General features: G+C 45.0%; 1 long non-coding RNA gene across 1 annotated transcript; it reads left to right on the top strand.

Annotated features, from left to right (window-relative positions):
- The first annotated feature begins 32875 nt into the window (after positions 1-32875).
- Positions 32876-55988, top strand: LOC130251234 (uncharacterized). Its single transcript, XR_008840116.1, has 3 exons — positions 32876-33104; positions 50112-50237; positions 55866-55988. It is a non-coding gene; the product is annotated as an uncharacterized LOC130251234 (long non-coding RNA).
- The last annotated feature ends 16101 nt before the right edge of the window (positions 55989-72089 follow it).

Here is a 72089-nt window from a genome sequence, read left to right as displayed (position 1 = left end):
CCACGTACTGATAACCACCGCAGCGAGGCTGCTCTGACGCCAAACATCTCGCTGGTGCTACAGCCAGGGAAGGCCAATAACCCTCATGCAAATATATGCTAAGAGCCCTGTGCATGCAAAGCGCAGGGAGACGTGCAGATCACCACGCAGTGTGGGAGCCGTGCCCGTGCGCGCCCCGGCGGGAGAGAGCCGGCGCCTCCAAAGGGTGAGTACCCTCAAGGTCACCGCTGCACAGGCTGACGTAAGGCCACAGCCTTGGCAGGGTGTGAGAGGGGGAGAGCAGCCTTCCCATTTTGTGGAATAAATAATACCCAAGGCTTCCCTGATAAGAGGGGCTGTATCAATAGAGAACTTTATTCAGAAGGTTAATGAATTGATCTGATCATTCCTGAGATCATCTATTAGTCCGGTGCTTGCCCATGAAAGGGAACTGCCCCGGAGCATACGCTGCACATCAGCGAATCAAACGTGCAAAGAAAGACACACGACTGGAGAGAAAAGAAGCCTGAAGCAAAGCCTGACACTGAACAGCTGGACAGCAGCATATAATAATGGAAAGCACGTTGTGAATGCCGCATTATCCAAATAAAACAGTGCAGAGGAGATTTAGAAAGATGAGAGGGACATGTGGTGAGGATGTAAGAGCTACCATCTTATTCTTTCCTGAAATAGGCCATAAATATTCGATGAGACCCTTTGTGACAGAAAAGTGCTCTGAGCCTGATTTTTATCTGAAACAAACTGTCTCAGACACAAGAGAGCAGGAGCTCTGTACCAGCCTGGAGGAAAAATGCCTGCAGTTGGAGCACACCCTGCATCTTCTGCAGTAGTGGAGTTTCCCCAGAAATCATCTCTAAACCCTGTGCCTGTGAGTGCCAAGGGGAAGCATCTCCCAATGCAGTGCTGATGGCCACCAGCACTCTGTTTCAGCTGAGCTCCCAGGTGCCTGCCTTGCAAAATTCCCCATCACACTTGTCGCTAATTGGTACCTTTGTTAGGAGGCTTATCAAAGAACGGGAGAGCTGGACAGGGTCACAGTGGCTGAATTATCTCCTTGTTCCTGGAAGTGACCCTGCTGAGACGAGGCTGAGGCAACTTGACAGGTCGCTGTAGTGGAAGCAAATGCTCGTGTTGTAGCACTCTGGGAGATGAAGAGGACTTAAGGCTCTGGGGCTGCCTGCTCAGCACAATGGGCTGCCAGCACCAAAGTTACTGTAATGAAAGCAATAATCATGCAACCCTGTCTGTGTTAAAAATCCACTTTCATCAGGATTCACTCCATTTTAGGAGTTGTCTCTATGGCCGAAGTGTTCCTTAAAAGACTGAACTAGCTCATTAGGATTGAATTGTGCCCATGGCATTCAAAGGGAAACACTGGCAATACATATGCAATACATACAGGCATGTGTCACTGCCAGACAGGCTCTACATGTATCTTGAATTATGGTCTAAACCCACTCCAGCTAGGGAATATGTTTCTCTGCTCCACTGTAAGTGTTGCATGGGAAAGAGAATGGACCTGCTGCTGTGATGAATTGTAAGGCAGTGGATTGCCTGTGGTTTGGCAAGGATGGTTATATCATAGTTATTTACTGTTATTATTCATGTACATGAGGTTAAGACAATGGTTTGCCTGAACTGCACAGGAGTCCAAGAAACTAGCTAGCATGTCTTCACATTGACCTTTTCTTTGGCCTAGGCATAGCTTCTGCTGGCCACGTGGATGCAGGAAAATGCTCTTTTCACTCCAGAACTTCAGTTGCCAATGCTCATTTTTTAGCAGCTCTGACAGTCCATCCTTTGCTTTGGAAGCACTGGTGATGGGTAGGTGAGGTAGATTGGAAATACAGCCACATTTCTGTTCATGAGCACTGCATTTAAACCTGAGTGGCTGGTTTATTTGCTTGTGTTTAGACCCCTCACGTGGAGCTAGAGTAGGCACAAATGCTACAGGCATTTGCTCAGAGGTTCAGCTCTCCTTTCAGCTGCTGAGATCCATGCTCCTGTTGGACACCAGATTGGACTGAGTGTGGGTTCATTCAGTCCTCCTCCTCTGACTCTCAGTCTGAAAGCCCCATTGCTTGGTGTGAAAGCCTCATTGTCCAAGTCATTTATAAAGCAGAATGGGCATGGAGAATCCATCCGACGGTATTCTGCTCAACAGCGGCAGATCTGACAAAACCCCTTGGCAGTGTCAGCTGGGGCTAGATAAAAGCACCTGGTAAGCTCATCAGCCATAGGGTTGTAAGGTCAAGGAGGAGATAATCCCTCTGAGCCATGTCAATGGAACAAGCTTATTTCCAAGATCTCCCATTCAGTGGCGGGGTCAGAGCTTGACCAACACTGTCAAGGAAGAGTATTCCCACTCATCCTTACTTTCCAGCACCCACCAAAACAAGAGAGTGTCCCACACTTTTATCATCTTCACCAGAGATTTCACATGAGAGCATGCCACATGAAAGCAGGGCTATCACAGATTCTCTTGGAGTCACACAGAACAGCGTGTCCCACCGCATCCTCCTGCTTCAGGGCCAGTCTTCCTCTGAGGGCGGGTCTAAGATTTGCCAGCTTGTGAAACATGATTGGGACATGTCTGTGCTGTCCCTGTTACACAGCCTTGAGTTCAGGGACGTGTTGAATTCGGTGCTTGGTTTGCCCTGCTTTGATGTCCCACGTCGGGGACGTTGATTAGCACACAGAAAGCAACAGTACCTGCCCTTTGGTTGGCTGTTATTTATCTCTTCAGCCACTTTAGTCTGTTGATTGTATAGTCCTTCTCCTCTGTAAAGTACAACTCTGCCCTGAAAAGTAAAAATGGCTCTTAGTTGCAAAGACTGCATCTGCTTGTCAAAAGGTATAACAAAAACCTTGTGATAGCATGGTCCAGCAGCTTCATAGAGGGATGCAACATCTGTTCCATGCCTGCTTAAAACGACTGAGGAGTGAGCTTGATGAATTTCACTTAAAAGTGGCTCTTTAGGGTCTTACTTCGTTGTGACAGGAGAAGTGGAAGTGGCATTGGGATCTTCTATTGTAGCTGAGCAGATCAAGGGGAAGGAGATGCTGCCCTTTGTGTAAATCCTCATTTTTCAGTCTAGTTCTAAATCACCTCCATCTTCCCAGCTGGATTGACTACAAATTCAGTCAGAGTCCTCAGATTCTGGAGCAAAATCTTGCTCCAAGAGGCCATATATTGTTTGCTCCAACATAGCTGAAATTCCTCTTCATGCCTATTGTGTGGACATCATCAACAGCCCTTCCTACTAACCCAGGCTGTGCTGTTTTTGCTTTTCTTGTCCTGTTTCTCATTGGGAATCAGGTAGGGATGGGAGAGGATGCATTTATTTCATCTCAGGAGCTGCATGATGAAGTGATTTTGAGTTTGGCAGCCTCAATGGAAAATAATTTAGATTCAGAGAAAAAAACAAATGTAAATTTTTGGGGGTTTAACTCACAGGCAGAGGAAGGGGATCAGTCTTATTGTTTTCAGTTGACACAAAATGTTCCATGTAATCCAAAATGAAATGCTTTGCTATGGACACATGCGAACAAAAGGCAAAGAGGGGGTGGGTTATGCAACCTTATGAGGAAGGAGCAGTTATTGCCACTGCAGCCTTTTATCTGTTATAGAGGAGGCCATAAGAGATTCCCCATCTCTAGTGCAAGGCTAGTTCAGGCTGAAGTCCCTGACTGGAGTAAAGCATCAGCCCTGAGCATGGGGCTCTGACACCTCTTTGCTCAAGAGTCCCAGTCTCTAAAGGATTCTGGGGTGGCTGATCTTTAACTCCTCCCTTTTCCTGTTGAAGACATTCTTGTTTAAATACTGTTTGTGCCAGAAGAGAGCCTTCTTCATCCTGCATGTCTGGAGTACTGTCCCACATGATGAGATGCACAGATTCACCTCCTTTTGGGAGGGACTATGTGCTTTATGTCAGGAAAAGCCAAGAGGAGAATGGAAGCTGAGAGCTACTTGCACCCTAGGAGGGTCTGGACAGGACACTCTGTGTCCTGCCACCCACAGCCACACTCCAGGCAGCTGAGAGGCAGAGTTGCATCCTCCCTTACTGTGTGGGAGTTTAACTTGACTATTCTACAACTCTTCAGACTAGATACAGGCATACAGTTTGAAGAGCACTACCTTCTCCTTCCTGTTTGTGAAGTTAATTCCTTTTTTTCCTTTTCCTTCCCAGCTAGCATCATTCATGAAACGCAGCACTAATAATGTGTGAACAGTTTCAGGACAACTAAAACCACATTTGCAGAGTATGTATTATTCTCTGCAAAAGTGGTAATTGTTCAGGTCTATTCGTGATCACACGCTTGCAGAATTAGTTCCATATATCTGTGAAGGAAAAATTTCAAACCCTCTTTTGAAATAGAGCAATTGTTGGTTGTAAAAAACTGATCAGAAAAATAGGATGAGACACAACTGGAAGTGCTTAGAAGCTAATGAAGAAAATGTTGTTTTCACTGGTGCCAGCCTCATTGATATTAACAACTTCACTCAGCAAGCTCCTTCCTGATCCTATTGTATTTGCCAGTGGTCTTGCTTATGCAAAGAGGATGTGCTGCCTATTAAAGAGCTGTCTTTGCCTGTATATTGGCAAGGGAATCCAGTCAGTCTGTGGTGTGGGATTCATGATGTGCTGCATGGGGCTGAGAGTGGGACATATACTTGTTAAAGGGCAGGCTCTGTCCTCAAAGAGCTCCCAAGTGAAGTTAGAATCAGCTGCAGCAGGTGATGGAAAGACAAACAAGCAGTTCATGATGGGATACAGGGCAGCAGCTAAGTCAGTGCAGGGACTCTGGATGACTGCCAGAATGAAAGGCTTGGGTATGTGTGGGCCACAAATCCCCTTGCTCCTGAGAGAGAACTGAGCAGAGGTAATGGAATATGTCTACCCACAGAGTTACAAAAATGAAGGATGTGAGAAGGGAAGAAGACCTTTGATATAAGGAGGAAATATTGTCAGGGGAAGTATACTCAGCTGGGAGCATGAGAAGAGAAAGCAGGAGTACATAGTAATGCAGGTGACTCCAACCAGCACTGCTACTTCACTTTTCCAATAAAACAAGACCAGGAGTCTCCCTTTATTTTAAGAAGACAGAATTGAAAGTATAAAAGGAAATACTTTTTCTGGCAATGTATATAGTACTTTCAGAGGGTGCTATGTTGCAGGATGATATTCTGACAAACAGTTTAGACTAAACATGTGATAGACATAGGACTAAATTTACCTTTGCTGTTAGGTAAAGGGAACTGACTTTGTCTCAATAAAGCATGGATAATGGCATCTGCACTTACAGATACTTACAGTACACCAGCCATACTTGTGCCTTCAAAGCCCAGGCTGGTCAGGAGGAAATCACAAGCACTGTCAGTGCCCAGCTTTAGGGCATGAAATAATCAGCCATGAAAGGGCAGAGTAAGATATCCCTGCTGGCATGGAATTTAGGTGAAATAGGAAGGGTTTTGCACTTGTCCTTCAAGCATCCACTACTGTTAGCTGTAGTTCTGGCATGGGGCCATGTGGACAATTTTTCATAAAACAGCAGTCCTCTCCACCACTTGCTCCCCAATGAGCTGATCCCAGGAACTTTCTGCACAGCTTCACCCAAGTGGGATTCTGACATTTGTCAGAAGGCTGATGTGGTTGGCCATTTTATTTCTGTTGAAATCTGATGGACAGGGTGGGCTTTGTTAGATTTCTGCTGTAACAGGAGGAGATTTCTTAGGGCATGGACCAAGGACGTATTGTTTCTTCTAATGAACAAGTTGCCAGCAGCCAAACAAAACATTACAAAACTAAACAGGACAGAGTGCGTGCTGCACTTCAAGAGCTGGTCTTGTTTTGACAAGAATCTAAAGCAAATGTTAACGCAGAGGACAATTCAGAGAGAACAAAAAGTTGTCTCTCCAGACTGGTCAGAAATCAAGTCAGCCTGATGGACACCTACATCCAAGACCTGCCTTTCATCTTAGGTTCTTGAGGAGGAGACATTGCTCTCTGAGCCTTTTGGCAGGAGAATTCCTCTGCTTAGTCCGTGGCTGTTGATCATACAAGTCAGAGATGCACCTCATTAAATGGAAGATAGCACACCCTCTTCAGATCTGGTTGTCTGCTCTTGGCTTGTCTCTCTTCCTTAGCATTTCATTCCCACTGGCCCCACTCACTCTCATGCTTCTAGGCACGTGAAGGAAATAATCACCCAAATGCTGGCTGTTATTTCATCAGGGAGAAGGGAGCTACTTGGCTCTTTCTGTAGCCACAGAAGGTCTCAAGGAGTACTAGATGCCTGTAGACCAACCACACTGGAATCAGCAAGATGCTCAAGTGACAACTAAAAGGGACATTTTCAAATTCTGCTCTGCATTATCCCTGCCACTGGTGGGGAGGTGGGTGAGCTTGCCCCCTACCTGGGTCCTAGCTGGAGCTGTACATCTACCTGTGCCCATCCTGCCCTCAGCTCTTCCCAGTAACTGATGTACCAGATCTGCCAATGGTGAGGGCCTCAGGAGACTATTTCATGCTATTATTCTGGGCACACTTGCACTTGAATGCCTGTGTTATAGAGACAAGATGTTAGTAGAAGTCAGTGGCCATTGCTTCCCAGGCTGACTGACAAGAACACAGCAGCAGGTGATGCTCACAGATCAGGAGGCAGCCAGAGTCCAGCACATCTCTTGGCTTCATTTGCATTGGAACTACAGGGGGGGGATTGTGGAAAAGGACTGAAGGAAAGGTAGCTCACAATGTCCTCAGTGGTAATGACGAGCTAGTCACCAGTCAGTTATCAGGATCCATCCCCACAAATTTGCCATCAGCCAGACTCCAGAATAGTGTTTTTAACCCTGACCCTGATGTCTGGACAGTGCTCAAGAAGGCAAAAATAGCAAAAGGAAGTGTGTGTATAGCTATAATCAAGACTAAAAAGAGGAAATACCCAACACGGGTTTCATCACGGACGGGATTTACTGCCTGCCCCCATTCTTCAGGACATAGACGTGCAGTCTTCCCTGAAGATGCTTTTCATCTAGAGAGGAAAGAAACCCAGATGGGCTGATATTTTTTTAGTGCTAAGAGCTGAACATGTAATATTTATTTAGCAGAATATAAACTTCAACAAAGCCAAGTCTGAAAGATAGAAGGGTCGTTCGTATATTATAAAGATGAGAGGAAGTGGTGAGCAGTCTGGAAATAACACAGAATTAGAGAGGCTGCTTTTGGAAGATTTCTGAAGAAATAAAGTGGTTTTAATGGTTTGATAGATTTCACTGACCTTCTAGTAGAGACAAATCTGTCTTTTATTTGATTTTATACACAGATGAACCTTTTCAGCTATTATTTCAGCTCTTGGAAAGGCATTGCAAACCTAGCTGTGATGACAGACATTTGAACTCAAAATGATCTTTTCCTTTTCCTGAGATACAAGTCCTAAGCTTCATGAAATGATGGACTTGACAACACAATGCATCACAAGATACTGGTCTGTGTCCAGAAACTGGCCTGCTGGCTTCCCCTCTCTTATTGTGCAGCCTTTCTCTGTCCTGCTACCCACTTTCTTCACACTGCACTGGCTGCTTTCATTATTTCATTGATAAGAGTTTCACCTGACTGTACTTTTGCAGCTCTCCCTACTTACAGCTTTGTGCTGAGTTTAATTGCAATGCCTCAGACAGTGCACGATAGGAAAAGGGCCAGAAGAGCTGTCCCCAGTTGACAATTCCAATCCCTTGCTATTACAGGCAAGTGTGTCCTGTCACATCTTTCATAAATACAATAAGCTCCATCATCAAAAAGCTTTTAAGGTAACCTTTTTAGCAGGTTGTCTTGCTGGAAGCTTGCTCTGCACCTCTGCTCCTCCCCCTTGGGTGTTCTGATTATTTGTACGTCTCTCATTGCACATTGCTTTGTTTTCACAAAGAGGATAAAGAGATGGCTTCTTAAAACCCCTCCTTTTACAACTTTGACACGTAGTTAATTCTTTGTTGTTGGTGATTAATCCCCTGGCAGAGCATTCAGAGCCTGGTAATTTACAGAGTAATTTGGAGCGATTAAAGCTGATGTTGATTTAGTCCCAATATCAAATCAATGCCAAGGTACATGATTTCTGATCTACTCTCTAATATATCAATAAAGGCTACAGGATGAAATGCATCCTGGCATTTGAACAGCACTTAGCAACTACCTCAGCATTGTGGTATGTCACTACAGAGAGCTGAAATTCACCCACAGAGAGCACATTCTGATGTGTGTAACACTCTGCCTTGGGCTTCTAAAGACCATTTCCAGGCATTGCAGAGCCACGTTTTCTCTAGAGTTAGAGAAACATATGCTGCATGTGCTAATGCCCCATAAATCAGTGCTCGCTTATTCTCCATGGCTTTCATGTCAGGGAAACTTTCTAGAAAGCAGATAAGGGAGAAGAATTTATCTACAATCAAGGAAGGTGTGAGACACAGACTGTAAAACAGCTCCAGAAGCTCAGAACTTGCCCGACCTGTTCATACTTTTAGGTTTTGTAAGTGCCCAGACCTCAGGCCACCATAAACTGAAATTCTTATAACTTTCTAGGGAATGACACTGATGGAATATCCACGTTGACTTAGCATTTCAAATGTGCTCAGTTTAGTGGACAGTTTCTAATTGGCCAAAGGAAAATTCACCAATAAAAAAAGTGTCACCAACCACAAATCCATGTCACGAATATTATGTGTCTGGGAGGTATACATCATATGCTGTCATCTTCCAGCTTGGTGTTAAGTCAGTACCTAAACCAGAGGCACTGGAGACATGATGTTTTTGTCAAGCTGCCCAAACAGAGTAATGCTCTTGGTCTCACTGTGAAGAAGCCACATGGGATCTCACCAAGAAAACACTTCCCTTTGTAATGAATATTTTCAATTAGTATTCATTACAGAAGCTTTTGGAGTGGTGAATAACTGGAAGAAATGAGAGACAGAGTATCTTCTTTTGCACATAGTGACAGGATGAGAAGGGATTCCCTGTCCTTCTTGTGGGGAAGAACACACTTCCTCCTGTGATGTGGTCTGTCACTGCAAAGGAATTCAGAACTTAACTAGATGCATGCATTTAGAAAAGGAAAAATTCAAGCAGAGGAAGGATCATAAAAAAAGTGAGTAATGTTAGTCCAGAATTTTATTTGAATGACATCAACAATAGAAGATACCAAAACTGGCACATTTTTGTGGACAGAACTAACATTTCCAGGAGAAGTCCATATTAGACTTTGGGGGATTATGTCAAGTAAAATTTATTTTTTTTTTTTTGGTTTTCAGTTGTTGAAAGACAAATGCAATTATGTTTTTAAGGGACTGTTTACTGAAAATTGCAACCCAACACTTCAAAAATTTCTTTGCAATCAAAGTAGTTTTTCTTCAGATTTCCCAAAAAAACCACAAAAAACCCACAAAAACCAAACAACAACAACAACAAAAAACCCTTAAAAACCTTTTAAGTAAAAGATTTAGTATAGACTTTTCCAGAAACATTGAGGTTGCAATTCATGTGGTTGTTCTCAAAGTCTGAGAGCTCTTGAGACAACTGTAGTTGAGTGGTCACTACAAGTCACAATATCTGAGATCATTTGCAGTCCATTCAGAATCCCTTGCAGAGGATCTTAGGGTTACAGCACAAAAGATACTTATTCTTGCATTAGAGGAAGTTTATATAACTAAGTCAACAGAAAAATACAAGCACAGAATGACTAGAAAGCCTCAATGGATCGAGACTGAAGTGAACAAACAGATCTATCCTACCACTCTGTAACAGTGTGTATGCAGACAGCAGTGATTTACTGCATTCTCTAGGGCATAAGAACCCCAAATTCATGTGTGCAAGTGCTGCTGCCAGTGTGAGACAGCTAATTTTTTTATATCCCTCTTTCCTACAGCCTCCAGAATGGCTCTTTGCGCTGTCCAGGGACCAGAAGTTTCTGCTCAGCAGAGGACTTGCATATGAGTCTCACTGGAGATTAACAATAAGTATGGCCCCAGTATTTCCATGAACACTGATGGATGTGAGCAGATCCCTGAAATGAAAGAGATGCTTTGCAGAAATGGGATTGCAGAACTCAGCCTGACTGAGGAACCACACTGACACAAACCCCTGGATATTAGTGCCTGGATCTTGCTACTTGGGAACTCAAGCATAACCAGCACTGCCAGTCTGGAGCCATGTAGGTATGATGGAAGATCCATTCAAACACTGGGGAAGCCCCACAAATTCCATCTGGCAATTCAAAGAAGGGAGATGCTCTTCTACACTCCATGAATATTTTTTATTTCTGTGCCAGAGGCTGAGGAATTGCATGTGTGTTTCCTCGAAGCCCAGCATAATGTCCATGTCATTCCTTTATCTTGGGGTCAGTGCTAAGCCTCAAACAAGCCAGATTGACTTCTCTTCTTGCTACTGCATGGGATCTTGCTAAATAAGACTCTAGAGTTTTGTGTATGTGTAAAGAGGCCTTTAAAATCTGTCCTGATGATATCCAAAGTGAATGTCTGCCAGTGGCATTTTTGAGGAAGTAAAACCAACATCAGCTATTAAGAGTTGTAGAACCCCTCCTCTTTTTTGCTCCTCTTCCCCTATTCTCTCCTTCCTCATGACAGAGAAATAGGACTGCAGATTAATGATCCATTGATGATTTTATTGAAGGTCTCTCCACCCATTCATTAGCACTATGTGTATAATTTCTGAGGTTTTTGTGCTAAATCCTTGGCATTTCAACCAATCCAAGACTGTTCTGTGTTTTTCTTTTTCTCTTTTTCTTTTTTTTTTTTTTAATTGTAAACTCTTGGAATAAGTGATTGTCTCTTTCTCTCTGTATGTTTATAGAGTGCCATAAACAATAGGGCTGTTCTTGATTAGGCACCACCATAATTACAAGAGCATGGACAACCTGCTCTCACCTGCACTTTGATTTCTAAATTATCTGCTGGTGATCCCTCTATAATGTGAAATGACACACTCCTCCATCAGAAGCCAGGACATCTTTATCCAAAAAAATCCATCTGCATGATAACACCTGCACACTGTGTTCTGCTCAGAGGGAGAAGTGTGTTTATGAATGCCAGTGAGGAGCTTGCTCACAGGTGTGAATATGAATAGGCTGTTCCACGCAGGTAACTCAGCTCTGATGTTGTCAGGGCTGGTAACCCTGGGTACTGATGATAGCAATCAAGTCTGTATTGCACACGCAATCCTGGGTAACAAGGTCATCCACATCAACTCCACCATCACCAAGCAATGATTGTGGGGTCATTGGCCACAGTGAGAGAGATCCAGTCAAAGGAAGATACAAGGCTGCAGATCTCTCATAGGGATTGGATCACCATGAGATGCTCCAGGAGCATTTGCTGCAGAAGGATGTCATAAATCTGAAGGCTATTACCTAGCTATATGTGACAAACTCTCCTTTAGAACAAAACTGTCAGTTACAAAGGGCACTTGCAGTAGATGGTGAAGGATTCCAGGTGATTCTCTTTTGGGGAAGCAGGTGACACATCAGTCAATGGTCCCTTATCGTCACTGATATCTCTCATTCTGCTAAGCATCACTCCTGATTTGTGTCTCCTCAGATGACACAGTGGCTAGATTTAGATGGTGAGTACATATCTTATTTATCATAATGCCTATAAATAGTTGTCATATCCATGTACAGTATCCTGCTGGACTATTTACAGCATTACCCAAAGCCCCTTGAAGCCAATGAAAAGGATGCCATTTACATTACAGGGGTTTGGATCAGGCCACCATAAACTCCTCACTTCTAGGGTATGTGATCATACTCTCCTGGGCCTACAGCTATGTGCATGGTGAACCACGGTTAGCACAGGCTTCCATTAGGATATACTACATTTTTCTAGCTATTTTCTGGGTGATCTCAGTGGGTCAGGGGAGAAATAAAAACACAAATGTAAGCAAACAGGGACAAGACTTGAAAGGAGTCCATCTTCTGCTTTGATACATTTTGCTGCTTATGATAAGGAAAAGATTTGAGGGAAACAAAAATAGGAGAGGGCAAGGTGAGAGCAGGTTAGGGGAATATGTGTTGGGAGGCACCAAACTCTGTGGCTTGAAGTCTGTTGTCTGCATTGGGTAAGTCAGTTGTCTGCATTGCTCAGTATTTGTCATTGTGTCTCCTACCTCGAAGTGGGAACAGAAAGTCCTGAGAGGGTTTCTGCCCTTAGTCCTTCTGCATGGCACATGTGCCAGCAGAATCTGGCTGTGTAAACTTCCTTCAGCAAAATTCTCACAGCAGCTAGCATTATGCTTTCTGCAGGAACAGGGAAAAGGGATGGAAAAAGTGTCCCAGCTTGGAGGAGTGGGTGATGGGCTGTTCTGCCACTCCTCTTCCAGCCCTGCCTTACTCATATACTCTAATTTAACCAGCCAGCAAAGTCAGCATTGTACCTGAGCAGTGACTATGGGCTCTACTAACCCAGTAAGATCCTTGTGTTTGATGCTATAAAAATAAAGTGGAAGGATGGTCCCAGCTCCAGGAACGTTTCAGTCTAAATATAAATAAAAGGCAGCAGTTCAGGGAGACTGTGCAAAAAATGAGACTTTTCTGGCCAGCACACTAGGCAGCAGCTCTCATCTTTATCCAGCACACTGTAGGCAAAGGAGGGGTTTGTCTCAGACATCCCCACTTTCCTTGATGCCTTTTCCTACTCCCTTTCTCCCGTCTCCAAGCACAGAGACCTGGTGGCACAGGCATGAGGCTGGACCTGATGGAGCTGAATCCACACACACCTGCAGAGGTGTCATGGGATGGCTGAGGCTGAGGAGAAAGGAACAGCAGTGACAGGGAAGGAAACCCAGAAATTTTAACTTCAAGCTGTAGAAAGAGAATACTGACAAAACCCAGGATGAACAGGGGACAGCTGGAACCAGCTGCAGGTGGAGAGAGTGCATGCAACAGGGTGAACAGTCTACCTCTCCTGGAAGGGGCAAAAGCTGGCAGCAGTAAAAATCCTGAAAGGTAGTGCAAGAGGTCAAGAAAACAGGCCAGGAAGCAGAAGCAGAGGGAAGGGATGCAGGTGTTGCTGGCTCCTGTGGAGAAGGTTGCATGAACTCCTACCCTCAGGCCTGGCAAACCTGCCAGAATCTGAATTGGTTTGTGCCCTGAGGCAGGAGGGTTAACTTCTTTTTCTGTTGCAATCTTAGCTAGACTAACTGCAGATATTATTATTCATACAAGTATGTAACAAAAGATATAGTGTGGAGCAGCTGGAGCAGAGCTCTGGAAGGTGAATTATATGAATGTTTTTGTTGAGGACTTGGCAGAGTTTAGGTCTTTTCATGCTCATCTGTCATGACACAAGATGGATGACAGAAGAGTGAACAAATAGAAATATATGAACTGGTTTGAGGCTGTGCCTCAGCACTCAAGAGAGGGCAAGTAGCTGGACAAACTCCTTGTTGCCAGTGTCCTCATTTATCCCTGTCCATGGAGAGGAGACATCACTCCCTTTACCAGAATTGTGACTCATCCATAATTTTTTTTGTGCCAAAAAGTGGTTGCAGATACCTAGTGTCTATGAGTACTTTTCAGAAAGTGGGAGACAGCCCAAACAAGCTCCTTGGATAAAACAAAGTCAGTCCTGAGGCAGAGCACTCAGAGGTTGTCCTGGAGAGCATGACCTTTTGGTTTCTGTGAACTACGAGGTCAGAGTCTTTGCTGACCTTCCTGAATCCCCGAAACCAAGGGGGAGAGGGGAATGACTTATTAGCACAGAAGACTTAGTTCATTTCCTTTAATAATGTAGAAGTTACTTGTTTGTCAGCCAAATGAAAAGAAAGAAAAAAAATCCCCAAATGTTTTCGTTTGGATAGAAACAAATATTTTCTTTTGCTTCTTTGTTTTGATGCTGAAACACTTACAAAATTTAGTCCGGTCACTGGAAATCTTTAAGTCAACTGGAAGTACAGTATGGTGATGAGTGAGTGCCATCTTAAGCTGACATCTTGGCCACCTCCCAGATCTGGGCTCACACCCCCAAGCACTCACCCCAGTGGTGAGTGGCTCTCTAGGGCTTCTGCTGATGGGGCTCAATTTTACAAAATTAATGAGCTCCTCTCTGGATCAGAGCTTATATGTCAGGTGACTCCCCTTCCCATCCCAGCATGTTCTAACCACTAAGCCAAAAAAGTTGGCTTTTGCTATATTAGCACAACTTGAACTGCTCTAACAAGAGGTAAAACAGATACCCTTGGATACCCTTTAGCTTTGGATACCCTTCAGCTCTGTGGCTGCTTGATAAGGGAGACCCCAGCTCACTGGTACTTGGTCCTACAGAACATCCCATTTCCTTAGCAGTGAGTTACTCACTGGAAATGTTTCACCACTACAGAGGCTGCTGAAGGATAATTTGTGTGCTCCATGTGCTGTCTGCCTTTAGGCTTTCATTGTGTTACTTTTGCACGCACAGCCCAGAGTTTCTCTGATCTTACATACACAACTCTCAGAGAGTCTTCTTGAAACCCAAGCCCCAGAGGAAGACTTAATGATAAGCTTGAGACGGCTATTTTCTTTTAATTTCAGCTCCTCCTCCCCACATCCCTTCACTCTGGGCTGACATTAGGCTGGTCAGTGTGAAGGCAGGAAACACAGCTAGGGTAGTCACCAGATCCAGCTACAACTACATGGCAATGGCTTGTTGCCAAACTGTCATGAAAGAAACCTCTTGCACTGACACCATCAAGAGTTTAGTTCATGAGTCACCAGATGTAGTTGCAACCTCAAGTTTTGCTCTGCCCCATGAGTTCCATTCCAGCTACAGATAATTCTGCCTTTTGTGGCTATGGCATAGTAATACACACACAACAAAACCTCCAGGTACAGATCTATCTGGTATCAAGGGTCTAAGCTGCTGTGTGTACTGCCCAAGGAAACATCTCTGCATAGTATAGCAATTAGGGGAAAGTAGAAAACAAACAAACAGACAAAAGTAGTGCTTCACAGTGTCTAAAGGAACCAGTCTTAGGAGTAACCTAACTGTATAAACCTGTCAAAGCAGTTAAGTCACCTGGTGGTTTATTAAAGTAGTAGAGGTGTACATAAGTGGATAGTGGTGTAGAGCAGATAAAGGTGGTTTAATTTTAGTGACTCAGGCCTTTAGACTACTATTACCCTTACCAAACATATGGTGAGGAATTTGGAACTCAGCCCAATTTAACTAATTCATGTGTTTTAACAAAATAAAACATAAACACGGGCTTTGAGTTTCCTCCTGAATAGCTAATGCTCTCTCCTCTCCTCTCCTCTCCTCTCCTCTCCTCTCCTCTCCTCTCCTCTCCTCTCCTCTCCTCTCCTCTCCTCTCCTCTCCTCTCCTCTCCTCTCCTCTCCTCTCCTCTCCTCTCCTCTCCTCTCCTCTCCTCTCCTCTCCTCTCCTCTCCTCTCCTCTCCTCTCCTCTCCTCTCCTCTCCTCTCCTCTCCTCTCCTCTCCTCTCCCTCTCAGCCTTAGCCTGTCCAAAAAGTCTTTACACTAACTGCTTCTCCAGGAATCCTGGTTCTCCTTTGTCTCTCAACTTCCAGGGTAACCACACTTGCTGATTCCCATGAATTTTTTTCCCTGTTCAGTACTGGCAAATGGAACTGTGCTTACTACAAGTGCAGAAGTTGGCTGCTACACAACACCTTGACAGGTTTCATTTCAAGTGTTTGATGAACTCATGTATGGCAAGCTTTACTGTGCTTAAATGTCTTGTTTTTCTATGAAGAAGTGTAAAAGAATAGCAGTGCTCAGATGACTCTGGAAACCAGTAACAAGATGGACAATCTCTCACCACTGGGTCACAAGAACATGTGTGAATTATGTGTGGTTTCATGACCACCCTGAGCCCATCCAAATCTGGATTTTGCCAAAATGTGTAGAATTGTTTTGCCCCATCCATAATTTCCCATCCTTTCCTTTGAGCCAGCTGTAGGGCTCACCCATCTGGGAAATGGAGCGCATCAGGCTGAGCCAGATAAATGCTCCACCCAGCAGAAAACAGTAAAAAAAGGGAAGGGTTTCCTCATCCAAATCCCTGTTTTGACTGCTAAATGACTTCATAAGCAAGGAGCACAGGTGGTGAGGTGGGAACACATGATGCAGGGCTGAGTCATTCTTCTCAGGTGTGGTACAATTGCTAAGCCAATGATGAAAACGGAGAGAAAATTACAAAAATTCCTTTTTCACACAGGAATTAAAACAATGCCCATTTGTCATCATACAGTGTCTGATGTCTTTACAGTAATTACTGCAAAGCTAAAGGATGGGGCTCATCTCTGCTCATTTATCCAGCTTGTTTGAGCTAATTTTGCAGATTCCTCGGTGGAGAGAGAGGCTTCCAGAGCAGGGTGTCTTTCATAGAAATATGGGTGTTGGAGGGATCTGAGACATCTGGAGATCAAGGAATCACAGAATGGTTTGGATTGGAAAGGACCTTAAAGATCATCTAATCCAAGTTCTTTGCCTTGGACAAGGACACTTGCACTATATCAGGTCGCTCAAAGCCCTGCTCAGCTTGGCCATGAGCACTCCCAGTGATGTGGCATCCACAACTTCTCTGAGCAATTGGTTTCAATGTCTCACCATCCTCATCATAAAGAGGAGGCTTGAACGGACCTTTTCACTCTCTACAACTACCTGAGAGGTTGTAATGAGGTGGGGGTTGGTCCCTTCTGCCATGTCTCAGGTGGAAAGACAAAAAGAAATGGCCTTAAGTTGTGCCAGGGTGGTTCAGATTAGATATTAGAAAACATTTTTTCACTGAAAGAGCAGTTAGGTACTGGAATAAGTTGCTCAGGGAGGTGGTGTAGAGGAAGTGTTCAAGAGGTGTCTGGATGTGGCACTTGGGGATATGGCTTAGAGGTGATAACGCGGTGCTGGATTGATGACTGGACTACATGATCTTGGAGGTCTCTTACAACCTTGATGATTCTGTGATTCTGTGAATTTACCATCTTTCATTTTAGAACTGTCACCCTTTTTGCTCCCACTATAGGTCCCGGTAAAAACTGTTAGAAGCTTCCTCTAAATTGTGAAAGGCAACACTAAGATCTTCCTGGAGCCTTCCCTTGTGCAGGCTGAATAACCACAACTCTCAGCTTTCTGGGACAGTTGCTCGAACACCTTGATCAATTTTGTGCCCCTCCCTTGGATCTGCTCTAACAGTTTAGGTACTCCTAACTATAAATTCCAGCTCCACCTCCAGAACATCTGCCTTTCACATCCCATCTTGTTTTTGACTAGAGATTGGCTTAGAAATGTTTAGTCTCTGGGGAGCAGGTTGAACAGGGCAGGCATCCTTCTGTCTTCCTGGTGTATGCCTGTACCCTTCCATCTCTCCTCCCCTCCTGCACGGGGTCTGCACCTGCCCAGGCCTGGCATTTTTCAGTCAGCTTTGGCTCAGACTTGTAAGGCCAACGGAAGGTTCACAGACATAGGGTTTATCACACCCTGATCATCATCACAACCAAAATATGACATCATAAAAGGCAGCCTTGTTGTTTCCTGATTTTTGTCTGCAGCAGAATAAGCAGGGACAAGTGCTGGGCATGAGGCACCCCACCTTTCTGAGTGCTGCCAGGGCAAACCAGGCAGAAGTGTATCCTCTCAGAGGCAGATTATTTGGGAGGCTAGAGGGAAGAAACACTATTTTAGGAATAATTTTTTTACAGACATTTTCTCTCCGGAAGTCCTTTTCTGCTATCTTAGGGCAAGGTCTAAGAGTGTTTAACTTAAAAGATCTGGTATGGAGATTTTGATCATAAAGACTTAATTAAATGAGGTGTTTGGGGAGTTTAATATTACATCTTTGCTGATGGCTGGCTGATTGTTTTACTTGCCTTTGATCAAGTGTGTGAGTGGAGGGTCATCCCGATCACCGCGGGCCTACGGTATCCGTCATCACCCCTCGCTCCTATTTGTCTTGCGTGTGTATGCAGAAGGCCTGCTTTTGATGAGCTGTGAAAAGAAAGATGAACTGTTGTAATGAAAACATTCCCTCCCCAAGATCCTCTTCAGACAACATTCAATTGGTTTGACCTTGTCCCCTCTCATGGAGGATGGTAATGATTCCTGCAGATGGCTGGGTCATTCCTTGGACACTTGGGAGCAAGGGAGCTGGATTCTCCATCTGTGTTAGCTCTCCAGCTATGCAGGCTGCAGCTGGGAAAAGCAAGAAGATTGGGTAGCCATACCTGATGTAGCTGGTTGGAATCCTCAGAGGTGTTCTGGGATGGCTATTTATACGTGAGGGATCTCACCTAGGCTTGTTTTGCTCATGGCACGTGCATGCACTGGCTAGGCAGAGAGAGATGGATCTCCTGAGCCTCCAGTTCCCTCTCTGAAGCAAAGGCCTGGCCTGAGAAAGGCCATTCAAGATGTCAGCCCAGCTTTCCTTGCCCATCTTCCTTGAAACAGCAAATATTAGTAAATGGTCTGTTAGTTGAGCCAGTGGTCTCCTCTTTAAACCCCTCCTTCTCCCAAAGAGGCAATCTTCTCTGATGATGTCACGTTTGGAAAAGTGACATAAAAACTGTTGATGAACACAGCCTTCATGTTCATCATCACAGCTTTAGGGAAATGAAGTCCCTGGGCCAGCCCTGGGGAGGTGTGCCTCTGTCAGATGAAAATGTGACTGTGTGGGAATTGGATGAGAACACAAAGGCTTTCCATTACTTTTACTGCTTAATAAGACAGTGGAAAGAAACAGCTCTGTGTATTATAAAGATTTAACAACATTTGGAAGCTAAACTGGTAACTTCATACTTAGAGGCATCAGAGGGCACATGAACCCTTGTAATAACACTTAGTAATGGCCTGTGCATGGCCTGAATATTTGGTGAGTGTAATTAAGGAAAAGATAAATAGAGAAAAGAAAGCACACGAGAGTGACGGGGCTTGTCCCATGTCACACACCCAGACCTCAAAACAAGAGACCAAACAGTCCCAGTTGGTGTCCTGTTTGTGAAGCCACCGAATCTACTTTGGTGGCCCTTGAAATACTTGATTTTAGATGAGGTCAGTCTCCATTTCTACCTGAATAGACTGAGGATGTTAAGACACATCAAGCTCTTGCAGCCTCATAAATTTGTCCACAGATCCCACAGCAGCACTGTCAAACCCACTTTAAGGCAGTTTATGTTTTTTAACAGTGAACTTATCATGTCCTTCCATGACTGCTCCAAAAGGAGCTGCAGCTACTTTAATGACTAAAGTCTTTATTCACAAATAAAGAACATGCTTACTGGCCTAATCCTTCTGGTTTCCTCATACTTCCTACACTTCAGGAGTCTCACAAAAATACAGACTGTATCACAATTATAAGACACTCTGACACTTGAGCACAGGCCAAACACTGACCGTTCTTGCTTTGTCATGCTTCAGTGAAGCAAAAATGACACCCTTTCTCCAGGAAATAACACAGATACCAGCATCTTGGTAGCTACAATGAGAAGCCTTTTAACAGACGCTGCTATCTGCAACTCAGAGTGGTAGGGGTGGGATTTTCTGCCTACCTCTGCAGCACAGGATTATGTAGGCGTGACTCATTTAATCAGTTTAATCATGTTTCCTTCCATTTGGGGTGCCTCAGATATTACTGCCTGGGCTGGCCTCATTTTCCTTGACCTCTGCCAGACGTACAAGAAAATTTGGTCTCCCAGAGGACTGCAGCCCTGCCATTTATCTAAAGTCAAGGGCTTCATAGAGGGGTATTCCTGTTGGACTGGTCCCAGTGGGATATGAGAGCAGCCAGAATGCTTTGTTCTTGTACCAGGCCCACAGCTTACTCCACAGTGCATCAAGTGCCACAGTCTACCACAACTGTACTGGGTGAAGAGTTCCTCCTGCTGAGGTGTGCAGATTTAGCTGCATTCATTCAGGCAGAATTCCTCAACTACCTTAGGGTTGTTTAGTCTCAGCAAGATCTGCAGTACTAGGTGTGCAGCTGGCAGGAGCAGCAGTCGAGGAAAGATCTGGCTTGGGATTCCCCTGCAGGATTTTTTCCAGACAAAGAACCTTCCCCAAACACCATTGCATAAGAGAAGAGGAGGTCCCTGTGGCTGGCATCTGAAGCAGTGCTGTGAGGCTGGAAGCCCGAGCTGGATTCTCGAGGCAGCTGCCTGGGTCGCAGCAGTTTGTGGAGCGTGCGACAACACGCACCAGGAGATTACTCGCTCCAGTAACTTGGGCTGGGTGTCCAGGACCCAAAGTAAATACACAAGCCACAGTGCTGCACAAAGGCTTAATACCCTCTATACATAAAACACCTTTCATTCAGCAGCATTTTAAAGCGTTAGCACATCCTGCATACAAGGGGGTGAAGCTGAACTCGGTAACCTTTGCCCCAAGTAACAATGGGAAGAACAGCTTCATGCAGAGCTGCACCCCAGCTGCAGATCCACCCTGCTCCAGCCCTGGCCCTGCCCCCGTGTGCATGGCTCCTGGCATCTGGGATCCAGGTGATCCACACTCCCAGGGACAACTTAGTCACACAGGCTTGTAGTCACATCTGTTGTGTTTGTGAGTGAACACACAGGAAGAAGGTGTCTGGACCTCACCAGGAGAAATACTCGAAGTATAAAATAACTGAATGCTTTGGCACCCTGTCAAAGACCCCTCCAGATACAAAATAGCAAAAAGACCCTAAATACTGAATGTGATCAGCAAAACTATTTTATTTATTTCATTGGACAGCACATAGAGGCCACAATCCTGCTCTCCAGGACACACACACACCTCTGTCCTGCTAAGTATTCCTGAAGCATCCAATGGCATTGTTATCCCAGCCCTGACTCGGCACCATCACTGGACTAGCCAGAAGGACAACTTTCTCCTCCCTCAGTGCATGCCAGCAGCTATGTTCAGAAGCCACATGCACATCCCAAGCAATGGGCTGCTGAAAGCCTTGGGCACAGTTCCTCCAAGCACAGAATGCCTTCCAGGTGCCTGAGGAGAGGGGTGGAAGTAGAAAAAATTGTCCAAGAGTTACTATCTTGGGAGCATTATTCTACCAGACTTGTATGTTTTCAGATGTGCAAAGGGGTAATTGGGAGTATGAAAGAACTGATGCACATAATTTGAAAATTATTTCCTAATTTTCAAGAAGTTCACTATATAAACCAAAACCCCCTCCATCTGCAGTGGAAACTTTCTCTTTAGAGAAAAGTTACCTTTTAAATCCAATGATAAAACCAAGGTTGTGCATAACTTATAGTACCCTTTCTAAACATTTAAAAAGAGTTAGAGAAAGACATAGGTATTCCTCTGCAAGTATTTTTGAAAGTATTTCCAATTTTCCCATAATCTTTGTCTCCAGCATTTATTCTAATTTTTCGACTGTCATTTTCCTTGATCAGCATGATCAGTTTTTCAAAGATAACGATAAAGATTTTTCTTAAAAGAAAAGTTTTAATTTGAAGTTAAGAATTTAATATTCCTATTTCTTCAAGAAGATAAAGATTAATTTAAAAATCTGAGCAACTGGCAAATCCATGGAAAAATAAGCGCTTTTGAAACCTATGAAAATTCAACTGAATTGCTGACCTTCAAAACTGCACAGACGAAAGAGATAAATTTCCATGCATTTCTAGTTTTTGGTGAAATTAGCAATCACATGCTTCTGCACTCCCAGATGAATGTCAAATATTGCACCTCATCAGCATCTGTCATTATTCCTATTTAGACATGGGTCTGCTGCAGATGAAGTGGAAGGTCGAAGGAGCTCGCTGTCCCTTGGCTGGTGTGTGCGTCTCAAATCTAAATTCCAGAAGAGCCACAAAAGAGGACAAAAGGACACAGAAGTGCAACAGAAAGGAACTGAACTCACAAAGAGGGGAGAGCTGCCCTCCATGAGTATGTCTGAGACACCTTTTACTTCTGAACTAGCCAATGATAATTGTGCTGGCCTAGCTGCAAGGAGGAATTCTGCCCAGCAGTCCCTGGCTCATGGCAGCAACGATGAGCTCCAGCCTCTTCAGGATAGCAGCATGGGCAGCCACAGCCTGGGGAGCCCTAAGCCACCACTGCCATCCAAGCCTCCTCTCCTCCTGTGCTGGCCTGTGAGGGTCACTCCTCTGCACAAACCCTGGTTGCATAATGTCCCCTCATTAAAAGCAGACAGGATTACAGAAAAGGAAGGGCTGAAAATGCAGACCCAATGAACCTGATGAAAAGGCAGCTTCTTTGCCAGGTCCTAAGCCCCTGCTCACCTCATGGTGTTTAAATCTGTGAGGGTGTGCTCAATACTGTTTTACCCAGGTCTAATATATGCATGGCAGGGTGCCCTTGGCTTTTGCTTTTTATTTAATCTTTGACTTTACAGTGTTGGAACTTGCTTCCCTGTGAAACCGGAGAAGGGGGGATTGTTGTGTGCTGCTTGTTGTGTGCGTCAGGTTTTGCTTTTGTTTTTATTCCTTTTATTGAGTTACATACAGAAACTCAGCAGCTCTTGGCTGCTTGGGTGTCTGTCTGATTCAGTTGGCTCAGGCACCAAGGTGTACCTCACTGTGAAGGCACCACACCAGTCACCACTGGAAAAATGGTTTAGGGCATTGCCAAGGGCAGCTGGTCCAGCAGGGAGACTTTCTTTTTTTTACATCAGCTCAGACCAAGCCTTCATGGTTGTTTGCATCCATAACTCCCTTGAAGACAAGCCCCTGTGACAACAGATGGTGGCCTGGTCACAAAACACCTGCCAGAGAACTAAGAATCACTCTTGTGACTTTTTTCATTCATAGCAGAAATTACACAAAATCAAGCTGGAAGAAACTTTTAATGGTTATCTTGCCCTTCCAGCAGCCTTCAGGAAGGATCATCTGTGCTGAAGGTGATGAGATAGTTGTCTCAGTTGATGCTAAAGTCTTCCCAGAAGAGCACTTGCAGATAGCAAACCACCCCAGCAGTGCACAGGTCTCACAACTGGAAAATGACTTTTAACATCTCACCTAAATGCCCTTTGTTTCACTTTAAGCCTGTTACTTCCTTTCCTGTCCCCAGCAGACAAGAAGAACAGCTTATCCTTCCTCCTTGCAGAAGTCTTTCACACACTTGAAGGGTGTTAGCACATCTACCCGTCTTCAGTTCCCCAGACTAAACAAACCCAACTCTCAGTCTTTCCTCATAGCTCATGTTTTCTAGCCCTCTCGTCACTCTAATTCCTGCCTGCTGGACTCTCTCCAGTTGGTCAACATTATTCATGAAGCTTGGTGCTCACAAGTGGATGTAGATTGATTCAACAGGTTACTTCAGGCCAAAGGAGAGAGGGGAGTACTTTCAAAGTTGGGAGATCCTGCCTGTGAATGACCTAGTCACTCTAGTTGTGGCAGCTCTGCAAAACTTGGCTCTGAGTCAGACTGGTAGTCTCACAGAGAAGGAGAGGATTCATAGATGGATATCAGCATCTCAGATTCATCCAGGAACCTAATGGGCAGTAGTAGAAAGGAAAGAATAAAACCCCTCAACAGAGAAAATCCCACCACTAGAAATGCCATAATGGACTCACTGCCTGATGCTCTTGGTGATAAACACACAGTTAAATTTATTTTTGATTCAGTTTCTGGATAGATATATGATGAGTTCCTTGTAAGAGCATGCGAAGAACAAAACAGTCTGTTAGCAATGTATTCAGGCACAAGTGACATTGTCCTGCTGTCCCAGAAAAGGAAATTCTTCCTTTTCATGTCCCAAAGCTCACTCTCTGGGTAAGTGAATATGCTAATGTGCCTATATTGCCTGTCCCAAAATTCCAGAGCAAACCCTAGACTCATCTGTAAATTGAGTACAGCACAACACCTGAAGGAAGGTGAGCTCTCCCCTGAAATCATGGCAGATTGCCCTCTGAGCAGACAAAACACTGACACCGTTTTTCTGCTCCTGGTCCTGCCATCAGTGGCCACACTGGGATCCTTGCAGTGTGTTTCATTGCATGCTGTGATCATGCCCCAAGGAGCTTGTTGGGTTTGTGGGAAAGATTCTCACTCCCAGAGTAATTTTTCAAGGCAGCAGGGTTTCTGTCTGGTTTCATTGTCATGTTGCAAACTTTTTTCCCTTGGAAATTGCTCTTTTCAAGCTCTAACCTTAACATCCCTCAAAGAACTTGCCCTTTTTGAGCCAAAATTCTTAGATTCTGTCAAGTGAAGACAATGGAAAGACATGTTAAAACAGCAACACTGCTACACCTCAGGCAAGGCTCAGCTCCACTCTTTTCTGGGGAACTGCTCAAATACATATTGGCTAGGATTTAAGCCAAGATTTTTTCAGTTAATATTTGCAAAATTTAATCACAGCAGCCCAGATGCGACATTGCCTTAATCCCATTGAATTGTTCCTTAGTCTGCAGCAAGCGCCTCCGGTTTCAATTAGACCATTCATGGTTACAGGCACTTTTGAATAAGAAGGGATCAAAACCTGATTCTGGAAACCTGGTTGTAGAATCCATTCATCCAAACCAAGGTTGCATTTCAGCTGCCCAGTCCACAGCATATTATAAAAAGGGAAGTTTTAAATAAACACTGTATTGGACCATTGTAGCAAAAGACTCCAAAGACCAAACTTCTTGAAAGAGAAAAGTGTAGGCTGGCTCTTGGCAAAAAAATATCCCTGAAAACTCCTTCTTTAAATGAGAGATCAAACCTGGAAAACAAACCATACCTACCCAGGAGGCAGGCTTGCCTCCTGAGCACCAGATAATAATAAATGACGTGTCTGTAATCCATAGCAGAGATGCAATGGCATTTTCTTTGACGTCAAATGCTAAAGAGGGAGCGAATAGTTCTGTAAAGTGCTTTATCCAATGCAGAGTGAAAGATCTTTCACCAGAGAGAGGATGATCTCTGGTTGTTAGTATCTTTTCATTCCACATTAGCATGAAGAATCCAACTGTGTTTATGTACTTAATGCTGAATACTTTCAGGAAAAAAAAATGAGATTCAGCTACGGCTAAAGTGAGTCAATAAAAAAGACATATGCAGGAAGGAGGAGAAACTGATTGGGAAAAAGCCTGGAATCAAGGGATAACTATACCTTTTTGCACCTAGTGTTTTTAATTCAACCTGAAAACTCCTTTCAAATGCAAGAGGAAAGAAGGATAATCCCAAATCCTCCTAGAGGACAGCCACATGATATTTGGAGAGCACTCCTTATAGCAGCAGTACAGCACTGGGTGATCAGGGAAAATCAGCATCCATGTACCTCCAGTGGAAGGAAATGAACTCCAGCAGAACAGAACTGACTCAGTTATAATTTGATCAGATCACTCTATATCACTCCTCCACAAATATCAAATGCCATCCAGAATGACCTTCTGTTCAACCAAATAGTCTGGGCTCGATCCTGTACCTGCCAAAAGATTAAAGGGCACGCTTAAACTTACAGCAGGATGTTTTCATTCCCTGTATTAATACCACCTTTTAAAAAGTGCAGCAGGTTTTATTCCCTGGTTATTTCCTAAGGCCACAGGTTGGCTCAGCAATGCTGTGTTTCACTGAAACACCTGCTCTTTGCAGGCTCGGCAGACCGAAGGACAAGTTAATTAGGTAACTTACCCAAAGGTCACATGGTGAGTAAAGTAGGATTAGCACTCAAGTTCCTCCTGGCAACTAGTCCTGTGCTGTGACAATTAGAAAAGGTTAACCATCCTCTTTTAGCTTTTGTTTTCCATCTTCCAGAATGGTGCAGCACGTACGCAGGGTTGGGCTGTGTTACATTGCCTCTGGAGTATTTTGGAAAAAAACCCTCACAAAACAAACAGAGCCCCAAAAAGGGCTGTGAAAAATCGTCATATCTGGTGGGATAAGGTGCTCAAAAGGGGATGTAGCAAAACAATGGATTAAGCTAAGCACACTGAATATGAATCGTGGAAAATGCCCCACTCCCTCACTAATCCCCATATGCCCACTGCTCTGTGACACTCCATCCTGCTGCTGCCTGCCTCCTGCTCAGAAGGTGCCCTGGCTCCCCCTGCACCTCTACCCTGCAAGCAGTGAGATGCCAAATCTAAGTAAAGGGTGATGCACCTCTGGGCACCTAGAGTGCCTTTTTCTCCTCAGCTGGACTGGTCTGCCCATGCCACGTTTCAGCAGACATGCCTGGGAGCACAGGGCATCAGGTTTCCATGCGTGCTGCTCGTCACCCTCAGCCACTGGTGTCTTCTCCAGTCTGTCCTCACCCTGCCTTGACTACACCCCCACAACCTGTAGTCTTTGAAGGGGAAACTGCTGCAAAGCAGCACAGGGCTCTGTCCCTCCTTGTCCTGGGGGCAGCTTGTGGTGTCCTGGGCTGTCAGACACCCTGCAACTCAGCTTGGGTCTGCATGGGCTGACACCTGATCTCCCACAAAATTACTGATCCCTCTCAAGGAGCTGCCCGAGTGCTGGGAGACAGACAGGTCTCTGTCTTCATTTGGGAGCAGCTGTGAAGGGACAGAGTGCTGGTCTTCTTTCTTTGGGGCAGTTCTGGGCTACTTTTGGCAGGAAAGCAAAGGTAACCTAAAGGACTTCTGGTCACACCAGGGCATACCCACCTCCAACCCCACCTTGACAGAATCCAGGTAACAATGCTGCCACAAAGAGGTTCTTGTGGTCATATTTTGGGACCACTGGCTGTGGCCTCTCCTTCAGTGGCATTAGTAAAAAGAGCAAATGCGAATACCTTTTATCTTGGAGAGTAGTGATGGATTTTGGCTCTGGCTAGAGATGAAGTGTGTGCCCCCTGACAATATGTATTTGCATGCTCTGTGCACTTAGCTCCCAAAGTCATCCCCCCAGGACTCTTCCCACTGCCCTCAGTAGCACCCTTGGGGAAATGGGATTTGGCTGTTTCCAAGCAAGGGCAGCAGGTTCCTTCAGGGCAAAGTGAATCTTCTGAGTCCTTCTCCAACTCCCTGAGTGCTGCACCTCCCTCCTCTTGGTGGTGAGCAGATGTGAAGATCAACTGCTTATCATAGTGCTGAGTTTGCTGAGCACATTTATCCACAACCTTCAGCAGCAGTGATGTGGTCACTCACCTGCCATAGTATCAGAAAACACATTCCACACCAGGCAGAATATATGGGAGCTCTCCCCTGCTACAAATATAACCTTAGGGGAAGGGTTTGAAATGTAAAAAACCCATTCACATGGCATTGTGCAATGGCAGACAGTCATTTCTCTGCTTGCCAACAGACACAGATTCAGGTGTCTTTGTCATGTGAGAGTTTACTCGACCATTAATCAGAAGCAGCAGTTTCAGCATTAGCCAGGGATTATGTCCTGAGACACTAGTTGTTCAGGATGGGTATAACTTAAATTCACCATTGAGGGTAACTGTGAGAGCAAGATCTGCTTCTAGGCTATGAGAAGGACAACTTGACTTTAAAAGGTCAGCTCATATTTCCTGTGGGTTAGAAAAAGCACCTGTTTAAACTCGGCAGATCTGACTAACAGTGGGCATGTTTTGGGCACTGACCCGTTAACAGAAAGGGTGGGGCTCTGCAGTCATTAAGAGCAATCAGCAGCTGAAACAAAAGCAACGAATGAAAACCTGCATTTTCTTTTACCCGAGGATAAGAAGGAGTGTGAAGATCATAACTAAAATAAACCTTTACAAACACACTCTCATTCCCAGTTGCTGGCCTTCTGACACGTTCTCCACTAAGAGGCAAGAAGCTTGATACATCAATTATTTCTGTTCATGAAGAGATCCCTAGAACCAAATGGCGTCTAATGACCCTGAACTGGCCAAAGGGTCCAGAGTAAGACATTATAAATGAAGTAGAACACTCCCATATAGAAAAAAAAATGTACTATTCCCTCTGAGAATAAAACCTTGATTAAAATCCTGAGAAGAAGGAACAAACTCTCTGCATGATTTCACCAACAAGCAGTGTTGAGGGCCTTGGATGTTTCGCCACCTCCTTGTCACTGCTTGCATAAAGGACTGTCAGAGGAAGTTTTTCTGCCCATTTGAACTTCAGGTCTCATCCAGCCAGCTCCTGGACCAGCCAGGTATTTTCAACATGGTCCTTTTCCCTCCCCACCTCTTTCATAAACTGCTGTGCAAGCAGGACAGATTTCTGATCAACAGCTGGGTCTATCTCCCGTTCTCTGAAAGGAACTATCTGTGTGTCATCTAAAATAAGCAATGGGGCTACCCCCTCACCTTCATCTCTGAGGACATCACCGAGGCTGTGAAACCTTGGCTGGCTGCCCATTCCCAGGGTCAGCCCTGGGAATTCTCACTGGCTTCATGTATTAGCATTGTCTGTCTCAGCAGCCCAAAGGGCTGGAATGCCAATTTATGTGTAACTACTGAAACAGGCAGCGGCATCCTCCACAGTCAGCAGGCTCAGAAAATATTCCTGGTGCCTGCAATGCTATCAGTCAGTCACCAAAAAGCTAAATGGCAAAAGCATTTGGGTGTGAAACACGCTGTGTAGAATCTACAGTGCCTTGACTTTGTGCCGAACACTTAGTACTTTTGGAGAGCTCCTGTGTTATGGGACTCCCTGAGTCACATAGAGCCCCTGCTCTATCACAGCCATGTATGGCCACTTGAGACTCAGCAATGTGACATTAAAGGTCACCAGTGCCACAGGAAATACTTTAATATACAGTTATTTTTTAAAAGATCAAATCGACACTATCAAAGCTAGTGGAGTTTTCTCTACATCAAAGACAATTTGCTGACATTCAGTGAAGCATGTCTCTTTAGACCCCAGAGAAAGGAATGAGCCTCATAAAATAATAAATATCTTTACATTTCATCTCTTGATGCCTCTATCTATGGAGGTATTTATACAGCCCCCATAGCTAGTCTCTGGGTATTTACCTCATCTGATTAGAGTATAGATTTACTAATGAGACATGATTTGTCTGCATAGCCAACCTAATTTTCTTAAAACAGCTTGCTGAAGGAGAGACAAACCTGTTAATGCAGTTAGTCATAAAACACTTTGCTGCAACGAGGATTTTTGCCTGTTTAGTGGGATGCTGCTTGGTTGGTGCTGTGCAATTTAAGAGTTATCTCTCAAGATATGACAGCTACACCAATCAAAATACCAGGAGCCCAGAACTTGACTGTATTTCAGGACTTTTGAAGAAAAGCAGAGGAGTTCATATGCCTTTTGTCACTGTTGAATTCCCCATGGTGCAGGAGCATCAACAAGAGAAGCGTGTATTACTTGCTTATAATCCTCTGCAGAGAGGTTGGACTAATGGTTGGACTAATGACACAATCTATGGTCTTCTCCAGCCACTCCCAGCTGCCAAAGGGAGGCTGTTGCTCCATGGTGAGCGACCCTAAGGGTTCTCTGAGCAGTGGGATATATTTGTGACCACCCCAGGGGTCATGGGAAGTGGAAAGGTAACTTCAGAGATCACCATGGGGAAGAGCAGATTCTCTTCTGCTAGTTGAGCTTTGGAGCAAAGAGCTACCTGTGTTTCAGGCTGTGGTAATCCCTTGGATAAGAGCCTTGTCCATCATCCATGTGCCCAGTTTTGCTTCACAAGCTGAGTTGCACAGCAAAAGGGACAGATTCACCAAGGCCAGGGTGCTGAACCCACTCCCTACTCCCTGGGGTCTGGGTGACCCCATCTGTGGGCTGGTGGTCCCTGCTCACCTGGAGCAGGCACCTCCTCACTGGGTGACTGCATCAGCCTCCCAGAGGGGGGAGCAGCCTCCAGTGAGGGGCTGGCTGCAGGGGGCTCTGGGGGGAGCCCACCACAGCCAGAGGGGCTGGGGAGGGGGGCTTCATCCCCCTTATCATTGCAGCAGGGGTTACTCCTGCTGGGAACTTGGCAGCCAGCAGCCTGAGGCCTGGCTGATGAGGGCAGAAGGGATTAGCATACAAAATCTCTTTTGGGAAGACGTTCCCTGGAACTGGGAGCATATCATCATGTCACTGTAGACCAATCAGGCAGCACCAGGCTGCCCCAGCCTGATAACTCCTGCCACTGGAGCACAGCCCTTCCCTGGGCAGCTCTCCCGTCTCTGCCTGTGCTACAGGGTGCCCTGTAGGTGCTACAGGATGTCAGAGCTGACAGCCCCATGTCAGCTGGGTGGGAGCTCACTGGCACTCCTGGCTCCAGCATCCCTCCCTCCTCCAGCTTCCTCCCAGCTGACACCCCAGGATGGATGCCAGGTGGGACATCCCCATCCCCACGCTGCAAATGCAGACTTTGGCTGCACTGTTGAGCCTCCCCTCATACCCTCATAAGGTGGATTTACCTCATGGATGAGGAAAAGGAGGGCAAGCACTGAGCCCCAGCACTAGCTAAATGTGGCAGCCAGTGATTTTGCCAAAGGAGAGGAACAAGCTGTTACCGCCCTGAGAAGGAAAGGCCACTGCTTTCAAAAGAAAGCCTGCACAATAAATAATTTCTGAGCATTACTGGGCAAACCTTGTACACTGGAGCATGGAGTCCAGCAGCACTGCAAAACCTTACCTCACATTGCAATGCCACTGTCTGCCTTGTTTTCCAAAACAATACACCTGCACTTTCAGATCAACCCAAACACCAGGATGCCCCAGCCATTGACTTGGAGATGCCACTCACAGCCACAGAGAGCCTCAGGGGCCATAAAACCACCTTGTTGCATTTTCTTTTTGCAGTGTTTAATCCCATAGAAAGCTGGACTGCCAAAACCAGACACAAAACCTCCCCAGGCAACCCCTTTAAGGCTCTGACTTGTCATGGCCTCAAGCTCCCCAGCCATTCTCAGGGGGCTTTCACAGCAGATGCACCTGGGCCACAGCCAAGCTGGCATGAAGTCTGCATGAATCTTGAGACATTTTATGACCTTAATGATGTTTAGCTGAGGTAAGTGGGGCTGTTTACAGCCCAGGCCCAGCCTACCTAAAAGCATTTCTTGCTAGGGCACCAAGTGCATAAATGCTGTCACCTCTGTGTCATTGACCTTTCAGTGGGAGGAGAAGCAGTGCAGAGGCATGTGGAGAGCAGAGCACTCTCCTCTGTGACTGTGCCACCACCATATCCATTTCCAGCTTCTGCCCTTGTTCTTGGAGGACAAGCTGCAGTAATAATATAGCCCAGGGAACATTTCCATGATGAGATCACCATTTCTTCTACGGGAGAGGCAGCAGCACATAATGATTTACTGCCCCTTAGCTGACCAATAGCAATTTCCTCACTGGAGTAACATAATGCTGCACTTTTCTGCAGTGAAAAAGTAGTGATCACACTTTGAAACAGAGAATCACTTCCACTTTCACACCTGCAAAAAGGAACTTTTGTCTTGCATGTAAAAGAAGCTGCATTTTTATATACTGGATTTTTATATCCCTGATTTATGCTTCCCCTCAGACAGCTCTGAAGGCCAAATACTTGGACTGACAACCATGAAAAAATTGGGAGCACAGGGAAAAAAAGCAAATGCTAATTTTGCTACTAAGCACCCTGAAAGGGAGATTTATACTTTTGAAAATGCCTAAAAAGAAAACTCATGATGTTGTGAGTAAAGCTCAATATATTGTAACTAGGGCAGGGTATCACTGTTGATTTATATTGATGCAATATAATCATACTTGTTTTAATAGTTTCAAGGGGAAAAAGTTCACAGAGAAGGAAAATGGATGACTCAAGTTTTTGTCATTTCAAAACAATACAAACTGCAGAATTTATTGCTGTATAATCAAGTCTTTATTAACACCAAATGTAATCAGATAACAAAGTCTATCTCCTAAGTATTTTCTCAAAACACAGTCTAGCCAAAGTTTTTTTTCCCCTCAGTTTTGTTCTGTTCAGCTCCTAGACTGCCTGAGAGTGGTTCATGGTAAGAAAATTTCACTCTACAAAGAAAGATTTAAGAAATTCTATCTATTTAGCTGATCAAAGAGACAGCTAAGAGACAACTTGATTTGAGTTAAAAAGTGTCTGCACAAGGAAGTATCTAGATAGAGAAGTTCTTCACTCTGAAATGTGGAAACTGAAGTGGAAAAAAACAAGAGCAGAAATAAGCCTCCAACAGCAAGGGTGTTAGCACTGGAGTAGATTCTCATGAGACTTCCAGACTTTTCATTGTGTGAATTCTTAGGCCAAGAGTGGATTTTTTCTACAGAAGATATCTGGTTCAGTCTTTTGTGGGGGCAAATAAGAAAAGAATGGTAGTGTGAAAGGCAACTGCCCATGACTTGGCTCGAGCAGATCCCCTCCTCAGGCATTCACAGATCTGTTCCCAGGGCTCTGGCACACTGTGGTTGACCACAGCCGCCTTTTCTCCATGACCTGCCTCTAAACACATCTAGGCCACTGACTTTGCTTGCTGTCCTGTAGAGATGAAGCCTCAAACACCACTGTTTTGTATTTCAGCCACCACTTTCAAGGCACTCTGTTCTTCAGGACCACAGGTGCCTGGGAAATCTGGTCCTTCTTTGTAAGTGTTTACAGCATGTCACTGATGTTCTGAAAACATGGGTCAAGATGGGGTTCAGTAACAACTCTCTTCACTCAGTACCCACTGCACAGAAGATAAAATTCAAATAAAAATCTCTGCACAGATTTCTCTACTTCAATATCCTCTCTCTGGTAGGGCAATATTAAATTTGAATCAGTTCCTCTGCTAGCTCTGCTGATAAACCAGACTTTCTCCTGGTATGAAATCACACTGGGTCCTTCCCTTTCCTCCACAAAGATTATTCTAGGTCCTTGGAAAAATCCCAGAAGAGTCTTCTTAATTTTTTAATCCCCTCTGTTCTTTGCCCTGTCCTATTTTCATTCTCCAGTCCCTCTCTTTGTAGATAGGAGCTTCGTTCCCACCAACGTCATTAGCATATCAATTGTTTGCTCAGAGGACGGTCATTATGACTCTGTTCCTCCCTGTTATTACTCCTTGCCCTTAGATTGGTGCTAAAGGCCTTGTCAGCAAAGGCAGAAACAGAAAACATTGCGGGACAGAGCGATGACCATAGCAACAACATCACATTAATCAGGGTCTGTAGTCTGTGCAAAGACAAACTTCCCAAACAAACAAACTGCAGGATGTAAGATACCATCAAGTTCCCTTTCAGCCCAGGAACTAGAACCCCCCCAGATATTTGCTTCCAGACCTCCCTTCTCCAGGCAAGAAAATGAATCAGCTGGGAGCAAGGTAACCCTGCATAACCCATTCACAGGACTATGGACTCTTACTGCCAGGGGGATTTGCATTCCCCCACTTTAGAGAGCATACGTGGGACAGATGGGGCTGAGAAGCCAGCCTTTCAATTGTCAGAGGACTTCTGAAAAATAGGCTTATTGAGGTGTTAGGAAAGTAATAGTAATAATAATAATAATAATAATAATAATAATAATAATAATAATAATAGTAATAACTTATATATTATATTTAAATATATATCCATATATAATATGGATAATATAATTATATATATAATTATATTATATATATTATAGCCTGTATGTATTCATATAATTTATTATAAATACATTTATATATTAAAAATGTGTCTCAACACCTTTTCCAAGAGCAGTGACATGACTGTAGTCTTGGGAAGCCAAAACACCCATGGAGCACCTTCACCACTGTAGATTTGTCAAGGTGTTAAAATCCTCTGGGGGTAAAATGTACCTTTGAAGTAATTGGCTCAAACTCAGTCACCCACAGTTGTGGCTGCCTCAGGATAACAGCAAGTTTGGGGTGCACAGAGATCCCATGGACAGCATCAAGGCCATGCACACAAATACATTCACATTCACCCTCATCACTTGTTGAGAGGCTGGGAATTGCTGGTAAGTTATTCAAGAGGGGAAAATAAATATCATTCTGAGATAGAAATCTTCTCTGAAAAATCGTAAATTCAGGAAAGGGGACAGTTTAAAACTGCTGTCTGCTTATCTTCCTGTGTTCTTGCTCTCCCGTATCTCAGGGAGGGGAAAAGTCTTGGGCTGCAGTTCTGAGGACAGTACCAAGGGAGACTGTCTCTGTGGTGCAGCCAGGAGGTCTGTGGGTGTTTCAGGTGCTGCTGGTGTACTGAATGATCAGCACAGAGTCAATCTGACAAGAATGATCAGGACTTTGAAGGGGACATGGTGGGAATGCCACCAGCCGCCAGAAAGGGTCACCAAAAGAGAGAAGTAATTTCTCCCCCATGGCTCATGCTTGCCTTTTCACTGAGGCACAGGGCATGGACTGGTCATGCTGCAGGTTGATGATGTAGCTGTGGAAGACTGGAGATTAGCAGGCAGCTGGGGTGTCAGGTCAGAGAGCAGCTTGCCTCTCCAGGGGAAACCTCTGGATGTGTGCACACATGGACTCCACTACGGAAGCTACTGGGCTTGCAGGGAGAGCAAAAGGAGATCTCCCTGGGACTGAAGCACACTGCTTTCAGTTTGTGGCCATGGCACATTTCTTTGCAGAGAAGTATTCAGTCAGCCACAAGTCACAAGGTTCAAGCTGCTTGGACTGTGTTTCGGGAACTTAAATGAAATAAAATTTCATTAAACAAACAAACACCAAATCATGAGATAAGGAAAAAAATAGAATTTCCTGAAGAAATACTCTGAGGCATGTAGAAGATGGCCAAACTGTCATAAATGAATGTGTGAGCCGGGTTCTTCATAGTCAAGTTGAAACTCAGCTTTTGGCTTACTGCAGGGCTGCTGGAACCCACTGCTGGGCTAGGGGATTCAGGGCAGGGCATGGCCCAGCCTGCTGGGACCCACATTGCCCATGGGGGCAGGATCCATGTCCTGGTCAGCACTCTTCCTGTGTCCCCCTGGCCTGAGGATCAGTGGGATCAGCCTACGTGTGAGCCAGACTATGACCCATGCCGGGAATCAGAGGTTTGGAGATGGAGTGTGGTCTTGATCCTACAGATGTCCCCTTAGCAGTGAATTCAGGTGACTTGTTTATATAAAGCAGTGCAGATAAGAGACTCCTCTTTCTTGGGAGAGAAATAGCAACCTGCCGAGGGGGAGTGCATGATCTCACACACACAGAGGGTGAGAGGAGCCAGTGGGACACCTGGATCCTCTTCTCAGATCAATCACTGACTCATGGATGTGTTGGATAGGACACTTGACTATAAACCAGCTCTGTATTTAAAATATTATTTAAAATAAATATTTACCATCTATCCAGGCACTTGCTACTGACTTTTGAAACTATCACTGCTTGCTAATCTTACTAAAATACTCATCCGTGAACCCATCTCAGTTCTTCTGTGAATGAGCTCCTCCTTGGATATATCTAGGTTTCCTCTTAAGAATGCTGGTGAGGTTTGGCTGTTGGTTTTGACAGCTCCAGTCTCTTTTTCCAAAGTCTATTCCTACTAGCCAGAAAATCAAAGCCTCTCTGAAGAGTAGAGAATACAGCTGACAGAGTAACTATTGCAGAAAGCAAGAAAAGACAGAGCAGGAGGAAAGATTTCTTACTGATCATCACCACGCAGAGTCTGTCTTTCTAATGATGGGCTGCACTTTCCATCCCTGTCATTAGTTATCCTTCCTGAGTGCTGACAATAAGGTGACATTACCAGAATAAAAAAAGAATAAATTCAGACATATGAATGTGATTTCTAGGTAATTCAAAGCACATAACCAATTTCCTTAGAGAAGGTTGCAGTTCAAATGGCTTTCACTGAGATGTGACAAGTGGCCACACTTAATGAATTGTTTTCTAAAATTACAGTGGTTAATAAAATATAAAATTCATACCAAAAATAGCAGAAAAAAAAAAAAAAAGAGAAAGAAAGAGAGTAATATAACAAGTATCACAAGTATCAGCATGCCTTTATTTGCAGAGGTCATGATCACATCCAATATGTAGGAGTTGAGTGCCCCATTAGCAAGTTTGCTGATGATACCAAACTGGGAGATGCTGTTGACTCTCTTGAGGGACAAGAGGCCTTGCAGAGGAACCTACATAGATTAGATCATTGGATTATGATTAATGGGATGAAATTTAACAAGTGGAAATGCCGGAGTAATGCTGAGACCAATAATTTGGGAGAGGAGTGGCTTGAGAGAGCAATCTGGGGGTGCTGGTCAGCAGCAGGCTCAGTGTGAGCCAGCAGTGAGCCCTGGCACCCAAGAGGGCACCACATCCTGGGATGCACCAAACACAGCACAACCAGCAAGTTAAAAGAGATGATTATCCTGCTATCTGCTGCTCTCACCTTGAGCACTGTGTGCAGTTCTGGGCCCCACAGGTAAAGAAGGGTGTGAAGATCCTTGGATCCAGGGCAACAAAGCTGGCAAAAAGACTCTGAGGAATGCACTATGAGGACTTGTCTTGTTTGGAGAAAAGAAATCTGAGGGATGATGTCATTGGTCTCTACAGCTCCCTGAAAAGGGAAATTGGAAAGGGAGACGCTGAGCTCTTCTTGGGATCTAGGGATAGGACACATGGGAGTGGTTCAAAACTACATCAGGCAAGGTTTAGACTGGATATTAGAAAGCATTTTTTTACTGAGAGAATTGTCAAATACTGGACAAGTTTTCAGAGAGGTGGTCAATGCCATTTCAGAAACGTTTGAGCAACACACTTAACATGGTTTAACTTCCTTAGCCCTGAACTAGTCAGGCAGTCAAACTTGATGATCATTGCAGGTCCCTTCCAACTGAAATAGCCTATTTCCTTATTCCCTAATATTATGACTCCTTTTTGGAGCCAAAATCAGGGCCTTCAGTGCTGGAAGACAAGTGTCTGGTTACTTCCCTGGTAGGAAGTTCCCTGGAAACATTCCAGACAGCAGGTATTTGGATCTGAAGAAAGTGAAGCTCACATCCTCTGGAAGCAGGCAAGAGGAAAGGTGAAACAGTTGCTCTTCCTTTCTCATTCCTGTCATCCTTTCTCCCTTAAGTGCAGGCTCCAGCCCAGGTGGGCAGCTGTGTCACATGCAGGGTGCATGGTATTTATAATTAACTGGCGTTGTGGCATCCAGTAATACTGAGCATCAAACCTGTGAGCTGTGTGTGCAGACTTGAGGTACTTCTGCTGCTGCTGTTTGTGTCAGCACGGGCCAGCAGATGGTTTTTCTGGAACGTGACGGTTTCAAGTTTGGTTTACAAGGTGTCAAAGATATCACTAGTGTGACCAGTCACCGTACACCCTGCTGATAATACTCATCTCCAATGCCTGCCAGTGTTGTTTTTTGCTTGTAGAGCTTTAGGACAATTCTTCACAAACGAGTGGGTGAATAGTGACCACTGGCAGAGAGGAGGCAGAGGGACAAAGCAGCAGAGGGGGCAGGACAGGAATGGTACCAGCAGACAGACAAAATTATACTCTGCTGACCAGGGAAGCACCCTGCCCTGGCTAAGATAAAGTGGGTATCTATAAGTGATGTCACTGAGCTGTGTTTCAGGTTCCTGGCTGCCACTGGAGTCTTTATGAAGAAGGTGAAAACTACAGTCTCCAATGACATACAGCTGAGTTCCATTGGATGTCCTTTTATCGCATCAGGACCCATGACCATAATTGCACTTGCATTAATTTTGCTCACAAATTACCTTTCTGAATTTCAAAGTGTCCTTTACTATGTAAATCTTCAGTGACTGTGGTAAACTGTACCTGCAGAAAATGAGTTTGGGTTTATAAAGCTACTCTGTTTTGTTAGCTCACAACTTCCTTAAAGTTCCAGTAAACTTTAGCTGTTTTGTGATGAATGAGGAGTGCACACAGCACCTGGTGAGTGCATGAGCTGCTGTCATTCCTTGACATCTCTGGCACACCACACACCCAGTGCTCAGCTTAGAGCACACCAGCACAGCTCTTGGGCAGCTGCAGACCACTTCTTGTGGGCCCTCCCACAACACCTAAAACAGTAGCAAAGCTGGTTTTTTGTTTGGGTTTTTTGTGAGATAACATCTGAAAGAAGTGAGGCCATGAAATCACAGCCTTTGCAAAGTTTCCAAACTCTGCTGGTAGCATACAGCATCAGTCATAGATTGTCTCTGCAATGAATCAGACCCTCACAAAGGCAGTTGCTCTATTTCCATTGTCCAACACTGAAAAAAAGGAAGAAAAGCACCATTAAAAGAGTGTGATGCACACGAGAGGCAGGGCATGTTGAATTAATTTTTAAGGTATTGGCCATATGGTCCTTTCCATCTCAGAAAACTTGTGTTCAGCAGGATCCCAAGTGCATGCACAGACAAAACGAATGATAAATGAGCATCTGCTTGCTTAAAACCCAGTGTTTGACATAGTTTGTTTTCTTAAGAAATTAAAACACATCTTGGCAATCTCCATCCCATTCCAGAAGGGGACTAGTATCTCTTCCTTTCACTTTGATTAAATGTTTGCTTTGATAAAATACTTAGTAATATGATTTTTTTAAAAGTGAACTCATTCACAGAAGAGGCTTGACTAATGGAGGAGGATGGAGGAGGATTTATAATTTAGAAGGCTCTGTCATTTCTTGACTCTTTGTCCAGGCAGCCAAGGAGGCTTACAAGTTTCTCAAGAAACTTAAGTTACTTTAAGGAGAAGAGATTACTGCTCAATTAAAGCTGATCAAAAAATTTATCCTCTGGTTTTTTATCATCCTAATGGACAACGGAAATGTCCACAAGTACTGCCAAGGAATTGCCCATTAATCTCTGAAGTGGTGCAGGTGTGGTTCTTAACACAAAGGGTGTCCTGTTTGAGAGGGCTGGAACTGCCACTAGTACACCAAACACATTTCAGACTTCCTCCTTGAGCTCCTCATGTGCATGGCCTGCAGTTGTGTGCCTTTCAGGGTTTCCCCACAGGTAGGCTCCCATCAGCAATAATTAAGACCAAAGAAACCTAATCACACTGCATTCCCAAGGGTTTCTAACATAACATGAAAAGCCTATTGGAATGCACTAATGGTTTTTCTATTTTAAAAGGAAACTGATTATTTGGCCCAGCCCAGCAATATGAAAATTCAGTGGACAAGAAAGAATTTTGTGAATAAACAGTGGGAAGTATTTCATTTGGCAGTGGCAAGCAGAGCCCTGGAGAAGCAGCCATTTTGCTGATATATGGTATTTATGCTACTTTGACATTACACTTTGTTTAAATACATTAAGATAATTTAACCACATCTGTAAGAGGCTGAAATGCTTGCTGTTCAGCCTTTCCCCATCTGCCAAATGTGTGGCCTCGTGTGCAATTTCAGAGGGAGGTCAGAGGAAAAGGCACTAAGTATGCTGCCTAGCTGGATAGCTTTCATTTGGATGCCTAAGAACCAGAGAAATGGTGCAAAGACTTCTGCTGGCTTCAGGAAGCCCCAGTTTGGTCCTTGGATGCCAGAGTTCAGTATGAAACATGAGTGAAACACATCAGCATTTACATAGAATCTTCTGGCTTTCTCTCACCATAAAATTAAATGAGATCTGATAGTCTGCTGAAAGATCCTCTCTTTGAAAATATTTGTTTCTATCCATCCTGCTCCATCTGGATATGGTATTTCTTTAAAAAGCAGGATGGATTTCGACGGGCGGGAAGTCCGTGTACTCGGTTATTATTTATATCAAGAAATAATAGCTCTAACATGCCAGGGAGCATTACAAAAATTGACTATTGAAATGGACAGGATAGATTTTGCTTATGCAAAACATTCTAATCATTTTTTCCACCCAGACATGTAAAAAAGAAGTCTAAACTCTGCACTGTAACTTGCTGTATAAATAATATAATGGTGCTACCAGCAGGGTTGCATTCCCCTTGTTCAGGGAAGGCCAACCCAACATGAGATGAGTACTGCAATAAAGGGCTGAGAGAAGGCTTACAACCATGAAACTTCTCTCAACTCTGGCCTGCTTTTAAGGCATCCTTAAAGAATTGCCAGGCAAGGGACAGAAAGGAGCAAAGCAGCACAGCAGTTCAGTAATATAGCTGCCTTCTCAGGGAGGTTTTTCTCCAGCAGGCAATGTAGCTGGACTGAAGCAGTTCAAGCAAACTCGTTTGACTGTGTATTGCAACAGCCTTGGCAACAGCTACGCAGAGCCAGACTCCTGGTCTCAGCCAAGGGAAAGGAACTTCATCAGCTGGACAAGTGTGGCTTCAAGGCTTTGTTTCCCTCTCCTGCCCAGGTGGGCTGGGATGGGTGAGCAGGACTCATGCTAACCTCTGCAGCTGGATGAGCTTAACTCTTACTGGATCAACAAAAGTCATCCAGACCCAGTGCTGAGTCAAAGCAGAATGTGATGCATGGAAAACAGCACACATCCTGCAGTATGCTCCCAGCATCCTCTGAAGAACCTGTATTCCATGGGAAGCACAGCCTAAAAAATGAGGATGCAGGCAGAATCAGGCATGTAGCAGAAAGGGAGCAAGGAAAACCAGAGATGTCCTGTGCACTGCCCACTTCACAGCCTTTTCTAACTTTCTCACCGGTTTCCTTTTCTAGCTGGAAACTTCTCATGCTTAGTTACCAGCTGAAGCCACATAGCAAAACATATGCGTAATTCATTCGTGCATATAGAGCTAATTACATGCTCCACTGGTTGGCTAAAGGAATTCACACATCCCACCAGCCAAATAGCTCTGGACCAAGGAGCTGAAAATCTAAGGAGTTGGTATTACACTAGCTAAAATTTTTAGTAAAAGCATGACTAAGAGAGGAAAAAAGTACATGTCCAGGAAAAGTCTGAATATCCCGTAGAAATGAACCATTTGAGCAAGTTTGTTACAGATGATGTCCATATGGTACTCTGCAGGCAGGTGTGAACTTGCTCTGTCTGCATTCAGAGCTGGCCGAGCACAAGGAAGTCTTGGACGAATGTGTCATTAACCCTGGTTGTGCATGCTGTTAACACAGCCACACAGCTCTTCAGCTGGGGTGCAGGGAGACCTTCTTTATGCCTGCCTGTTTAGCAGATATTCACACAGGAGCATCCGCCTTTTGCACTGACACTTCTTTGCAGAGAGAATGGGGCTTTGTTTAGGAGCCGCCGACTATTCACTATTCACTATTGGAGAGACCAAGGAGGAGTTCACACGCGATCCCTTTGCGTGCAGCCCTCTGATTGTTGTTTGTGCAAATGGTCAATAATTGCATAAAGTCACAGCTAACTGACCAGGCTAAGACTTTTTCAGAAACCCAAAGGTCTAAAAGTCAGCTACTCAATCCATATGCAGGCACGTCAAAACAGCAGCTTGGCTTCCAGAGCAGCCAAGACTCCCAGCTCTTCTCAGAACTAGTTTAGATGTGCAGCCTTTGTGAAAACCACCTTTTGGCTGGGTGGCTATGGGTGTCAGGCAGCCTGCAGTAGACACAAGCATTGGCACAGGTTGGTGGCATGCTGGTGTGATGTGAGTGGTACCTATAAGATGTCAGCCATACGAAGGAATTTATATTCCAGCCTTGTTGCTCTGTGTCTGGCTGCCAGATTCTGACTTGGGTTTTGTCTCTTGTCTCCTCCTCCCCCACCCTCCATTTTAATTCCTTTCCACTGCTTTCACCCTGCTGTGGTCTTTGACCTGCTCTCATCCCTCCTGGTTTCTTCCTTGAGAACATGCGCTTGCAGGGAAAGGAAGACAGAGTGAAACATTAGACTGCATGTTACGATGATTAAAAGGCATGTAAGAAAACCAAGGCTGTCATTTTAATCTCTCACTAATGTTCATTGGCATGTCTTTGAGATAGGGTACCGTGCTGACAATAGTGATGGACAGGGTGTGAGATTGGCCCCTTGAACCCAGGGGCCTCCCAGGAATAGATCATGTCTAGACCTGGTTTGCATCAAGGGCCAAACCGGATAAGCTGATTAGCCAATTAGAAATAGTTCAGCTAGTGGAGTAGAGGGACCAAAGAGAGCTGAAACTGGAGGTCATGTGGATATCACAATTGATTAATAACCCCATGGTGATGTGGAAGCTGGGAGGGGTTGGAACTGAAGTGGGAGGAGGAGCCTCAAGTACAAAACCAGGAGATGAACAGAAGATGTTTAGTGTGTGTTTGTGGTTTTTCTTGCTAGAACCTGACCAAGAAGAATGATTAGACATCAAACCAAAATGTGGAGAATGGTGGTATTTGATCTCCCACCAAAATATTTCTAGCATGTCCTTTAAATGTCACATGAAAACGTCTCATTCTAGAGGTTCCACTTCCTGTCTTTAACAGCATATTTCTTTTCATTCCCTTTATTACTGTCAGTCCCGACTATATATGGATACTACTAACACTAAATATGGTTTTCATCGCAAAAGTCCTAGAATTTTCCATTGTGGGCACCATTAGTCAGGGATAATATGAATCATAGGAATTTAAAATTACTTACTTGAAACATCATTGAAAGCTAGATAGAACCAATGCAGAAACGATAACTTTAAATAAAGGCAAACCTAAACTCCGTTTGGAATGACACCATCTCTGAATCACCAGTGCTAAATCCAGGTCTTACTCAATTGAAGGTGATCAGGCTACTGCTTGCTCTCTTGATTCCCAAAATCATGACTTTTCCAGAGGTGTACCTCTCTGGCAGAGTAGTGTTACCCCTCCTTGTGGCCTTCCACACTGGGTAAGGCACAAGGAAAGATGGTCCCTCAGCACTGGGGGACGTGCTCCTCTGCATCCTGTGCTGAGCCCCTGCTTGTTCAGTCCACCTGCAGACAGGAAGGTGGGAGAAGGGTGAAATGAGGGGCCTGTGTGCTTACACACAGCTGGAAGCATGTGCTGATGTTCTGGGCTGTGTCTCACTCCTGCCCTGATCCCTGCTCACATCAGCATTTCAGGGAGAGAGGGGAAAGCTGCAGTCAGTGCTGTGCCTTCCACCCAGGCATACCTGAGGCATTGAGAAGCTGTCAAGCAAGACATTGTCAAAAGTCCCCAGGTGACAGAGAACAACAGGCTCCTGGTGCAGTGGGAATACCCATTTGGGGCATGCAGGAACAATGTCTGATTTTTTTTAAAGAGGGGCATGCCCCAAAGTTGCTTAGATTCAAGACAGAAGCTTCCTTGTTTAAAACACTGCTTTATCTCTGGTTCGTGGGGCACAGTTGTGCATTCAGCTAGCCAGACCTTTTGGGGAGGCTGTCCAAATCTTTCTGTACCAATAATTCTCCTTAGCTGAAGATCCATGTCTTTAGACTTTCCAGGATAGAGATCTCTTTTCAAGAAAACTCTTTCCACTTTCCTGACCAGCAGGAAAGTTTTTAAGTACTGCCTGATCTGCATTTTTCCTGTTGCATTTATGTCTTTCTGTTCTCAGGCTGGGAGAACAGGCAATTTCCTTCTTCTCTTTAGGAGCTTGGTTTATCCAAAATTTATTTCATGCCTCTTCCACTGTTAAATGGCCTCCATGCGAACTTCTGCAATTCCCATTTTTCCAGACTTCTGCACTACTGTGTTGGTCCTGTCCTGCCTTCCTTCAAGACCCTGTATCTTTTCTTAAATGCAGTGCCCAAAACAGGACCATGTATTGCCCCTGAGGCCCTGTCAGTGCTGAGTAGAATGTATCATCAATTCCCATTTATATATCCCAGGATAATATTTGACATTTTCACAGAAGTATGATACAGTTGGCTCATTTGACAACTGTGAGCTGCCAGAATTCTTCCCAGTCTTTTTTGTGCAGACTTTCTAAAAATTGTCATCATGGGCTTATGCTGATGATTATTCCTGTCTAAGTGTATGTATTGCGTGGGTTCTTATTGAATTGCATTCTATTTAATTTTTTTCAGACAATTTCTCTAGTTCAGCAAGGTAATTTTGAATTCTAATCCTGTCTTCTACCAGACTCACAAGTAATCCCTGCCTGGTGTCATCTGCAAATTCAATAAATATTCTCAATATTCCATCATGAGGTCATTAGCAAAAATATTCAACACTAATTCCAGATGGTCTCTTACATTTCTGGGCAACACAGAATGTGTTGAAGTATTTCCATGACTGACAATTCCCTCCATTTGTGTTATTGCTGAGAACTTTGGGTCTGGGCTGTGTGATCACCAAGGTGAGGAAAAACTCTTGCATGTAGATGAAGTGAGCATTCCTGCTGGCATGGCATGCTACATCCCCGTCCAACTTAAGGAATGGGAAGAACCATGTGTCTTTCTAGTCCATAGGAAATAGATCAAATTCTGCTTAGTAAGACAGGCACTTCCCCCCTCGTCTTCACTTATTCCTAGTGTTGTATTTATTTCCCCAACTCATCCCTATTATTGAAATCTCATTCTTGAACTGAGACAAATGTAATTTTAAGGCAACTGCTTTTAATTTAGAGAAAGAGTTACTATTCATGATTCCTGAGAGCAAATGCTGGGTTGAAAGACTTCAGAGTGGTGTCCTAAGCACCAGTACCCACAAACAGAATAAAATAATGTTTAAGCCTCAAAAAACCTCTCTTTTTAACCCATGGCATGATGTTTCAGGAAAAGGAAAATGTACAGAGAGTCAAAACCACATGATCAGTATATGCTCACCACAGCAAACTAGAGGAAGACCTTAAAATGAAGAAGGAAAATGCTTTTTGTCACAATGCCACAGAAGAAACAAGAGAATAATGCATCAGTCTTAGATGTTGGCATAGTAATGAAAGCAGCATGGTGAAATCAGCATTTAATAAACATTCTCTTTATTCTAACTGGGAGTTTTAACGTAGGATCAAGATAACAGCTTTACTGAAATCACAGAGACATGGTCGGATCACTCGTATGACTGGAATGCTGACAGGAAAGGATGCTGCTTGTTCAAGAAGAATGGACAGCAGAGACATGAAAGAGGTGTCACTCTGTGAGCCTTGTAGGTATAAACTTGTTCTGAAATCCAGAAGACAGATGGAGTTAGCTGTGCTGGACTTACGCAAAGGCGGAAACAGGACACCATTGTCAGAGTTCACTGGAGTCTGTTAAAGGGCATCCATTCATGAAGATTAGGTGCAGGAGGCTCTTTGACAGTAACTAACAGAGATGCCTGAAGCACAGGTCTTGTGGGAAGTGGAAGATTTTAGCTACATCTAGAGATCTTCATTGAAATTAAAAAACCTTCAGCGCCTTTGTGGAGCAGAGTTATGAAACCTTCTGTTTGTATTCAGAAGACCCAAAAAGGAATTAAAGGAAAAGCTCCTCTGGGTTTGAGTCTTAGCACAAGGGAGAAGCAGTGTAGGGAAGGGAAGGTGGAAGGCAGTGTGTGTGGGAGTTACCATGGAAGGTAGATTTCATGGGCCCTGGAGAGGCAAGCCAGGAGAAGAGAAGAAACCCAACCCAATGGGTTTCAGACAGACAGAACTTCAATAAGCTTGGGAAACTGCCAAGAAACAGAGGGCTTAGAGAGGGTTAGTAGTTCCCCAAAGAAACAATGCTGAAGGCAGAAGTTCAGATGCAGAAAAAAGGACTAGAAATGAAAAACACTGACTTCTCTTCATTGATCTCAAAGACAATAAGGAATCACAACAAGAAGAAACAAAACCAGATGTCCAAGGATGAGTATGAACACACCATGTAAAACAAGGTCTGGAAACTTGAAATTAAATTAGCAAGAGACAACAAAGGTAACAGAATTCAATCATTGACAAAAAAAGAATGTGGAGGAAAATGTTAGCTCATTACTCTGTGAAGAGAGAAGATAATGGGGAGATTACAATGAGAAGATCAAAGTGTTTCATGTCTTTTTTTGATTGCATCTAAAATGGCCAAATGTGAGGATGCACTTAGCACAGAAAATCTGACGAAAAATAGGTAAGATTTAAAGCTAAGTAGGAAATCACAGCCTTGGGAGTCTTTAGGAAAACAAGACTTTACTCACAGAGGGAAGCTATTGTGCTACCATGCATCTCAACAAAACATCTTCCTCCAGATGATTTTAACATGTTGAAGAAATAGTCTGAACAAGGCAGGTGAGATGCCAGAGCAAGATCAATGGATTAAGTTCCAGGCAAGCTCTGGAGATTGTACTCATAGTAAATTTTATGATGCTAAAAATGCAGAAGGATATTTTGATTAGAAAAGAGTCTCTTGGAAAAAAATATTTGTAGGTTAGCTGAACCTGAAACAGCAACGACAGGCTGATGTGGAAAAGGCAAATTATCACATGGGAGTGTGCAAACAGAAATTCAAGCCTTCACAACATGAAAAGTGATACTGTGCTCTAGTCAGTAGTGGGGAGGCCTTCACTGAAATTTTATTCCTTAAACTTAAGGAGGTACTTCCACAAAAATGAAGATCAAGAACTGCTTGAAATGTAGAAAATGCTGTCTATGAAAAAAGACTAAAAGAATCAGGGTTGTTTAAGGAAAACTGAAGGAGACATGGTAACTTAATTTCAACAAGCAGATGGCTGTTGAAAATCAAAGGGATCTACTGTTTTAATTGCACACATATAGCAAATCATTGGGTCTACATTACTACAACAAAAGCAATTTATGCATTCAAAACAATTTTCCAGTGACAAGTAGAGGAAATTATGAAGCAGGCATCTCAGAATGCCTTTAGGACCAGTAAACAAGTACCTTTATTAGTAATGGCATAGTAATGGATCTTGCTTTAGGACAGAGAAAAATGGTCTACCACATTTTGAGCCTCTCTCCCACTGGTATATATGTTAAGTTGAACTTCTTGATCAGTCACATCCCTGAACAAAGGCAATATATGAGGCATCAAGTCCTGTGCCTGGAAAGGACACTTGGAAGTCATCTGCTTCCACCTCAGTGCCCCATCACATCCAGCTGGGAGTAGACAGGGCAAATAGAAGAACAAAAGAAAGTAGTGTTCTTTTCATAGGCCAGGAGCTGCTGGGCTCCTTGGCCATTTGAATTTCCTGACTGCCACATGGTTTGTCTTCCTAAACCCTTGCTGTGTGCAGGTACCCACTTCATTATCCTTGCCTGTACAAGCCCTCTGCCTTCATCTAGTTCATCCTCTGGCCACATTTATGGGGCAACACAACCCAAACTTCAGGGTCTCTGTCTTTGCACTGCACTTATCCAAGCCATAAAATAATGTAGAGTCAGAAGGGAGCAAAATAAACAGGGCAGACAGCTGTTAGACAGCTGGATCAAGCTTTCTGACCCTTGTTATATCTCCATTAGTTTTGTTTGTATAAAGTGCTGTACAAAAAGGCTAACTGGTGGCACTTTGAAGGAGAATTTTTCTATTACTCATCTTCCAACTTAACATGATTTTTGCTTTATTTATTTAGCTTTCCACTCTCACTTGAGTTTGCAATAATTTAGTGCAGATGTTCTATCTTTCTGTAATTTATTAATATTGACTCACTTTTCCCTCCCTTTTCTATAAATGTTTTTCAAATGTTCACACTATGACTGTGTGATTTCCCTTGCTTGCCTCCAAGCAAGGGAGCTGCAGGCTTGCAAGAAGAGAGGGTGCTGGAAGCATTCTGTCAGCTACAGGACTGCAAGCAGCTAGAAGCAAAAGGCCACCCAAGGAAGGGAAGTGGGCAATGAGCTCACCCCAGTCAGTGTGTCCAGGAAGGCTTTTATGCCCAGCAAGAGTGTAGAGTCATGCACAAAAGATGCAGAGAATAGGGAGAGGTGTTGATTTTATACAGGAGATGGGTAGCTTCTCTTTGGGGTCCCCGACTGACTCATTTTCCCTGCTTTCAGGAGAGATGGACTTCTGGAAGGTTACAGAGACAGTGGGACCACCTTAGGAAGGTCACTGAGGAGGCATCCAGCCACTGGCTGACTCAGAGCAAGTAGCACTGGAGTGCAGAGTTGGCACTGTCCTCTGTGCCTGGTTTCAGAGACAAGGACAGAAGGACAGTGCTTTTTGCCTTGATTTTGCATTTATCCATCTCCTGAGGATGGACTTCAATGGCCATGTACTGTGGGGTTGGGGCTTCTAACAGTATAGGGTCCCTTCAGCTGACTAAATTTTCACCTGGTGGGCATAAGCTGGTGGTTGTAAAGCAAAATGTCTGTATTTCTATCCCAGCCACCCTTCCTTGTGCTCTATTGATGTAGATTATTTCCTGTAGGTACAAGGAGCAAAGCTTCATTTCTGCTGCCCACAGAGGCCATGCGTGGTCTCCACTTCACTGCATGAAGTGAACGGTGTCAGCCCAAATCCCCATCCTCTCCTGGGATGTGTGCCCCACGGAAAGTGGAGACTCACAGCCTCTCTGGGTGCCTGCTGCCATGGCTCCATGAGGTCAGCAGAGTGGCACCCTCCCTGTGAGCATGGCCTTGTGTGGCAGGGATGATAAAGTAAACAACAGGAGGACAATTTGAGTGACAGCGATATCCATTTTGGCTCTTCCACAGAAGTGCTAGCAGAGAATGAAATACATATTCCAAAGCATTTTGCTCCTCTCTGTCCCAGCTCATTTCTTATCCTTACAAAGGCAGTTAGCAAGCCCAAATTAGTCTAACAGTCCATTAGGATGCGATCTGCTCCAAGCCGCCCACAATGCAAAATATTTGAAAGCTCAGATAAAACTTTTGCTCCGTTTTCCATCTCTGCGAGGTGTGGGGTGGGCGATGTGGGGAGGGTGATGCCACACTCAGGGCCAAGTATGATACATGATGGCACAAACCCAAACCAACAGAGAAGTGGTGCTGATCCTGCTCCACCAGCTAACTTCTGCTCTTTGGAGTTTACTGTGGAAAAAACAACACCGTGACTTGCTTATGAAGCTGGTTATTTGAAAAAGATGGTTTGTAACTTGGGTGGCTTGGGGGCAAACATGCTGAAGGAAAAGCAAAGGTGGTTTTTGTGCAGAGGAAGTCAGGGAATGAAGAAATAGCACAAGGGATTTCACAAAAAAAAAAGAAGAAAAAAAGAAAAAAAAAAAGAAAAAAGAAGCAGAAGATGCTTTCTAAATTGCTAGGATAAATCTGTCTCCGCGAGAGAAAACAGATAACAGGAAACACAGGACAAGACAAAATGCAAATGAAGGATCTGGGTAACATCACTGAGTTGCATGATGCCCCTCCAGGACCCACTTCAGAGCTGATTAGAACCGATGGATGACTTCCCATTGACCTCAGTAGACCTGTTTCCCAAAAAATATGTCCTCCTAGACAGATGAAAGGTGGTATTGTAGGATCTCCCACATCTTTGAGAAGTGTGAAGCAACACAGAGAGCAAAGGATTTCAGATACCTGAACTGACCTTCTGGTTTTCCAGGCAATGTAATATCCTATGTTAGATCCAGTGTCTTCTTGTCACTGCAGGAAAGTTTCCATACCCAAATACTCTCTGTGGAGGGTGAAGTCCTTGACAAGCCAAACCAGTGCCCTGACTTTAGAGGTCCAGCAATGGATCCCCATAGAGGAGCAAGCCAGTGTGCCCACTTAGAGAGGTGTCAGACAGCAGTAAGAAGCAAGCCAGTGTCTCTGTTTGGGTGAAACTACCCTTGTGAAGTGGGGTTAGTGCTCAGGTTTTCAAGCCTTTCTCTTCCAGAGCAGTTTAAGTCTGTGGTCTTACTGCCTCCCTCCACAAGCACTTTATGAACTTCTGAAAGCTGGCCCAAGCTTGAAAACAATGCTTGGAGAGACTTGGCCTTCAGTTCAGACAGCCAGCACAAGAACATTTTAGTCAGGAGTGGCCTGGATTCTTTGCAACCATTTCTTTCTTCGCTTTTGAGATGGGTGGGATCAGGGAAGTGTCTGCTTACATGTCTAAATCACAGGATTAAAAGCTCTACCTCCCAGGAACACATGATCAAATCTTAGTCTGTCCCACAGGACACCAAAGACTTACTGGGAGGTAAGGGAATTAGAAAGGCTTTAGAATCTAGACTCCAGCCCACTCCATGTGGACATGATGGATTAGACCCAAATTTTCTTACGAGCGCCTGTCTGGCCTGACTGTACTTGGCCTAATATTCCCTCTTCTGATAGTCATGCTGTATCATGGGAGCACTTCAGGGACTAATAATTCCCACAGATATTCAATCCACTGTAATCACTCAAGTATACAACACTGTAAATTTATATAATGAACTGCAGCAGGAGGCTCTTACCTAGGGGATTTTGGTGTCACAGCTAGGGTAAGATAAAAGTATGAACAAGAGGAAACATGCATGGTGAGGTGTGGCCATGAAGGGCTTTTTGCATTGTACAATGGGTGAGCATTATTTATAATGTGAGCAGAAGACAGTTTGAATAGTTGCAATCAAATCCCCTGAAGTGCTCGATCTGCCTTTGGCCATGTGGGCCGTAATGATTATTCAGGGTTGAACACAGTACAGCAAGTTGAGGGGTTTTATGGTCTTTTCAGGATCTTCCTTTGGTGATAAAAAATATCCAAGGATCCAGGCTTCCTAGGATCTCAGAATCACCATCTGAACTGGCAGAAGCACAAAGAGGAGATTGAAGCTGCACGAATGCTGAAACTTAATTAGGGGTGAGTAAATCAGCCTTGCTTGAAAAGTCAGGAAAATACTATATTCAGTGGTGGTTGGGGTGCTTTTGGTTTTGCTCTTGCTGAATGAGAGCCAGTAGCAGGACAAGGAAGGACAAGACAAAGAGGGCCATTAAAACAATGTAGCAGAAGTTATCGCACTACTGAACTATGATAAGGAAGGCGCAACTTTGTTTTCTTGTGCAAACATCTCTGGGAGTCTCCATGTGACAAACCCACACGTCTATCTCACCTACACAGGTAATGCTGCCCCACCACCTCTGTATCTGGCTGCCACTGGGACAGATGTGCCCCAAGTCCTACTGTGCTGCTGATCCCACAAAGCCCCTAGGCAATCTGATATCGATAATGTCGCAAGGCTAATCGCTTAATAATGCGGCTCCCTGCAAACCAGGCACCTCTACCACACGCCATGGGAGGAGAAGATGCTTTGCATGCATCATCCTGTCAGCTGAGTTTATTATTCTTGCATTCAAGATAAACTGCAGCAGCCAAATGCTGGCCTGTATAAATTCCAGCCTCGGGAGTGCAGCAGGCACCGAGCTCCTTGTTAAACACACACACACATGCATAAATCCAGACGGGTAAATAATACGACATCTTTCTATTCCCAGGGGATCTTTCAAGAGCTGATGTTTTCTTTGTTACCTGGGGTGGTCCTCAGGCCAGCTGTATAAACCAGGGATAAGGAGTGAGTGCCTGGGCTGTGCAGAGACAACAGGCAGGAGAGATTTCTGGCCACATGCAGACCTTGCTGCCTTGTGCTAATAAAGCCTTGTTGTATGTCATTCAAACAGACACCAGGCAAACAAGCTCTGAGCTTCAGAGTCTTTATCTCTTCTGTTTACCTCTCCCCAGGATTCACCAGTATATCTGTTAGGCAAAGAACATAGGCATCTAAGAGACAGAAAGGATGTAAAACCTTCTGAGCTCAAGCCAAAGTCTTCTTAATGGGTTTGCTGAAGAAAATAATTCCTTCCTGTAAAACATCTGTATTGGTCTGTAGTGGGGATGATGACCCAGCAGAACTGCAGGTCTGGCTAGAAGGGCACACATTTCTTGCAGAAAGGATCCTCAGAATGAAGAGAACATTCTCACAGTCCTCTTTTTGAATGTATTTAGCTTCTCTGTGATTCTGGTCAGGTTATTCAAACAAGGTGGCTGACTTGGCTTTGTGACTAGTTACAAAACATCCAAGGAGTGGAAAAGAATGAAACCTTTCCTCAAAAATTTCTTGTCATTGATGAAAATGACAAAGAAAAAATAGATCTGGCAGAGTAACACTGGCTCCAGAAATATTCCTGTAGGCCTGAGCCAAAAATGACATCCTCTGGCACAGACTGAGGTTGGTTCTGAGGCGGTGTTAAGACCAGGTCCAAGTCCATGGTCCAGGAAGAGTCTGGCTACATAGTTCACTCTCACACATTTGAGAGAAGGTTTGTTCTCCTTATGGGAAGGTGTCTTGGATACCAAGAGGGACCAGCACATGGATAGTGTACAGAGATGTTCTACTACAGGAGGTCCTGGTGTGACTTTAAAGGAAGAACATATTTTTGGCTTTCCAGTGTCCCGTCACACTTCACCCCACCATGCAAGAAATCACCATGTGCTGCCATGGCCTCTTCCCATCCTCTCTGTGCTCTTTCTGGCTGACACAGAGAAGAAAAGATTTCCATTTTTCATTTTCCCAAGTGTTAAACTAATGTCTCTGCTGAGACATTGGATGCATAAATGAACTAATCCTAGCAATTAATTGGAAAACAGTTTCATGGATACCAAGCTTTGGGGGCAGAAGGGTGAGGTGATGTTTCCTCTCCCCAAAGCCACGAGAAACAGCAGGTGATCCAGAGCTCAGGCCTGGAAAACAACTTTCATTAGTGCAGCCTCCACCAAGTTTCCAGGCTTAGAGCTCTCAGGAAGGAAAAAGTTCTCTACAGTCATTGAAACAGTTTTCTATTTTCTCTGACAGGGTGATCATAAATAAAATATCTTGGTGAAAGGGGTTGACTCACCCTATAAGTAAAGGAAAACTGAAATTGTAAAGTGTCCCAGCAAAATGAGATCAACATGGAGATAATGTGCCAGGCTTTGGAACACTTGAAACTGGGCAAGAGATGTGGCCCAGTACAAGAAAAATACGGGTGTCAAAGCAAGATGAGGGAAGAAGGGCTTAAAACCTATTGTTATTCCCTTAGATCAGCCCCTTTCTCTCAACACTCCTCTCCCTATCCTGCCCTTTCCACTACAGGGGACCATTTATTTCTGAACAGCTAAGATTTGTCCTGATGTACCACCAATAAGTAAAATACAGGGGTTGTGCACTGCCTGTTCCTTTACTCAGACTTTTCACTCCAGTCCTGGAAAGATGTCTCAAGGGAAATGTAACTCCTTCTAGAGTTCAGCAGCATGAGGGAAATGAGGAGATATCTGTGTTAAGGGCTGCCAGCAGGATGCTGTCTTCAGGAGATACCTTGGAAACTGCTCTGCAGCTTTGCAGCTTTGCACATCTGCTGTTCTGCTCCTGGCCAGAGAATAGAGCTGTGGAAAATGCTCCTTTAACCAAACCCTAGATGGGCTGGAAAATCAAACTAATGCTGGTTTGATTTTCCACGGGAACCTAGAAAATCTGATCCCAAGCTCCATAGCATGTTCAAGCCTATGCTTTTTTTTTAATACCACTCTTGGCAGCTCATGAGGTGAATGGCAGATTTCATGCAGTGCCTCATTGTGCTTATAACTTTCAATCCGTGGATGTCACGGGCATGCTGCCTGTCTCAGTTTTTCAGCTGTGTGTTGATCCCACCATTTCTGCTGCAGAAATTTGCATCTCCTTTTTTGTCCATATGTATCAGCAGCTGCATGACCAGATCTCATGGTGCTCATGACCTCCTCTATACATGCACCCAGGGAAAGGCAAGGGCACATTTTACAACCTGGTCCTCAGCACCTCACCCTCACCTAAAATTGGGTGGTCCCATGTGGAAAAAGCTAGGAGATACTCCCCAAAACACAGCAGTAGTTTTCTATTTCCCATTTTGCAATACCAGGTGCAATCAGCTGCTCCAGTTCCTGATTTCTCAGCAAGTAAATAATTTCTTGTACTTTTTTACAAGATGTGCAATGTGCATTTCTTGTACAGAGCAAGGGTTGAAGTGGAAGAGCTGCTCATCTTTGTGGGACCCTGTCAGCTCATCTCCTGTCCTGTGCTGTGGCAGGATCTTTCATGAGCAGAGGTGCAATTGCCCTTCCCCTGAGCTGTGTACACACACTGCAACAGTGTGAGCTGGATCCCATTGTTCTGCTGGAATACCAGGCATCACAAACTGAGTAAGTGCATGACAGGCATTTTAAACATCCTCTTGCTAAGTTTTTATGACAGAAAAGCAGCAAAAGCAGGGAGAAGGATCTACAGAAATGTCTACTTTTTGTTTTCATCTTACTCACTTTTTCTCTCCAGTCTTGAGCTCCCCTGTTTCTGCACCATCTGTTGGGGGCTGGTGCTTAACTGGGCCAGAGAGACCTCCCTGGTACCAACAATGAACTCAGTCCAGCCGTTCTGGGGGCAGTCTCCCAGCACCACACTAGGCAGAGTCCAGGAGCAAGGGAATACACCAGACATGACTTCAGGCTGGTTCACCATTTTTGACCCACTGCACAGAGGCTAGAAGCAGAGTGAAAGCTGGAGCTAGAAGGAGAGCTTTGCAGCAATATGCCCACTGCTCAGGAACCTTCTCAGTGGCAGCAGCTGCCACGAAGTACGTTCATGGAAGAATAATGTGATTTTCCTGTCTGGGAAAGCAAGTGAAAACAAGTCCTGATCCTGGGGACATTTCACCCATCTCTGCAGAGCCCCTGGTCAAGGAAGGCAGTGAGTGGGTGTCTGCCCTCAGCAGGATCTGAATGCCCTTGCTATGCTGCAGCCACCTCAGTGCCTGGCTCCTGCCCCGTGGGGAGGTGGGCTGCTGGTGTCTGCCACCCACTTACATCTGCCCACTTTCCCAGGCTGGCATTTGTTAGCTTTGCCTCTCAGCAAGCAATGTCTCACAGTGAGTCACCTCTCCTGGGGAGACTGTGGTTTGTGCCCTGACCTCAGGACCTCCAGGAGCTGCTCTGGGTGGGCACTGGGAGTGGGGAGAGATCCCATCACCTTCTCTGCAGTGGAGGGTTCTTCCCATGGGCAATGCTGCTGTATGCACACCCATGAGAGCCAAGCTGTCCCTTGGTAAACCCATACAAAGACAGGCAGCAGAAACCTGAAGGACTTTCCCACCATTATGAGTGAAGCCTGCTTGTCTTTTACCCCAGGTGGAGGGAGAAAGTTTCAAGCAGCAAATATCCAGGGAAATTTTATTCTGCTTCTTTAGTATTGTCCCAGACATGACAAGAACCACATCTCCTAAATATGTGGGCTTAGTTGTTTATTTGATTCTCTTCTATCTGACCATTGTTCTTTTTCTAAACCATTTAGAAAAAGACATTTTCCTTATGAGTAATAAATATGTGGCAACTATCTCAAAAAAGTTAAATCTGGGAGCTGGGTCCTTTCTGCAGGGGCTTTATAGAATCCTTTAGGCATTCAACCTAATATATATAATATAATTCAGTCAAATATTTATTCACAATCTATATTCAAAATTACATAGACACTTCTTAATGCCTTTATATTAAACTTTTCTATCCTAGCTGTCTTTTAAAGTAAGGCAGTCAAGAAATAGTGGAAGGCTAATAGCATGAATAATATTTTTCAGAGAATTTTAAAAATTATTATAACTCATGTTACAGCAGGATAGGAGCACCCATTGGTGCAACTTACAGTTTTTCAGTCAAAAACTCCCCACAATGTTGGGGAGGAGTTATTTAGGCAGACCAAAGCTTCACCCAAAGCACAAAGCCCCTTCACAGGGTGAAGTGTGGCTGTAACAGCAGCACTTTGTGCTGAGCTTGACCTTTCCCAACCAGGTTCTTCCCCTGTTTCCTATTTGCTTGCTTATTTTCAGAGCTCCATGAAAATATTTCTTAGTTTGGTGTCTTGACAGAACAATGTTCATACAACCATTGGAGCCTGGTAGCTGCACATCCTCCCAGCTTCTGAGCCCAGCAGCAGAGAAAAGGGAATTCAAGAGACCTTGAATTTCTACCTGCTTTGTAAAAATTGGCATCTAGTTAAGGAAGGAATAAAAATAAAAAAAAAAAAACTGCTCACTTTTCTCAGGGTAAAGGTTCTGGGAGGAACTTGGACATAATGGCAAATATCAATGAGTCCCCAAAGCACAGAGCCATGGTAAAGAATCTAATAAATTTCACTGCTTACATTACTTGACCTTGGTGGCATCACTTTCAATACCTTTCTTCAGGCTGCAGAGCCCTGTGGAATCACTCTGTTGGCAGCTGGCATCCACCTCAAACCACTGAGAGCTGCTGAAAGGCCATGCAAGGTCCTGTACCCATGCAGAGCCTCCAGCTCCTGACTCTCTCACAGGCTCTTTGCATGATCTCAACCCAGAGACGTTTCATTTAGAGCCTCTACTCAGCATTCAGGTACAAGATAATAAATCCACTTCTCACTCATTCTGTGAGAGGCTTATTTGCACAACTTCTTTTTCTTGGCAGGTGAGGACCTGAGGCAGCAGAGCAGGGTGGGAGCCAGACTGCACAAGGGATGCTGAGGACAGCATGGGTCTCAGGTGCATGTGCCCTGTGCCCTGGGAGGGAGGCAGAGAGCAGGCTTCCAAGGTAAGGAGGTCACAGGAGGAGACAGGATACCCCAGGCTTCTGGGGTGATTTGGGGCTTTGGTGCTTCATTTTCACTTTCAGCCAGCTACCAACATGGTGAGCTCTGCTCCCCCAGCTGCAAAGTAAACACGATGTGAGAGAACAACAGGGGTGTGTTTACAGTACATAGCCCAGTACAGTAGACTTCAGAGGATAAAAATACCCAGTGGAAAAACACATGGGCTTAAGTAAAACTTTAACCATCAGGGGTTGCCTAGCCAGCAACATGTGTAGCCTTCACAGGCTCTCCTGCTTGCAGAGAGCTTTGAAGCTCCCTTGGAAAACTGCAGCACTTTTTGATTAGTGGCTTCTCCACCCCAAGCTCTGAAAATTACACCATAGGTCTGCTTCAGATTATAAACTCATTCAATGCAGAAAGGCATAAGGAAGCGTGGACAGCCCACGAGGCAGAGAGAGACCACAACATCCCTGTGCAATCTCCCCCAAAAGTGGTTTCTGAGCCCCTGGGGGCTCCTGCTGAAAAAACCTATCCCAGAGCAGAGATAAGCATGTCCATCTTTCCATCCCAGAACCATGCAGAGAGAGGTGGAGCCTAGCAGGTGGTGATGCATGGCCCTGTGCAGCCCAAAGGAGTGACCAGGTGATTTCTGAGCTCTCCTGCAAGCTGGGCAGCAGGCAAAGCCCTGGCACTCACTGTGGCTTTCAGCAGGAGCAGCAGACTGAGGGCAATGGCTGCAGCCCAGGGTGACTCCCTGGCATCACTGAAATGAATGGAATTACACCCACTGCAGCTGCATTGGGCTGGGGCACTGCTGAACAAAACACTAAAGCACGTGCTTATATTTAAGCATATGAGTAAACAATTTCAGGGCAAATACCTATATGCTTGAGTGCTTTGCCAGGTAGGTGCTGTTCTCAGCAGCACACACCTGGAGTGAGATGGTGCCATTTTTTTACGTGGTCATTTTTCTGACTATATCCAAGCAAGAAAGGAAACTTTCCATTGGCTGTGGGCCAGCAGTCACTTCAGGTATGTGTAAGGTCTTAAAAAAAATACTTCTTTTTAATCTTATCTGTCTCATTATCACCCTGACATTTGCTTTGGCTTTGAGTTTAATTACCTCTTGAATTGAACAAAGGTACAGATAGGGCTGAGATAATAAGAAGCCAGTAAAGCTGATGTATATAGGAAATAGGGCCTCCCTGAAGGTGTTAGTCCATGCAAGCTGACCCCCAATTATGAGAAAGAAAAGCTGATAAGGGAGAAAGCAATTAATCAATCATTCAGGAAACCTGGGGATGTGAAAAGAGGTGTCTGATGTTTGCATCTTACCTGCCACCTGGGCTGGTACAAATAGAGCAGACCCCATTTAGATAAATACCTGTGCATCAGAGCACAACCAAGCAAACAAAGGGAAGCTTTGGGGTGGAAAAAAAAAGAGATGGAATAAACAAGGGAAATAAATATATTACCATGAAAGTCAGTTTCAGAGTAGAAAACTGCACAATGAAAGGACACATTATCAGTCACCAGAAGCAGAGATCAAGACCCCCACGGTGCCCCAGGTGCTCTGTGCACACAGTAATTAAGTCTTGGTCTCAGAAACACTTCAGTCCAAGTAGACAAAGATGGGGAGGGGCAAGCAGGAACAAACACTTGCCTGACATCATATGTGAGAAGCAAGGGCTAGGAAGAGGAGTAAAAGATTGTGCTCTCTGGGTGCTACAGGTATAAAAGCTGGATCACGTTTATGACCACAGAGAGCATGTCTACACCACTGGCCCCTTACAGAAACCCTGCTGTTCTAGGAGAATTTTGTTTTGTGTTTTGGAGGCTCCCTGACCCAACAGGACACAACCCCCAGTTTTTCAGGAGCTCTTCCTTCTCAATCTGTTTCTGGGCTGTGTGTCTGCTGGCTGAACAGAAAGGATGGGTGACTGGGAACTACACAGTAGAAGGTGGCATAGATCAAAGTATAGTCCAAGATTGTACTTTTGCAACGGGCTCTTTAAGACTGCTCCAGAGTCAAGTAGAGTCTGTTACTCTGAGGTGCTATCCATGTAAAATATTTCCATTATGATCTGAGCCCAAAACAAGGTTATGGTGCCCATTCAAAATCCACACCTGAATGAGAAAATGTAATTTTGAGACCGCACCGTGGAAAAATCCTGCTGACATTTTTGCTTTGACTTTATCAAACAAATGAAAGAGAAACACAATCTTGTCAAAATAAAACATTAATTTCATTTTGATTTCATCATCTTGACCCATGTTACAGCATGCTTTGGAGTCAAAACAGTAAGACTATTATGCCATGACCCGTCATAATATTATGGCATGGAAACCTAATAGACAAAACTCAAAGACTTTTATAAAGTGTGATAAAAGTCAAAACAAATGTTTCAATAAGCTGGAAATACTTGTCCCTTCTTTGAAAACACAGTGAGAACCAACACCTTCTCAGTGAGCATGTCGGGGCTATGGGAGCACCACTTTCCCACGGAGTGGCACTCGGTGGCCAGCAATAACCAGGTCTGGCTGGCACAGGTCTCCAGCGGCTCCACACGGAAAAAGAAAGGTGGAGCCACAATTCTTGCTGGCCTGTGTCTTCTCACATGCATTCCCCAGAGACACATCACATGCACAGCCCTTCCTTTTCACACCCAGGATACAGATACGTATCAGAAGAGTTTTAAATGGGGCAGTAAAGCTTGGGCAGGGCTTTGCTCACCTACTTTGCTGCAACAGCCCAAGAAATTTCTGGTTTTGGGGGAATATTTGTCAGTGGCCAGAGCTACTGATAGAAGTTTCTGTCACCTCTTCTTGGCTGAGGAAGGATAGCCCCATCATCACTACAAGCCACAAGCAGAACTGAGACAGAGAACAGAAGAACCTGCTGATTCAAGTGTCTACTAAAACCCATTCCTTTCCCACACAGCTGTGGAGTTTGCTCCTGCTGGCACCACATTGTGTGCTGCCACCAGGCTGCCAGGGATATCTCAATGGCCTCCTCTTGTGCAAGGACCTGTGCAGACATGGGGTAAAAAGCTCATGGTTTTAAACCATTTACTGCCATGATTTGAGCATCATGCAGCCTTCCAAACACTGAAATAATTTGCTTGTGGACTTGTTACGTGGCAGAGGTGTTCTACAATAAATGGGTAAGACTAACATGAAATTGGAATGCAGCAAGCAGCAGCAGAGATGTTCTCTTGCAGGAATAACAGTGTGTGTTGAACAGAGATCTCAGCAGACAGTAAGAAGTACCAGAAATAATGGCTTATTTCCCTCTAGAAACCGTAGTAAAGGATGAGTTTTAAGGATGGACCAGTTTAATTGTCCCCCAGATAAATCCCCTTTTGCCATGCAGCCAAGGTATGAAAAACTGCAGTGCCCTGAGCATGAGTAGAGATGACACCTGAATGTGGAGGAGTTGCTACGAGATTGTGAGTATTTGGGGAATTCTGCCATGCCAACCTAAAACCAGCATTTGTGATTATATTTTTTGAAATGGATTAGGACTCATCTTTCTGAAAGTGTATGGAAAACAAGAATGGATTGTTAGGCATGGACAGTTTAGCAGAATTCTATGCTGATGAGGGCTCACAATTGTTTCCAGCACAGCAATTGAGTCTTGATAGCTCTTCCACATGGAAACAGACAATGTGAGAATCCAGTACAAGAGAAGAAACAAAGAAAGTTTGCTTTTAAGAAAGAACATCTTAATCAAGGGGAGACAAAAGACAGGAAGAGACAGGAAAGTTTGCTGGAAGAGCTTTGCCATTGGCCAAGGATATTTGAATCCAAGGGTTCTAAAGACACAAAAGTCCTCAGGGGAACAGAAAAATTACTTCTGAGTGATTGCCATTTTACCTGGATCTGTTGGTCACTTCTACTCTTTTGGAGTATCAATTTGCCTGCAAAGCATGGGCTTCTTGCTTTACTAAAGTGTCCTAAAAGAGTGAAACCAGGATTGCCTTCTCTGTTCTCTGAAGAATATTTTTCAGCCTCCAAATCTAATCACTTGGTTGTTGCCTTTTCCTGATCACGTTATTTACTGGGAGCAACTCAGGAAGAGAGCATAGGCTGGCTGAATTCCTCTGGCACCAGCATCCTATTGCCATATTGCCTACTGGAGATTGTTCTTTTCTGGGATAGGACCCTACTGCCAGAAGTCACCTAGTCCAGTCCTCTTTCAAAGTAGGAAAGAATCAGAGATCACTAGGAAACATAAATGGAAATGAGCTGATCTGCCATGTAGGTCAGAAAGGAGCTGGATGCCTTCTTGTCATCCCTTGCTATTTTCTATGGCTGTCAAAAGTTACTGGGTACATGAGATCAGGCTAGTGGCTCGTTTGCCCTGCTAATTATTTTGTGCCTGACAAGAAATACTTAAGGAAAGTGTATTAGACATAGACTTGAAAAGAGTCATCTTTCTATTCAAATATTCCTGGAGCTTTCAGCAAACAGGACCAAAGGGGTTTCCTGAGTTGAGCAATGCAGCAAGTGCCCTGTGGTTTCTGGCCCCAAGGGCATCCTGACCTTATCCACATCTCCTGTCCTCTGTGACACCCCACAGAGAGCTCCATCTCAGGCTGAGAGGACTGCTGTAGCAGTGCTGAAGGCACAGCTCTGCCCTGCAGAGACTGGTGGGATCTGCTGTGTTGCCTTCACTGTGTCACCTCCCTGTGGGGAGAGCACCCTTCTTTGCTGCCCTCATTCCCCTTGCATCCCTGCAAGCAGGAGAGCTGTGGTGGAGGACAAGGGCTCCTCACCTGGTTGATTCCTCTCTCCAAGCCTGAGAGACACCAACCATCCATCCCCACCCAACCTCAATAACTGAGTTGTGACTTTATGAGGAGTACTGTTTTCTGGAGCCTTGCTTTATTTGCACTTTATTTGCTTTTCATGCTTTGTTTCTGTTGCCTTGTGCTTAGCACAATAAAATAACACTAATAATAAAAAAGAGAATGAGACAATGCTCTCAGAGCTCCTTCTTTTCCATGCCCTAGCTCCTTGAAGTGGTACCAGATGTTGTCCCACAGCAGCCTCCTGGCTGGTGCTTCTTGGCATTACTTGTGTCTCTCACTCCAGCCTACTTCAGGCACAGCTCAATTATTGGCTCTCAAGGGGCAGGGCTGGGATGTCTCTTCGTTTTCACCGTAGAGGGAACAGCCTGCAGCAGCACTGTCAAGCACTCAAAAAAAAAAAAAAAAAAAAAAAAAAAAAAAAAAAAAAAAAAAAAAAAAAAAAAAAAAAAAAAAAAAAAATCCCCCCAAAAAAGGAGCAGGAAAATTAGCAGGTAAAATATTTTACAGCAAAGGAAGAATAGAATGGAAAATTCTTTTGGAGCAGGAGACATTTTTGCCATAGCCCTTCTCAATCAGACTGAATTACACTTAAAAAAGCATTTTATTACTAAAAGCTTGTACAGGCTTGCCACAGGTAGACCAAATGGCTCAGATTCAGTCCTTCAGGATGGATCCACAACCAACATTTGTTCAAACAGGTAGGTAGGAGACATTTGTCAAGGCCTCAGTAGATTTTGAATAAGGTATTGCATTTCATAAATGTATTGCTGCACCCTGAGCAGAAATGGGAGCCATGGTCTTCCCTGGTCTCATGAAGCAGCTCTTAGCTGTGTGAGCTGTGGATTTATTGACAGTTGTAAGGATTTCCTTTTCTCGTGGTCACCTACCCTCTTTGAACAACACTTTTCCTTCAGTGTAGCCACAATGTTCACATTCAGTTGATGAAAATTTGGGTGAAAAGCTATGCATTTTATTTTGCCTTTTTAAAAATTTCCCTCCATTTTTTATTTTCTGCATTTTGCTCAGCCTGGATGCTGTCTGGTTTACAGATTGAGCAATGCTGCTCCAGACTATGGAGGGTCCTGGAGAGATGTTCTCATTCATTGCCCTATTGTCCCAAGGATAAAGGAAGTCGGTTTTACTAATGAGTGTACTTAAAAGAGTCTGAATGTTTAGAACAAGTTGCACATTCAGCTACACCAAAAGAGAATTTAGAGAATATTTTTCCTTCTAGAAGCCCTTAGTTCTTGTTTTAAGGTATAGTTTATCTTTGAGCACATTTTTTTCCCAGGAAACAAGACAGCTTTGAACCACTGTTGTGACATAGAGCTGAAATTGTCCTGCTGCAATGCAACCTGGATTTTACTCACCTCTAGATTTTCATCACAGTCTTTTGGATGGAAATTAGAGTCTGCAGCTCCTGGGCTTTCAACATGTTAACCCTAAGGAAAGTAGATGCAGGCACCCATGCACTGAAGGCTGTCTACAGAGCACCAAAGAGTAAGGAAGAAATGTGACGGGATGCAGCCCACAGCACAGTGGAGCTGACTGTCTTATTATAGATCTCTATCTCTATAATCTATATATCTCTACTTCTGTATACCTGTGAGTGCATTTATAATGACTAGAGGTTATAGTAAAGCAATACATGTGGGAGTATTTTAGGCAACAAGGAGACTAATATGCAAAACCAGATACTCTTGTGAGCAGGCAGGAGCTCCTTGCCTGGGACACCTCCTGCCTTCCTGTCACTCCCGTACCGAGAAACACAAGTTATAAACAAGTTCAGTTGCTACGGCTCATGCCTCCTTCTGCCTCTGGAGTGATCCATGCTCTTGGCACGGTTCCAGCTGCCCTGCAGCCTGCGGCTGCCCTGGCACTCGGAGCAGCCTGTCAAGGTCACCCTTGCTGCGGCCAGACAGTGTGAGCGCTCATTCTGCGCATGCTGACCATCCCCTGGCGGCCCAGGCATCCCCAAGCCAAGGAGATCTGAGCTCAGCCGGCCTCGCTCCGTCTGGATTCCTCCTGGCTCTCTCCTTTCTGCTCTCCTTCCTCCTCTCTTCCTCTGGCCAAGGTGTCCCTAGTCTGCCTAGGAACAGAAGGAGCATGGCTGTTGGACAAATATAACCCAGAGTGCTGCCCTGTGCTCGCTCGAGCAGAGCTAGGAGAAGACCAGTGCAGGAGCAGCTTCAGCAGTACCACTCATAGACACTATAAGGTGCTCTTTGCTTTGCCACATCCTGTTGCCAAAAGTTGATTTCAGTTGTGGGCAACGTGTCAGCGTTTCTCCTGCTTGACTGAAAAACTGAGCTTGGAGAACACTGTCTCTGATTACAGACAATTACACATTGTTGCTTTGGTTTGGTTTTTCAAACTGCCTTTCAGCTCCCACAGCAAGTCTCGGAGGGGCCAGTACCAGCTTTCCTTGGACTTAGAGGTACAGGCAGAAAAAACAGGGAGGCATTTGGGCACCCCTCAGGAGGACATATATGGACAAAAGTTCACTTGTTTTTCTCCACCCATAACATCTGATCCAGTAAAAGCTGTCCTTCTCCCCATGTCTCCTCCCTCAATTATGTCCAAAACCTACCACAACACCACAAGAGTTCCCAATTCCCAAGAGAGACCCAAAGCCTGCAGTGCCAGAGCAAGTCACTTACCCTTTTGCAGGATTGCTGGATCTGACATGGGTTTCAGTAGGACACATGACACCTGGCCTGGGGAGAGCTTTCCCAGGACAAAGGAGCACTTGGAGAAATAGCAATAAACCAGGAGTCCACGTACACCTTATCCACACATGGAATCAAGCCACCTCAAAATCCGTGTACTGTTGCTGCCTTTTACTACCCCAGGCTGATACAAAGCATCTAAAAGCACACATGGATAACACTGCCTTTGGCATTGGACTTGCTTCTGCTTGATGTCTCTCCTGGTTTGGTTGTCTCTGGGGAATCTACAAACGAAAAGACTGGATAGAGCCACCTGTGTTAATCTATCCCTGAGTTCTAAGTGTGCTGCTGAGAGGTCAGCAGCCAGGGAATGAAAGGTGATGGGATAAAGCTCTGCCAGAGGCCTCTCCACCCATCTCTGCTGCTTGGTTAAACCAACCACTTTTGGTGTTACCTCTAAATCCCTCTGCAGACCAAGGTGCACTGCTCTCTGTGCTTCTGGCCCCATAAGTGTCCTGTTTCAGCACAGCCTTCCATCTGCATGGGCTGCAGCACCTTGCCAAGGCTGGCCACCAAGCCATGACCCTTGTCCCTTATGTCAACTGCTTGTCTCCACACCAAGACACAGGAGGAGTTCAGATGTGCATGTACTGGCAGAGGCAGTGTGGAGCTGGCTCTGTCCGTACAGACTCCAGAAGCCCATGGACATGATGGGAAAGCAAGCAGGCTGCTCTGTCCATGGCCCTGAGCTGGCAGGCTGCTCACAGCACTGTGCAGCACCGAGCAGGCACAAACCCAGTGCCTCTGCTCCTTCCTCACTGCCCGGAGTCATCCTCACTGCCCCTCTGACTCAGCCGGCTCCCCACACCGCCCAGGGCTGCCCAGCCATAGCTGCACACCCAGCCATGCCAAGAGCTGCCTCGGGGCCATGGTCTGTGCACTGCCTGGGCTCACAGCCCCTGAGCAGCTCCCCAGCACCGCTGCTGTTCGGGGCTCCTGTGAGAAGGGCGAGGCAGGAGGAGGCGTTGGACCCCATGAACTGCATCCAGCATCAGGCTGCACTTCTTGCTCTTTCATGTCCATCCCAAGTACAGCATCCTTCCCACTAAATTATAACATAGCAGGAGAGGACGTGACCAATTTAAAAGAAATACAAATTTACATTTGACGTTTATGGCTGAATTGCACTCTTGTTACAGAATTGGCTCAGTGGCTCTAAGTGCAGAGCTGGTCTTTGAGTTTGTATTTCCCAGTTTCACTTGTTAGGTTGAAAAGAAAGAAAAAGATCAAAGATAGTGAAATTCCTCTATCTTTTTTATTTAGAAGGCAGCTAAAATGCTCCAGACTTTCTGTATCCATTCTCCTACTGAAGTCAGAAGGGTTTGTTTTTTCTTTCTTTCTGGTTTTTCATAGGTCACACTCCCAAACTTAAGTGAGGAGGAAATTGTTCCCCACTGGTAATTGTTTTTTTGCATTGCCTTGAAGTGAGCATGGAGCCAGGCAAGGCATAGGAAGTCTTCAGTGATTCTCCTGAGAGTTTTTCCTTACCTTAGAGAGCCCTTTCTGTCTGTGAGCAAGACCACAAGCCCTGCAGCCTCCTCTCAAAAACACCTCAGAAAACATGCTTAGAACTCTCTTTTGGAAAGGGAAATTTTGCATCCTTTGTGGACTTTCATTTTTATCAATCACACCATTCATTATTTGCACAAACATGAAAAATAGCTCTCCCACCAGCAAACCTGTTTGTTTTTTTTTCCAAATGCTCAGCTCAAAATAAGCAAAACAATATGCGGTCTTTTTAATGTAAGAAAAATATATAGCTCAAAGGTTGAGTCTCTGTTAAGAACAGTTTTAAAAAAGGATGGTTGTAAAGGTACAAAAACAGATTTTTATAATTGGAAGTGCCTGCAAGGGCCTAAGTATAGCAGGTTTTATTACATCTCCACTACCAGGTACTTAGGTGCTTCTCAGAACCTGCCATTAGCCAGGTCTGTTGAACAAGGCACACAATTTTTTTTATGAAAACGCTGGCACAAGTTCACATGCAGGGAAGGTGCCGAGCCTTTGATCCCGAGCACCAGGCAGATCCTTGAAAATGTCACAGAATGATTCATGTGCCCAAGAAAAGGGAGATCTGCTGAAGGAAAGCAGGTGTGAGGCTGCCTCTGGCCAGGCTCTGGCAGGTGGGGTGGAGCCACGAGGCTGGGGTGCTGGCAGAAGAGCTCAGCACGGTGGGATGCTCAACTGCCAGAGATCAGCTTGCTAAAACTCACCCAGCCTCAGCACCAGCTTCCTCTTCATGCAACAAACAGGACATTTTTCCCTTTAGGTGTATGAGCCTCCTTTTGAGAGGAGACCAGGTGATCCAGGACAGAAATACTCCACATGTAGGGCATGGAAAAAGGAGGAAGAAAGGGCAACTTCAACTGTTTGGGCATGGCTGGTGTGTTTGAATAGGTGGTAGTGTGCCAGAATAGAAGGCATGACAGTGTGTCACCATGCAGAAATACTTTAGGCCCAAAACATGAAGTCCAACTTTCTCAAAAAAGTCTAAAGTTAGGAACCTAAATTTGTCCTGGAGCGCCATTAGACTCCCTTACAAAGCCTGGACAGCCTCAGTTCTTGTGGAGAACCAAGACACTGATGTAAGAGAATGGAAACTTCTGCTCTTGCTTGGGTATTTAATCCTGCTGGGGGCTTTTGCCAAAAATTCCACCACCACTACCTGTGTTTGAGCATCCAGATAGGACAAGGCTTAGCTGAGGGCAAACTAAAGTGGAGCTTGCTTTTGCTTTGAAAAGACACTGCTTCTAAATCTGCTTCTTTGGGGTGGAGGCTGCCTGGAGTATAAATCAATGGCCACAGTGGATCCGTGTGTTGTAAATAAGCGTTGGAGAGCATCCAAGGCAGCCAGCTTCCTGCCGGAGGCGCCAAGAGCTGAGCCCAGCCTCTCCGAAGGCTGAAGCCTGAGATAAGATAGCCTGGGTTAAATGGCTAACCCTCTGTGGCTGGGGGCTGCAATGACCCCTAGCTTCTCTGATTTGGCCATGCAGGCTTAGCAATGTTTCCCTCACTGGTTTTGGGGACAGCTGTGTCTTTAAGAGGCTCCAGCCTGGACCAGTTGAAATCGGGGTTGAAAATGCCAGAGCTCTGACAAATTAACTGAGCACCTCTGAGTCTATCTTTGCACTCAGACACCGACATAACACTTAAAATGAGCTCCCAGGACCGCAGAGATGTGCCTGTAGGCAGAGGAGGGAACACCATGGGCACTGGGCTTTCTGCAGAAACTGGGTTTGGAGAGCACCAGCCCTGCCATGGGGCTCGTGGCTCCTTTGAGCCCCTTGTTTAGCAATGCTGCATCAAACTGGATGTGCAGCATGGTCCAGGGAGCTTCTCACAGGTCAGTCTGCTCCTCAAGGCAGCTCTGGTGAAGGACAGCACGAGGGAAAATGATGCAATGGTGTACAAATAAAGGAAATGAAAGAAAAACCCCGGAAACAATATCAGAAATCCCACAGCCAGCTCAGTTCTGTAATTTTGCCCTCTAAATGCATCTGTATTTAACATTGTTAAAGAGAGAAGCATGTTTCCAGACAGCTAAGAATGGCAGAGATGCCCTAGTCCTCTTTTGGGGGCTTGCCACTGCAAAAAGAGACCATTTCTTCCCTTGTGGTCTCATGACTGCTTAGCCTGGAGTGAAGCCACCATAAAACATCCTTTCCAGGTGGGAGAGTTGAATATATTCCTCTTCTCCAGCTTTCCTGCCATGCTTTGCAAGGGCCATGCTCAGTGGCCACAGCTTCTTGCTGGGTGTACATTCCCAACTCCTCACACCTTCCTCCAGGAGTCCCTGGACCCTTCACCAGGCACACCCACGAGGTGTTCAGCAAGGAGTGGGCCACAGAGCCACATTTAGGGCTGGGATGCAGAGCTGAAGGGCACACCTCTGCTGGCTGGGAAGGGCTGGAGGAGGAGCAGGCGCCGGCGCCGCTCGCCGGGCCCTGGCTGTGAGCGCCAGACGTCTGTGGCCACTGGATGCCTCTTAACATATCCCAGTGCCCTCAAGACAAGGTAAATTGGTGGTTGAGGCAAAACTCAGTTTTGTGTGCAGTTACACTGCCCTCCCTGAATTCTTGGTCAACCAATTTTTATTTGTTTGTGTTACATGCTCATTTCCCTTCCCACTTTAAAGGCCATTTTATGCTGGCAGAAGGTGCCATGCTGGCAGCTCTGGTTGACCCAAGAGTTAAATTTAAGCCCTAAGACAGGTAGAATGTTAGCAGTGGCTCTTTTTGTCTCTTCCTCACCCTGATGGTGGCCCAGGCTCTGTCCTTCCCAAGCCAGGCCAGAGGGAGCCCATCCAAGTGACCATTTGCCCTGAAGCTTGACTGCCTGCATCCATGCCAGGCAGAGCCAGCAGCAGAATTTGCATCACTCTGGGCAGCAAGGTGGGGAGCCTGATCCTGCCAGGACACAAACTGAGTGCAAAGAGCAGTGCACAGTATTGAACTCCATATTTCTCCAAATATTGACCAAGTGCTCCGGGCACTGGTGTCCTTCCTGCCCCATAGGACTGTAGGTAGAGGTGTCTGCCTTTTCATCTCTAATGAAGGGAGTCTCAGGTGCTCAAGCAAATTCCTATGAACCTTTTAACAGCTTTTCTACCTTTTTTTTTTTTTCTTTTTTTTTTTTTTTTTTTTTTTTCTTTTTTTTTTTTTGCTACTGTATCTTCACCCATTCACATTTATTGCACTGATGATAATGAGGAATTCAGCCCTGCTATGCAAGAGGTGATGCCTGGGACTCACTGCCACAAATAACTGTGTACTGGTGTTCTCTTCTCTTCTCTTCTCTTCTCTTCTCTTCTCTTCTCTTCTCTTCTCTTCTCTTCTCTTCTCTTCCTCTTCCTCTTCCTCTTCCTCTTCCTCTTCCTCTTTTTTGGTTTTCACATTTTTTGATTATGCCCTTTTTCCCTGTGTTCTGGTTCAGCATAAAGCCCTTCTGGGACCTTTCCTCCATCTATTAATTAAGCTCCTCTCTCAGGCTACATCCATCAATGACTTTGCACTCTGCCCAAGTACTGAGCAAGCATGCTCAGGATCTCTCTGTGTGCAGAGTTGAGTGGAAGCTGCTTTAAAGGAGTTATCACTCTAAAAAACCCAAGCTTGGGTTACTTTAGGGTCAGTGCTATCCTATGGTCTCTGATCAGTTCAGAGTTCAGACAGTGTATCAGTATCTGGCTGCAAAACACTTTATAGACATGCCCATAGTCCCAGAACTAATGTAAGAATAGTCATTTGCCTAACTCCTTTACACCTGTTTTTTTTTTCTCTCACAGCTTTTTGCCAGTAAGGTTTGACAGTCGCTTAAGAAATCATTTGAATCAGTTTAGCTACCAGTTTGCTGCCTCATTTGGAGGCATTCTGGCAAACTGACAAGGTCCAGCTTCACCTAGTGAAGACCAACAGGTTGGAACCCAATCTGTTACAATCACTTAGACAAATAATAGTTCTGGTTTTCATTAATTGCCTGTTGACCCCATGGCCTTTATACATTACATACTCATCTAGTTCCCACAGGTCATCTCCTGCACTGCAGTCCCCCACTGTTGCTTGAAAGCAGCAGGTAAAGGTATTTTCACATCTTCAGCCCCCTTGCTCCCCAGCTGGCTCCCCACACACAGACTCAGAGGTCTCAGCTCCCATCAAGAGGTGACACAGTGCTCACATTTTTGAAATCACCTGTAATGCAAATGGAGAATATGAGCTCTTCTGGAAGCCCTGGAGAGTGTGGGAGAGGGGAATGCTATTCCTTGTGGTGCTGGTGAAGGAAAGCACAAGCAGTCTTGGACTGTGCCCAGCTGCTTGCCGGAGGCAGGATGGAAACTTGCCACAGAAGCACTGACACCTCCTTGGGGTTAAACAAGGTTGTGTGTCGTCCTCGGAGCTGTGCTCTGCTAGGTGCTCTTGATAGGAGCCCAGCCACTCGTTTGCCCCACAGTGGTTCAGATATTTCAGCCTATCCCCTGGTAAAATATTTACTATGCCTTCTTATCACTGCCCTAGAAGCTTTAGTTGGAGCTAACTGATGCATTAATTCCTTCGGGATCTAACACGACTTTTTTCTGCAAGGTCCTGGAACATATCCAACACCATTAAGGAAAAAAGCCTTCCTTTCTCAGTCAATTCTTTAAGGCAGAATTTCACCTGAAACCTGGACTCCATCTGGCACTGAGATGGCTGCACGCAGACACTCTCCTCTCTCCTGATGATGGCTGCAACTGTTGCTTTCTAAGCAGGCAAAAGCATCCCCTAATGAGCTAATTATCACATCTCCGGGGGCGGTAAAATAATTAATGAGCTTAAACAGAGGGAAGGAAGAGCCAAGTTAGGGACGGGGGATTGCTTTCTGGTGCTGAAGGTGTGAGGCAGCAGCACATGGTGCCTGGGAAGACTGTAGGGTGTGTTTAAGGGGAGATGATGCACATACCTGTGCAGGGCAGGTGAGCCCCAGCTGCAGGGCTCAGCAGCACTGGGTGGGTTTCCAGGTTCCTGATTTTCTGTGGTGCTGTCCTCCTGTACCCCACTCTCACCACAACCACTTCCCACCAGTTTATTTCTCCCCATTATCCCTTCTAACATGTTCCTGTTTGTCCTTTTTAAATTTATGTGTTTTGGTCTTCACCTCTTGCTGGAGGCAAGGCTGTCTGTGTTTTGCCCATCTGTTCCTGTTCTTCACATCCTCCTATGCCAGCATGGAAAGATGCTTGTGGTGCAGCTGAGAATGGGGTTTTTTGTTAGTGCTTCCCAAGCTTTATTACGTCTCTCCTGTAATTTCAGCTTGACACTCCAAAGGGTTCAGCAAGGTGCTATCGATGCTGGATCTCATCCAGTCATGCAAACAAGCAAGCCTTCACTCAGGATTATCACCAAGAAATTCCTTCCTAGGATAAATGAATGGCTGATGATGATGAACAGATATAGCCTGCCATTGTCTCCTGGTGTTTGGTAACTATCAGAAAGTTTTCTATTTCATTTAAATAGAATTTCTTATGAAAAAGCCCTTGTGAGCCAAAGCATTAGACAAAGGCCACATTCAGCTCCTCCAAAATGTACATGAAAATTGAATTAGCATCCTGTATGTTATATACAGTACCTGTGCAGCAGAGTGGCTCCCTGGCAGTCCAAGACAGAACAAAGTAATTTTCTGTTCTCCACAGACTCTCTCAAAAATCATCACCTATGTGGCAGGTCCTTCCCACACAACATTCACCAGAGGACAGATCAGCTGTGGCACAGGGCACAAGCTGACTCTGGAAAACCCTCACTCCAGTGATGGGCCAAACTGTGTGAACCCAATGCATAAAAACTCAGAGATGATGTCTGAAAGCTTTGTCTGAAAGTGCCCTGAATGACACATTATTAGCTCCATCCCTGGCTCCCAGGACCTCTCTTCACTCTCCCCCTTTCAGCCAGAATGAAGGTCATTGATTTCACTGTACTTAATTGTGCACATCTCCACCCACAACAGACCTGCACACACCCAGCTCATATGGATGATCAAAGAGCCCACCTAGGTACTCCCCTGAGTACATAAGGATGCAGAAGGGCAGGTGAGCATCATGTCTGCACTATCTGAACTGAACCAGAAGTGAGACACGCACCAGAAATGAGACTCCAGCCAGCACTCAGTGTTTGGGAGGGTCAGGAGGTGGAGTGGAAGCAGGAGGGAGAGCAGATGTCCTGTCTGCATCCTTCCTGGGTGCACACTTGGGCTCTTCTCATGTGGTGAGGTGCCACATCTCCTTCACCTCCCTGTCCTCCTGCTCTAGCAGCCTGACCAGAGGGGGTAGTGGAGTAGGGTGGCAGAGGAGAGAGGACAAGGGGACAGGGATGTCCATTACTTCCCCCCAGGGCTCCTTGCCTCCAGGTCCCTGCTCACAAGGGCACTCCTGCCATGCCTTTGCTCACCCCTGTGTTTTGATTTTTGCTTTTCATTACAAGCCCTACACCCATGTGCACCTACCCTAAACAAGGATTGGCACAGAACTTCTCTGGCTCATAATCCAGGCAGCTGTGCTTCCCAGGCTGCCTGCTCTGGGAACCCAGCAGTCTGGCCTTGAGACTATATATCTCACAGGTGAATAAACAAAGGGAGGATGAGCCAGACAGGAGAGCAGGCACTGGGGAGAGGAGAGACAGGCAAACACCTAAGCCCAGACACAGCAGCCTCAGCAGCCAGAGGTGGAAACAACAACCTGGAGTCACCTCCTTTGACAGGTCTTATCCAGGAGCACCCCACATCCCCACTGACTGGGGTTTATCTGCTAGCACTCCCATGTCCTTCACTGTCCTGGGTTTTTCCACGAGCTCTCTCACTGACAGGAGCTGGAGCAGGAGGAGCCATCACCAGAATGCATCTTATCTTCCATGCAGGATTTGGGGGACCAGCTTAGGGAGTATTTGTCCACCAGGTTGTTTGTCTGGGCCAGAGGGACCTGGCCCTTGTAAAGTAACCCCAGAGATCTACCATTTCTGCCATCACCTCTAGCAAGGGCCTGACCATAAAGTACCCATTTGTAGACAATGGTGCCAGAGTTTGGCAAATCCCTCCATTT

This window comes from Oenanthe melanoleuca, chromosome 3, assembly GCF_029582105.1.
Source record: "Oenanthe melanoleuca isolate GR-GAL-2019-014 chromosome 3, OMel1.0, whole genome shotgun sequence".
Lineage (NCBI taxonomy): Eukaryota > Metazoa > Chordata > Aves > Passeriformes > Muscicapidae > Oenanthe > Oenanthe melanoleuca.
This window is presented reverse-complemented; position numbering and strand designations above follow the sequence as displayed.